The 72,089-nt window shown below is 37.2% G+C and overlaps 3 protein-coding genes and 1 pseudogene across 14 annotated transcripts in view; 1 reads left to right on the top strand and 3 right to left on the bottom strand.

The window, feature by feature from the left end:
* LOC114298121 (uncharacterized) overlaps positions 1-9,671 on the bottom strand; it is a 25,405-nt gene extending 15,734 nt beyond the window's left edge. Inside the window, exon 1 of the mRNA XM_082911113.1 lies at positions 9,174-9,671. Coding sequence (XP_082767239.1) covers positions 9,174-9,581 — 408 coding nt within the window. The 5' untranslated portion in view covers positions 9,582-9,671. The remainder of the gene's footprint in view (positions 1-9,173) is intronic.
* A 4,570-nt stretch (positions 9,672-14,241) lies between these two features.
* Positions 14,242-17,326, bottom strand: LOC145814178 (uncharacterized). Its single transcript, XM_082910703.1, has 4 exons — positions 17,252-17,326; positions 17,065-17,171; positions 15,077-15,403; positions 14,242-14,986 (listed from the first exon to the last, which is right to left on the bottom strand). The coding sequence occupies exons 3-4, from the start codon at positions 15,401-15,403 to the stop codon at positions 14,372-14,374; spliced, it is 942 nt and encodes a 313-aa protein (XP_082766829.1). The 5' UTR covers positions 17,065-17,171; positions 17,252-17,326; the 3' UTR covers positions 14,242-14,371.
* Positions 17,327-30,970: 13,644 nt separating this feature from the next.
* On the top strand, positions 30,971-51,967 carry LOC114275135 (protein EMSY-LIKE 3). 12 transcript variants are annotated; one of them, XM_082911044.1, is made up of 11 exons: positions 30,971-31,247; positions 31,337-31,498; positions 38,942-39,147; positions 39,239-39,348; positions 39,456-39,693; positions 39,831-40,016; positions 40,086-40,154; positions 50,525-50,770; positions 50,865-50,933; positions 51,009-51,072; positions 51,536-51,967. In XM_082911044.1, exons 2-11 carry the CDS (start codon positions 31,471-31,473, stop codon positions 51,709-51,711), a joined length of 1,392 nt encoding a protein of 463 aa, XP_082767170.1. In that variant the 5' UTR covers positions 30,971-31,247; positions 31,337-31,470; the 3' UTR covers positions 51,712-51,967. The 12 variants fall into 12 exon arrangements, with proteins under 12 accessions (XP_082767170.1, XP_028072936.2, XP_082767171.1 ...); XM_028217135.2 differs by having other exon boundaries at positions 51,539-51,967; XM_082911045.1 differs by having other exon boundaries at positions 51,009-51,063.
* A 723-nt stretch (positions 51,968-52,690) lies between these two features.
* Positions 52,691-53,756, bottom strand: LOC145814124 (casein kinase 1-like protein HD16; annotated as a pseudogene).
* Between the last annotated feature and the right edge of the window lie 18,333 nt (positions 53,757-72,089).

Below are 72,089 nucleotides of genomic sequence, written 5' to 3' on the forward strand. Positions count from 1 at the left end.
TAAGATAAAGTTCAATAAAATACCAAAATCTGACCAAAGCTCTTCTCCTGGATTTTGTTGTGATGGAAGTATTCCCTAAAAATAATTGGGCATTTTACACAATTGAAACAACAGTGCTAAATTTATAGCATTTTAGCTATGTAGCAAGTAACTCCAATAAGATGCAATCGCCAAATTATATTTGGTCCATTCTAAAAAATGCTCCACAACACTCATGTAAAAAATAACATTGTAAAATTATATCCACTCAAACCTTAAAAAATTAATATGTCGGATTTTTTTAAAACCTTAAATGACAAATTAACGTATATAAATTTGATATCTCTAAAAAGAAAACTCCAATTGATGTGTCAAAATTAGTTTTTACTTTACATTTTTTTAACAATTTTTATTTTATTAATTATAATTTATTTTAAATGTATCATAAAAATAGTGAAAAGAATCAAAATTTAACATATATTTTAACCACGTTATATTTAATAGAATAGTGCTTTATGTCAAATCCACATCAAACAATTTGTGAATGTGAGACATAATAGGGGAAAAAAAATTTGGATGCATCAAAATGATATGTGTACTATTAAAATAACATTATTGAAGAATAACATCTTCACAACAATTATTAACGTTGGTATTATCATTTTGACATAAATTCGTAATAAATGCTTAAATATACAAAATTTAACATTGAGATATTATTTAGAGGATTACATCTCAGTGGGACAATTTCTTTTTTTTGCACAAATATGGAGCGGACTATTGAGCGATGTGCAATGCTTTGCAAAAATACTAGATGATCTCAAAGTACGCTCAAGCGGTAACTTCACCGCTCGAGCAATCCAATCGAAATCTAGATTTTTAAAACAGAATTTTAAGCTTCAAAACACAAGTTTCTAAGTCTAAAACTTGCATGGCTGGTACAAATTCTTGAAAACACTTCGAAAAACATGAATATAAAACCAATTTGAAACCATTTACTCAAAAACATCATGAATTTGCAAAATTGAAATCAAAACCTCCATGCATGTGGAATTTCAACTCTCATCACTTTAAAGAACATGAACATGCAATGAAAAGCAAGCTTTATAGAAAATATTGGGAAATATGCTAGGTTTAAACTTCCGTGCATGCTAGAATAACAAATTCAAAACAAAATGACGAAACATGAGAATTTCAACCATGAACATGATCCTAGCTTGTTTTCATCATCTTCTTGGCATTCCTTAACAATTTACATGAAATTCATCCTAATTACTTCATGAATCCAACTCTCAAATGACTTATCTTCAAGATTTAAGGTTGTAATTCTTACCTAGTCTTTAATTTGACGTATTCTAGCAAATTCTTGAATCTCTTCCTCGATTCTTCACAATCGTTCAACTCTCTCTCTCTCTAGAGTTTGCTCTCCTTCTCTCTCTCTAAATCTCAGCCAAGTTGATGAAACAAAATGAGCTCAAATCTCACTTTAACATATATATAGGTTAGATTAGCTTAAGTTAATTAAGTAAGCTTAAGGCTAATTAATCCCACTCAATTCTAATTAATTAATTTTAATCTGAATAAAATTTTAATTAAACTTCCCAAATGGTTCTAAATATTCAAATTAGCCTATTGAACTTGTCAATTCTAGTTTCTGATTCCATTTAAGCCTTCAATTTCTAATTCAAAACAAGTAGTCTAACAGATATTCCATAATTCAAACAAATATAAACAAATTAAACACATAACACACATTTGAACATACAAATTTCACATAATCAAGATAAATTCAACAATGATATGCATGTTGGGGTCGTCACAGTCTCTCCCCCTTAGAAAGTTTGGTCCTCCAAACTTAAGTTACCTTCATTCGAAAATAAATGTGGATACCGTTGTCGCATTTCATCCTCCTCTTCCCATGTAGCTTCTCTTCTATAGTGTTCTTTCCACTCACCTTCACCATAAGAATTAATCTATTTCTTAATTGCTTCACTTCTTGATTAATGATCTGAATCGGCCATTCTTAGTATTTCATATCATCATCCAAAGCTATTCAGGGATAATCTATGACATGAAATGGATCCCGAAGATAACCCCGAAGCATTGGCACATGAAACACATTATATACCTGCTCCATTCCCGGTGGTAAGGCTATTCAGTAAGCAACATGGCCAAGTCTCTCTAGAATCTAAAACGGTCCGATGTAATGAGGAGCCAATTTCCCTTTTCTACCAAACCTCGTTTGCCCTTTCATTGGTGTGACCCTAATGAATACTTGACGAAATGGATAGGATCATTCAAGGGAATTTGGATAGAGAGAGGTGTATCCATCATGTGTGATGGTTAGAGCAATCTAACTCAGCAACACATTATCAACTTCTTGGTATATTGCAATAGAGGTACTATATTTCACAAATCAATTGATGCCTCTAATATTATTAGTAGGATTGCTGAATATTATTTTGGGTTGTTAGATAAAGTTGATGAAATTTGAGAGCAATACGTTGTTCAAGTAGTGATTGATAATGAACCTGCACTGAAAGCTGCCGACAAAATGTTGATGAGAAAGAGGAAACATTTATATTAGACAGCTTGTTCAGCACATTGTATCGATCTTATGCTAAAAAACATAGCCCATAAAAAAAGTGTAGCAAAGGTGATTAAAGATGGTAAAACCATCACCAATTTCATTTATAATACTGGATGGGTGTTGGACTTAATGAGAAAATTCACTGGAGATAGAGATTTGCTTCGACTTGCCATCACTCAATTTGCTACAAATTTCATTGCCATTGAGAGTATTGTTAGATATAAACACCACTTGAAGACTATGTTTTGTAGTGATGAGTGGAAAAATTCTAGATGGGGGAAGGCAAAGACTGGGGCAACCTTACAAGGTCAAAAAAATTATTTTGGGAAAGTAGTTTTGGCAGAAAGAACAGAGCTTTGTAAAGTTCATAAGCCGCTAGTCAGAGTATTGAGGTTGGTTGATGGAGATGAGAAGCCAACAATGGGTTTCATATATGAAACTATAGATAGAGCAAAGTTCGCAATTAAAAAAGATTGTCGCTACAACACCAAGTATTGGAAAATTATTGATACTCGATAGTCTTTTCAATTACACCAAGATTTACATGCGGCTTGTAAGTGTTACGATTTCAATTATAACATGTATATTTACTTTCAATTACTAATTACAATTTTATTTTTGAAGGATTTTTTTTTAAATCCTCAATTCCAATATAGTGTTACCTCATCCAATGAAATAATAAGAGAAGTGATTGATGGACTTAAAAAAGTAATTACCAAATTAGAGCCTAATATGGATGCTTAAGTAAAAGCAACAAATCAAGTACATACGAATTATTTAAATTTTAATAGTAATAATTTACTTTTGCAAATGTTACTTCTAATGATTGTCACAAATTGTAGTTGTTGCTGTTTCGAGATAAACAATAAACTTTTAGAACTCCTTTAGCATAAAAAGCATGGAAACAATCAAATCCAAGTTTTATTTTGATTTATGTCTAATGTAATGTGATTTTGTGCAGCTGAGTGGTGGATTCTTCATGGTAGTTGTGCTCCTAAACTTCAAAAAATAGCTGTGAAAATGTTAAGTCAAACCACCACATCATCTCACTGTGAACGTAATTGGACTACTTTTAGTCTCATCCATACGAAGACGATGAATAGATTAAAATATAAAAAATTCCAAATATTAGTCTTCATCACCTACAACATGAGATTAAAATTGAGACACATTGAAAGAAGAAGCAAAGAGGAGATTGATAGGAGCTTTAAACCTATGAACTTGGATTACATACTTGAAGAAGATGATCCAATAAGTCCATGGATAGAAGAAATTGAAAATCATTTACTAGACGGTGTGGATAATTCTGAATGGCTAGATTTGGTCTCAGATGATGATGATGGCGGCGGTGGCGGCAACTGTTGTGGTGGCGACGGCGACGGCGGCGATGGAAACGATGGTGTGGAACCCATAGATATCAAGCTCGACACATTTTTCAAAGCTCAACTCCTACTCCAACTCAAAGTGACAATAGTGGTGGTTTAAAACCATTTGATGGAGGAGGTGATGATGGTGACGGTGGAGGCACTTCTCACGATGATGGTGGCGGCAACAATGGTGATGATGGTGGTGGTTGTACTAGTTTTGGTGCAAGAAGTGAAGATTTCATTAGAGAATTTGGATTATGCGATGTTGGAGCACATTATAATGTTAGAGAACTTATTCCACCTTTACCCCAACTACCTAGGAGGTTTCGTGGTAGTGATACACGCAGGGATAAAAGAGAACAACAGTTTGATTCAACTGATAGTAGTTAGAGTCACCCTTATCACCCTTACCCATCCTATAGCAGTGATAGCCAGAGTTATCCTTACCTACCTCAAAAAAATTACCCTTGGCCCCCTCAGCAATATGGTCCTCCAAGATACGCTACGTAACATTATCTACAAACCCAAGAAGAGTATAGTGATCTTTTTCAACCAAGGTATCCATTTTCTCCCCCAGTGCACCAAACAAAATGGACAACATAATGGCAACATTCACTTATATATTTCCTAGTGGATGGGGTGAAGGTAGCAACAGCAATTAAACTCAACAATCTGAATCCCAAGATGCACCACGTCACTTATTTTGGTGGTAACATTATGTAATTTTAGCAGTAACATCATGTGAAATGTAATCTCTGTCATTTGTGAATTGTGATATGATGTCGTGTACTTTATCAGGTTCTTCCATTAAGGATATATACTTTTTTAAAACTATTTAAGTTAAAATCTACATATGCTTCCACAAGTATAATAATTAAAAATAATTTTATACATCTAAGTTCAATAAAAAAAAAATTTGCCACAATTGTAATATAGATTTATAACATATAAAGTCATTAATTATTGAAATAAAATGTAAAAAAAACTCATCTTATAGTAATTTAAAAATATGAAATATATTGGATCATACTTAAAAATTAACAAAAAGTTATCAAAACTTATTTTAAAACCCAATAAATACGATTCTAAAATATATATATATATATATATGCGCATCGGTAAGTTTTTTCCAAACTGTGCAAAATATAAAAAAAATTACGGTTTCGGTTCCCGCAACCGTTACGCTACGGCCTTTACACCCCGCAACCAACCATTTTTCAGAACTTTGGCCATAACCAAAGTGTTTTATGAAATCCACTGAGTATGCAAATCACCATCATCATCAGGTTGCTTGAGGGCACCAATAATATATCCAGTCAAGCGATGGGTAGCAATAGCAAGACTACAGGAGCATGACTAAATCAAGTAGTTGGTACCATCAAGTTTAACAGGACTAATTCGAAGAGAGGGACTATCACCAAGAGTTACGACACGACTCAATCCACTCTCCTCAATGCCCTTAGGTGCCTGACTCTTGCCTTCAACCATAGGATTGGAGAAATAGGTGCAAAATCACAAGCAATGTATCAAACAAAATTGAAAAAACCCAACGGGAATAGCAACTCACCTCTAGGGTCGAAAACAGTGCTAAAACAGTGCAAGGTATCCCAGCAGCCACACCAAAACAAAATAGATAAATCAATCAAAGGTCCAGTTGACTCCCAAACATGGATAAACTCATAGAAACCTCCAAAAAAAAAATAGGAACACCACACTCCTCCACAAGTACAGTCGGCTCCTAAGGATGAGGAATAAGGGAAAAATCAGCCCTAAAAAGGTTGGAGCAGGGGTTTCTAGAAAACTATCTCGTTTTTCCAAAAAATCGAAAAACAACCAAACAATGAACAAAAAATTAAAATAAAATCATCGGGAAGAAGCCCATCAAATTTCAACCATGGGAGATTTATTTTTGTTTTTTTTGGCTAGACTATTTACCGGGAAAAATGAAAAAAATAAAAAACAAGAGAAAAGAAAAATCTTCAAAGAGGAAGATGAAGCTCTGATACTATGTTAATTTTACAAGGGAAGAAGTAGAAGAAGAAGAGAGAGAGAGAGAGAGAAATGCGGCTAGACAAAGAGAGTTACCCAAAACTTCGGCTTCTCCTCTTAGCCTCTAGTATTTATAATAATAGACATAATTACAAAAGTACCAAAATAACATTGGACTCAAAAGTACCAAAATAACCTTGGACTCAAATAACCCTAACACTTAACAATAACCCTACCTAAAACACAACTATATAAATAAACAAACCAAAAAACAACTTTGAGCCTAATGAAAGGTTCTTCTACTCTTTGAAAGGTATTCCTATTTCGCTCCCTCCATAAAAACCACATCAAGCACAAAGGAGCGAACTACCATGCCTTCTACCTCTGCTTCCCTACCTACCCCACCATTCATACATAATCCATATGACATCTCTATGAAACAAACAGTATCGAATAACGTCAAAACCAAACCACACAAATCCCTCACCACCTCAGAATGAATAAACAGATGATAGACTGTCTTCTTATCACACTTCCAAAGACCACATCAATTCACAATGATCTTTCATCTCCTTACTAGATTGTTGATAGTGAATATCTTCTCATGAGAAGCATTCCACTAAAAGATAACAACCTTGTATGGGACACAATAGACCAAATGTATTTCCAAGGTACTGCCACCCCTCCCCAATAAAGTTCTATAGAAGGATTTTACATCAAACCTCCCATTCATATTTCCAAGCCGCAGAAAGGTGTCACTAATACCAGAAGTTAGAAACTAATAGAAAATGATATTAGACAATGAAACTGCCATATAATTGATATACATTGTTGGGCTCATTTCCTAACGGCTTAGGCTTTTGGGAAAATTGGTGATTTGAACAAATTGCATCAAAGTTTTTAAAACCATAGTTACAACCTCAACATGCAGTAAGATAAGCAGGATCTCCCTGGATGCCTATTAGTCTTTTGCTGATGTAACACATTTTTTGAACAACAAAAATTGAAGAGTACTGTGGTTAATTTTCCAACACGCCACTAACCTCGAGAGGGATCCTTCATTGCAAATAATTTTGAGGGCACCGAAACGAGGCTCTATTAGATCCATAAGATGTTTAAAATGATTCAGCCAAGAAATGCAGCATCCAGGTTTTTATTTATTTTTTAATAAGTAAAATGCACCGTTAAGTTCAAGCCAACAAAACCAAGAAGAAGCAAGTAAGAGATAAATAGCCATCATACAAAGGCCAAAGAAGAAAAGAGTTACAGTACATTGAAGCTCAAGGTATTTGTAGAGACAATAACAGAGTTAGAAGCACGAGAGAGTAGGAGTCAAAAATAGGAAAAGGAAATTAAATATTGAAGTTTCAAAGATCCGATTAAGTATCAAATCAATAGCAGACAGGGTAGGAGAAGGTGAGATACAAAAATCATCATTGAACATCTTCACTCTATTCGATTATGAAAGTCAATGAGGCATTTAAATTAGACGTGAAAAACTGGAAATGTTACAATAGGAAATTAAATACTGTAGTTTCAAAGATCTGATTAAGTATCAAAAAATAATATTATCGTGTCTCCATGTTTGTCGTCTAATGTTGTTCTATATTAACTCTTACAAAGTATATTACTTTTCTATATAAATCCTTAGGAACGTCTCTTAAAAACCATCCACAAATTTCCAATGAAGCTCCCATGATTTTTGTTAAACGTAAAACTAAAACCTATTTTCCTAAAAATAAAAATAAAATAAAATAAAGAATAAGGACCAAATTTCGTTTTTTATGCATTCCAATCAACTTGGAATATAAACTTTTTAAAGACATACCAAAAACATTAAGAAATCGATAATGAAATTTGGAAACACGTGGAAATGTTTGGAAACTCATTATTTCACAGCGTCTAGAAATTAATAATAGGTTCTAGATTGTTATGAAGATAACTTATTGTTTCAGTGTCTTTTAGAGCATTTCACCAGGTTAAACACAACACTAGCATTTTATTTTTCCACTCACATTTTGTATCAATTACATACACACAAATGTGTCATTGCAATGAAAGAACCAAAAGTTTGAATATCATGAAAAATAAAATTTCAACAATTGCATTTTCACAAGAAATAGAAGATGAAAATGATAAATAACAACCATCATACATCATTCCAAGGTCACTATTCCAAACAACCCCTAAGCACCTAACTCCAAAGGAGCCACACATCTTCCTAAAACATTTTAAATACCAAATTTGACCCACCTCATACAAATTCAAAATACCTCTAGCTACCTGAAAATCACAGCAAATTAACAGGTTAAACTACCCCAAAAATTGAGTCACTGTTGATGTATGCTCTTTGATCTCCTTGTGAAAGACTTTCAAACAACAATTTGTCCACTCCATCTTTCCACCAAAAAATTTGCATGAAAATAATTGGCAAGTAGACACTAAATCCCCAGACATAACACCACAAGGACTCACAAAGAATCAAGCCAGAAAAGTCAGCCATCATGGCTCGGATAGACATGGCCACACATGCATGGTTTGATGCAAGTCGTCCACTCATACTAAAACAACAATGGAGTCCTAAGCAATAATATTACACTTCAATCTCTCCAAGTTCACCCATATGCAATTAACATGTTACTTCATACCAAACATGAACTGTTGACTTCAAACATTAAATAGCTCTCAATCATATGGCTGAAAGTTTTATATTTTTTTTTTCTTTTTTTTTTTTTAATACAAACTACAAAATCAGTCAGCACAAAGCATCTCACTTCAGCCCCACCATCTTCAACTTACTGAACAGTCCAAAAGAGAATTATATAAAAGCATATGACAATACAAGATTAGTCAGATATTTTTACATATTACAAACAACTAATTTTTGCAAACAATTTGCATATGCTTGACATACAAATACAACTAAACTCTTGAACCTGCAAGTAGGAATCTTTCATTTATAAATCATTTTTACTGTTTATATTTAATAATAAATAAATAAATGGAGCTGTGATAAAAGATTTTGTTTTCTTCTTCATGCTAACTAACTACTCAATCATCATCGCATCATATAGCACCCTCAATAGGGCATCCAACATCAATGATTGGCCAAAGCTTTTACAAAAGGGCTAAAATCCCATCAAAGATCTATACAATGGGTTAATATATAAATCAAAACATATCATCCAAAATATAGAGACACATAAATAAATCAAACGCAAAAGAAAGATTAAACAAACAACACCAACCTGTCGGGGAATGTTATCGGCTCTTGGATCGCCGGGCAACTCTCGGACGAAGGAATTGTCCCAATTCAGATCTTCGAGGTTCAATTTAACATTTTCATCACCCAAACTCTGCTTCTTCAGGTCATCGGCAACCGAGTCAACTGACAAATCGGTGCTTATCGACGGAGAGTCCATGGAAACGCTGCGAGAAGAGTCCGAAACGATGTTGCAGGAGGGGGAAGGTCTTTGTTGTAATTTGCCGCAATTAGAGGGATACAAGTGGAATTTTCGAGGAGATTTGGTGGTGGTGGAAGACAAGAGGAGAGAGGTTGGTGGTTTGGAGAAGGAGAAGGGGGTGAAGAGAGGGCGGAGATGGACGACGGCGGCGAGAGAGGAGTGAGAGAGTGAGGCCAACAGGTGGAAGACCATTGCTCTCTCGCTCTCTCTTTCTCTCTATTTATCTATACTGTAGGCAAGTACAACACCTGCGCCTTTGATGGTTCTCCGTTTCTCTTTTTTTCTAATTGACTATTTTTTTAGAGTCCGGATCCTCTAGAGTGATCCTGTGAAGTGATCCTCTAGAGTGATCTTTGATAGAGCGACACGTGTCTCATTAACGGATCCAATGGCTGAGATGATGCCTATACAAAACGACGTCGTTTTGGTACCCAAAAAAAAAAAAAATTTCAGAATTTCAAATTTGCAGATCGAGAGAGAGAGGATGAGGAAGAAGAAAGTGGATTTGAGGAAGAAGAACCCAAGATTGCTTCCATGGCGGCGATCGTCATGAGCCTTCAACGAAGGCAATGTCCTCTCACGCGCCGCCGCAAATTTGTTCTGCACCTTAAACACAACATTCGCCGACACCAAATTTGGAAGCAAAAAAAACAACGAACCCAACACCACCAAGCATCCTCTTCTGAGATCCATCATTGTAGTATTGTATCCCACATATACAACTATAAATACACATACAAATCTGAATCTGAATCAAAAATTGATTTGGGTTTTTGTTATTTTTTTCAATTTATATATGGGTTCGGAAAAGAATGGGTTAGTGGAAGAGGCGGAGATTGAAGGAAGAAATCGCGTCCGCCTCGGTTGGGTCGGTGAGAGAGAGAAAGAAGACGAAAGCCGAATGGGAACAAATTGGAAGATGAAAACAAACTCGATCTGCAAATTTGAAATTCTGAATTTTTTTTTTTTTTTTTTTTTTGGGTATCAAAACGACGTCGTTTTGTATAGGCATCATCTCAGCCATTAGATCCGTTAATGGGACACGTGTCGCTCTATCAAAGATCACTCTAGAGGATCACTTCACATGATCACTCTAGAGGATCCGGACGCATTTTTTTATCTTATTTGGTTACATCCTATCCATTTTTTTATCACGTTACACCATTTTTGTAAAAAAAGTTAGAAAATATAGCCTGCGTTTGGTTGTGTTTTGTAAATGTGATTTGAGAGTATGAATTGTATTTTAAATTTATGGGTTGTAGAATTATGATTTGAGTGTAGAAAATTTGTTTGGTTATGATTTTTAAATAGAGTTTTGAATTGTGTTTTGAAGATGTATTTTGAATTATGTTTTGGAAGTTTGATGTGACATGTGAAAGGTGAAAATTTGTTTGGTGATGTGTTTTGAAAGTAATTTTCAAAACTTAATTCAATCAATAATTTATCATCAAACACACAACTCATATATCGATATCGATATCTATATTTTTTATCAACAATAATAACCAAACTATTTTTAAAATACTGAAATTAAACATTGATTTTTTTTGTCAATTATTTTTTTTTAGTAATTCTTTTGAATAATTGTGATTCCGAAATAATTTTTTCATTTTAAAATAAACCGATGTCAATTTTTTCTGCCAATTAATTTTTCTATCAATTCATTTATAAAATACGTTTTTAATTTTTTTCTAACATTTTGTTAAAGTCAACAACTTTTGAAAATACATATTAATAAATAAGGGATAAATATACTAACTTTCATATTTTAAAATACAAATCATAATATAAATCTTACAAAATATTATCAATTTATTTTTCATTTATTACATTTTTTGTAATTTAGTACAGATGTGTAACAGAGATACACTCTATTATTGTCCACGAAGAGCTCATATAATTGTAGGAATTGACATGTGAAATGACCATTATGCCCCTCTGAACTTAAATGAGAAGTGATGATATAAAACAAAATACAAAGGGTAAGATCGTAATTTCACTTACTTAATATATACTCCCTATTATATAATAGCTGTGTTCTAGCTGTGTTCTAACACTGATGGAAAGAAAAAGCAGAGGACGCATGTGATGAAGATTTGAAAAAAGTAATAATATTATATTTAACAAATAAAAAAAAAAAAAAAATATTCCTACAATTATATGAACCTGACCCTTCTGAACCTCACCCTTCCTATTAAATCTGAACCTCCTTCTATTTAACGCACCAACTTCACCTTCTCGGAAGCACTTTCTCCAGTTACATCACAGAATTAATTTAGACAAATAGAAGATATCCACCATCTGGTTAGGTCCTCCTTCTCCACTTCCATAATTTACAGGTGAGATTTTCATGCCAGTTCATCTTCATATTTGGTTCAAACATGAGCTTCAGAAATTCAGACATGAGCTTCAGAAATTAGCTTCACTGAAGGGGGAGGGGAGGATGACCGGCCGGTCATCCCGGCCCAGTCACTTTTCATTTCTGTTCCATTTTCATAAATCTGTTCCATTTTCATTTGTTATATTTTTTGATATCTGTTTTAAATTTTTCGCACTATCATTTATTTTTCTAAGTATCAGTTTCTAAGTTCTAATAAACTCTATGAATCAAACCCCAATGACAAATATTATTCATTATGATTTTTTTTTTTATACAAATCTGTTTCTTTGGAATCTGCCTAATTAAATTTTGTCACCAAATTTTTTTATATTTATTTTTTTCATAAAAAAAAGTTTGTATGCATAAAAAGATACTAATGTTTGATATATTTTTCATTCATTTTTCTTACCTCTCGTATATTTTAATATACATTTTTCTTTCACTTTTACAGTCATCATGCCAAGAACAATCATGCCAAGAACAAAACGAACCAGACCCGAAGTTGGTGAATCGTCAAACCCTGTACCACCACCACAGCAACAAGATGATGGCTATCCAACTAATGATTTTTATTCATATCATTATGAACAAGCCAATGAACATTTCATTCGTCGACCAATTGTTACGGGGAGAAACGTAAAACTACCTTCTCAATATGATTCACTCTTAATTGGAAAATTAGATACAATGGGATGGTTACCATTAAATAATTTACCAAGTAAGATATATCCCCGTCTTGTACAATTATTTTATGTTCACTTGACAGCGGGTAACCAACAAAATGAACCGTGGAGTCTTACCTCTTATGTTAAAGGGAAAAGAATCACACTCTCTCTGCGTCGTTTTGCACAAATTATTGGAGTCGAAACAGGAGATTTACAATGTTATTTTCAAAATGAGTCTGCCTTAGAAAAAATTGTTGATGATGTCACTCAGATTTATACCACAATTTGTGACAATCGATTTAGCGGCACTAATTTAAAAGTCAGCCATTTAAAACCTCACCTTCGTATTCTCCATCGATGGATAGTTGAAAATGTCACCCCCAAAAAAGGACATTATAATATTGTTGCATGTTTTCAAGTTTACTTGTTATATTGTTTTGAAATTGGACAAAAATTAGATTTATGCTTTATATTACTAAAAGAAATGATGGTTGCAAAATTGGATACTCTGAGTGGCCGGTCCCTACCTTTTGGAGCTTTACTAACCATAATTTTCAAAGCCCATGATGTGAACCTTGAAGATGAAGCATGGATCAGAATCACTTCACCAATTTCTGAATATACACTGACCCGAGCTGGTGGTTCTGACACGTTGATGGGCTCTCTTAATCTTCAAAATGAACCAATACCTGATGAGGAAGAACCCCATGACAGTGCCATGCCACCAAATGAACAACCCCGTTACTGGACAGATTATTTAGCCTTGGAATAAGAACGGTACAATCAGCGCCTACAATGGGAACAACAAATGGCTAATCAGCTCAATACACTGGGTACTCGGTTTGATGAATTTGGTACTCGATTCGATGAAATTGCCACCGCTCAGAACTCACTAATTCATCAATTTGGTGAGTTCCGCGTAGACTCCGAGAGACGTGCTGAACTGACAAGGAACCGCATTGATCTGATTGACCATCGAGTCACTCAGCTGTACCATCAGCATTTCCCTCCACCTCCAACACCACCTGATAAGGATGCTTAACTTGTTTAAAAATCATACGGTTGTTATATTTTTTTCCCTTATTTTTGTTTTGCTTATTTATTTGGTGAGTTTTGTTGTGATTGTTTTACTTTTGTTATTTTGTTATAAACTTTCCTATTCACGTAATGAATAAGAACGAGGGGTTTTTTTTGGAAGCATTTAATTACACAGTTATAATGTTAATAAATAGTATGTCATACATGTCTATGAAAACCTTCATTTCAATAAAAAAAAATAAAAATTACACAATTATTAAATAATTTGTGTGCATCAATTAATAGAAAAAATGAAATTAATGTTCTGAAATTAAATACAACAACTTATAATTTAATAATAAACATGTGTACTAAAAAAAACAAATATTTAATAATAAACATTCTTTTTTTTAATGAAAAGGGGAAAAAAAAATTCAGATAAGCAAAAAAAAATATATTTAATAATAAACAATCGGGGGATATAAAAAAGTAAAATATAATAATTATTTTATGTTATTTAATTTATTATTATTATTATTCTTATTATTATTCGTTATTTGTTACACTTTTAAATGGTGAACTTATCACCACCACCACCTACCACCACTAACCATCCACCTGCCACCACCACCCATCACCACCCACCACCCACCTACCACCACCACCCACCACCCACCACCCACCTACCACCACCACCCACCACCCACTTGCCACCACCACCCACCTGCCGCCACCACCCACCTGCCACCACCAGCCACCGCCACCCACCACCCATCTGCCACCATACGAACATAGAAAAGGAAAGAGGATATGATGGAATGAAAAAAATAAGAATTAAAACCAAATCAGGGATAATGAAATGATCAAACAGTTCAGCCAAGAAGATTTGCTAACACAAGCAAAACAGGGATAATCTCAGTTCACTGCAAAGCGAGGATCATGGCTAGGCGCAAATGGGTAGGAGTGCGCATGAAAAACCTTCGCCATTCCTTATCCTTGAACAGTGTCAGTGCCCTAACGTACTGCAACGGTGGTATGTCCCCAAGCTCAAGCAATGCATCTTGACATGCATCAAGGGAATAATCATCACCACCTGCACTTACAGCCTCAGTCTCATGTTCTCGTGCACGTGAATGTCCTGTTTTGGCTTGTACATAGGATGTGAAAGCAGCACACACATCATCAAACCCACTTGACCGTGACTTTTTGGAACGGCCACTGTCAGTCTGGCTGGTTGCAGGGCCTCTCTTGTGACTTTTGCCCTTTGCTGGATCTATATACTCATCCCCGAATAAGTCAACAGGAATGGCCTCAGCAGCATTACTCCCACCAGCATTACTCCCACCAACGTTACTCCCACCAGCATCAACGTTCCAAAATTTATTTAACATGTCGTCTTCTTCTTCTGAGTCAAGGGGTCCTTGTGTGGATGCACGAGACAGGGCCCCTGTAGCACAACAATTTTCAACAATTTCTGCCATTTCCTGAAAATATTCAAACCCTTTTGTCCTAAACTTCTTCACATTTCTGCTAGCCTACAACAAGTACAAAACAAGAATTAAGAATTGTGTATATCATGAAACGTTTAAAATAAAATTAGAAAATAGTACAGATTAATGGAAAACCTTATCCCAAAATTCATCGGGTGCAACAACAGTGCCTATAATAGGATCCCATCCCAGACCAGTTTGTGCCTGGAGTCGCTTGAATGTCTGGTAATCAGCTTTCAAGCGCTGATATTTTTGGCGCACCTTAACACCTGTATACCGAAATCCATATATGTTGTGCAACTGATTTGCATAATGATTCCAATGCCTAATTGTCCATGAAGTAGTACGGCCCGTTGTTTGATTGTTTCTAACCTCATCTCTCAACATATTTATTAATTTCGTTTCAATTCTGGGCGTCCACATTTTGGTGTTCTCATTGTCATCGGAATTATTTCCATCCATCTATAAATATACAAATTATATTTAAACTAGTTCGGGATGTATATACAAGCAGAACAAAGTATTTTAAAGAACACTGCGATGGATATACAACAATAACAGTGCAAAATGATTTGAAGGAGAACACAGATAAAGGAAAAAGTACAGATTATTTTATTTCAAGGAAAAAAGTACGTAGCAGATTAATTGAATTTAAATAGCTGAAATATAATCACAAAAAAAAAAAAAAAAATTCAGATAGCAGAAATATAACCACAAATAATAAATAAAAAAAAATCGACTTTTATAAACCCAAAACCAACTTTTTTTCCTGTGTCCCAAACGACCCCTTGCAAGTAGTCATGGAAAATACATTTTTTTGTTTTATCAAAAAAAATTTTGCATAAAAAAAATTTCGCTAAACCGTTTTTTTTTAATTCTATAAAATGTAATTTCAACCACTAGAAAGAAAAGGAGGGTAAAGTATGGTATGAACTCGATCAAAACAAAAGTATGGTATGAACATTTTATTTATTTATTTCTATAAATTAAAATATGACTCAAAATAATAAAAAATTAAAATACATACATAAATATTCTAATATGTTGAAAAATTATGAAAAAATATAATTAATTTTAACATAAGTATATTGACTTATCTTTTCATAACATCAAAATAAAAAATATTTTAATGTAAAAAAGATAACATTATTATTTTTTCGTTTTTAATTCATATTCATATGAATGATAAATTATTAATAAAAAATGAAATGCTATAAAAATTAAAAACTTTACTATATTTTGTATAAATCTTATTTACCATATAAATAAATAAATATAGACATATATATGTCTAAATGGTAATGTAACAGTAGCTATCCCTGGTTTTAACCGTGTGTGCCAGCGCTAGGGGTGTCTTTGCTCTCAAAGCCTCAAAATTCAGTTAACATTGGGGTGTCTTTGCTCTCAAAGCCTCAAAATTCAGTTAACATTGTGTTTAAATAGTAGGAAAGAAATCAGTAATTTTTTTTTAATTAACAATCAGATAAAAAAAAATTTAATATTGGTTGTTAACAATGTAAAAAAAAAAAGCTTAATTAAAAAAAACACAATGTTAACAATGTTTTACAAAAAAAATTAGTTAACATTCAATGTTTAATAATGTGTTTAACATTGTGTTATATTGATTTGAATTCAAAACAAATCAGTATTGGTTGTTAATTGAAATTAAGAAAAAAAAATAGTAAAAAAACCGGTGGGTTCAAACAGTTCAGGGAGGAATGGTGGTTCAAACCATTCAGGAATGGAAGGTGGAAGACAAAGCGGCAGAGAGGTGGGAAGACCGCGTGGTCGACCGGCCGGTCGACCGGCCGGATGACCCGGGGGACGACCGGCCGGGTGTGTATGTTCACTGCCACTATACATTTGATAGAAGAAAGGTTCAAACCGTTCATAATTTCAAATAACAACCGATCTGAAATGGAAAATACGACATACCAAATTCTGATAAACCATTTACGAACTGATTTCAACTTCTCCAAAATCATTTATACATAACAGATGAATGATTTACACTATTTTTGAAGAACAAAAAGTTGAAACAGTTGATCGACTCGTTTGAAATTATTTTCAGATAACAGATGAAGGATGAAGGATGAAGGATGAAGGATGAAGGATTTATTTACCAGATTAGTGGGAGTTGAATAATTATCGCCGGTGATGGAATGTGTATACTGATTGAACGAGCCACTGTTTGCTCGTCGAATTCGACAATAAATTTGATAAATTTGACCTGAAAAAAAAAATTAGAATGAATTTTTCAAATAATTTCCCTATAACAAAATATGTGAATAATTTTGTGAATAATTTCACCTCGCAGTCGTCGTTGATTGGTTGCCCGTAATAAGAATCGTCCGCAACGCACAAATCATAACTCAGTTGATTTGTGAAATATGATACGAGTATGAAGCGGGTTGGATAGATTCATTATTTATAAAATGAGTCTGACCTCTGAAACTCTCTGAAACTCATCCGTGATGAATCTGAACACTGACAAGTCGCCCGTGATAAATCTGAAGGACAGGTGTAGATGAGGTTCACGTGAAAGTTGGGAGATGATGAACAAGGCAGAAACGTTGAAAATGAGATATTTGCTACCAAACAGATTTTGAAAATGTAATTTGAATTAACACGCGGAATCAATTTTTGAACATCGTATCCAAACGTCATACGCGAGCTCACATGTTGAAAATTGATTTCAGTTCACAACCAAACAGAGCCATAGTCTGTTTGTTAAGGTTTATGTTTTTACTTTATATTTATAAAAAATTTATAAATTGATTTTTGTTTATTTTTTATTTATTTTTAGAAAAATATAAACTACAAATGTGTTTTGGTAATTGAGAAAATATTTTAAAAAATTTAAAAATACAAAAAAAAAGTGAGAAATAGCAAATGGCGGCGGAAGACGGTAGTGGAAAGTGGTGACGGTGGGTGGTGGGTAGCGGGTGGGTGGTGGTGGTGGTGGGTGAGTGGGTGACGGTGTCGGGTGGTGGGTGGTAGCGAGTGAATGGTGGTGGTGGCGGCGGCGGGTAATGGGTGGCGGGTAGGGATGTAATCGATTCGGTACGGTCGGTATTTAGATAAAAAATTACACTGAACCGATAATGTCGGTTTTATTATTTTGAACACCGATGCAAACCACTTCTCCCATCAAACCGCACTAAACCGAAATCGATTGAAACGGTTTGGTTGGTGCGGTTTAATCGGTTTAGGATTTTTCAAATCATTAATCTATATAAAAATATTAAATTAGTTATTTGTCTACTATTCAAACATATCCAATCCACCCATTTAATACATACTTTTCAATTCCTAAATTAACAAAAATAAAAAGAAAAAAAAAGTTTGAAAATACTAAGGTTCCAAGAATAATGAGTTAGAGTTAAGATTATGTATAATAAGAGTTTTCAAAATTAGGTTATAAAGATGATAAGGTTAATTAATTAAGATTAATAATTTATTATACTCGTTAATATCATTATATAATTATATATATTATAAATATAATATATATTGAAGCGGTCGGTTTCGGTTTAAATCGGTGCACAAGGTGTTTAAACCGATACCGAACCGAAAATCGAAAAAAAATCAAATTTAAAAACCGCACAGACCGATTCTTGTTAAAAAACAAACCAAATATAGCCGATTTAGTCCGGTTCAATCCGTTTGGTCGATTTTTTTGATTTTTCTTAGATCCCTAGTGGCGAGTAGTGGGTGGTGGTGGTGGCAGGTGGGTGGCGGATGATGAGTGGTGGTGGGTGGTGGGTGGTGGTGGCAGGTGGGTGGCGGATGGCGGGTGGTGGTGGGTGATGGCGGGTGGGTAGTGGTGGCGGGTAAGTGGCGAGTGGGTGGGTGGTAACGAGTGACTGGTGGTGGTGGGTAGTGGTGGCAGGTGGGTGGTGGGTGATGATGGTGGTGGTGGTGGTGGTGGTGGTGGTGGCAGGTGGCTGGTGGCAGTGGGTGGCTAGTGGTGGCAGGTGGTGTATGGTGGTGGCAAGTGGGTGATGAGTGGTGAGCGGTGGTGGCAGGTAAGTGGCGGGTGGTGGTGGCGGGCGGTGGATGGTAGTGGCGGGTAGCGGGTGGTGGGGAGTAGTGGGTGGTGAGTGGTGGTGGCAGGTAGGTGGTGAGTGGTGGTGGCAGGTAGGTGGTGAGTGGTGCTGGCAGGTGGTGGTGGGGGGTGGGGGGTGGGTGGTGGTGGTGGAAAATGGTGGCGGGTGGTGACTAGTGTTGGGTGGTTAAAAAAAAAAAAACTCAAAACTCAAAACGGAAACACATTTTTTGTGTTTACATTTTTTAGCTACATTTATAAACTGAGACCACTGATTTATAAATTAAAAATTTACAAAACAACTTTTTATTTGAGTTTTTTAAATTTTCATAAATATAAACAGAAAACTGAAAATGTAAGTGTTACCAAACGGCACCTAAACAATCCCTTAGTTTAAAAGATGGAAACCTTTTCTATTCTATCCAACTCATATTTTTTTTTTAATTATTTTATTAAATCCTATTTGAAATAAGAAAACTAACCCTCAAATCCTTCAATACATTGCAATTAGGCCTGAAGTCAAACACGATCAAAACACTCCTCTTCAAAACATTCCATATTTCACTCCCCAAATCTTTCCTTCCCAAAACCCTCACCATTGTAGCAAAATCTCCCAAACCCTAGGTTTCACATTGTTTGTCATCTCACCATCGCTGGCGATTGGAAGTTCACATCGATTCACCTTTACGAACGTTCGCATTGAACATCCCACCATTCAACCGTGGTTCGTCTATGGTTGCCCACTGTTGTTCAACCACTACCGACGATTTGAAGAAACAACTCTGCAAAAGTTCATATCGAGTATATCATTATTATTGATTGGTTGTAATATGCTATTGTTTCGTAATATTGTAGTTATTTTCCCCCCTTTTGTGAATGTTGGCCTTGTTAGTATTGTTGATTGTTGATGGTGATCAAATAATTAGAATCCCTAATTTTTTTATTATTTTCCCCCTTCTTTTTGGTTTAATATAAATTTCTAAACAACTGATGTAAACATTTATATCATCTGGATATCATTTTTGTCGATTGGTTGTAGTATGCTATTGTTTCGTAATATTATAGTTATTTTCCCCTCTTTTGTGAATGTTGGCCTTGTTGGTGCTGTCGATTATTGATGGTGATCAAATAATTAGAACTACCAATTTTTGATTATTTTCCCCATTGTTTTTGGTCCAATTTGAATTTCTAAACAACTGATGTAAATATTACATCGTCTGGTTATAATTCTTATTGAAAACAATCTATGTGAATATTTATACTATGTATTTAACTTTATTGTTTTGCCATGTGTTGTAATGTATTCATGTAAACATTCACATTTAACGTATTGTCAAGTTGGTCGACATGTATAATTGACCAGAATGAGGAACAAACATAAGCACCCATCATTCCCCCCTCTCTTTTTGGTTCAATATGAATTACAAAACAACTGATATAAACATTTACATCATCTGATTATCATTCTTGTTAATTGGTTGTAATATGCTATTGTTTCATAATAAGCTTCCTATTTTTTCCCTTTATATGAATGTTGGCCTTGGTATTGTTGATTGTTGATGGAAATCACATAATTTTTGATCCCCCTATTTTTTGTTCAAACTAAAATAAAAAACAACTGATGTAAATATTTACATTATTTGGTTGTTATTCCATGTGAATATTCACACCATATATTTAACCTTGTTGTTTTGTCATATGTTGTAATGTGTTCATGTAAACATTCACATCCACGTTGAATATATATTATTCCACTATTTACATCACGTATAGTTTGCACTTGTTATCATTTACCATTTAAAATTATTAATAGTAAATTTGTTTGCAATTGAACAAACAGATGTTACCCAAAGATTTCATGGTAAAAGAAAGATTCTACAGTTCTACATCAAAGACAAACCCGAACAACAAATAGCTCCAAAAAAGTGAACATGAAAAAAGTCAACTACCGATCTAATATAACTGAGTTGGTGAAACTATTGAAGGGAACAAAATTTGCAAAGGGCCAATTGTAATGCTTGAGAAAAATGCCATTTTGGCCTTTGTTTGATTATTTGCTTAACACTAGAGTTGACCTCAATCATTGCATGAATATTGACGATGTCATTGTATGCGTATTGAAAACGTACAAGCTATCCACTAGGAAGTTTTACATTAGGAAAAAGAACATCCAAATTTTTAGAAGCGATGTATCACTCATTTTGGGGGTGGACTGTGGCATCAAGCCAATGGACATATCTCATGATACCAAGCCAACAACCGACATCATACATTGAAAGTACAAGGATGTCAACCAGTTGAGTGTACCAAAGATATGCAAAATTCTCAATGAAGCATTGGCGGGAACGAAGAATAGCGACAACGAAGAGGTTGCAAGATTGGTCTGCATGTATGTATGCTTAAAACTGTTCTTCTCTGTATCCGAAAAAACAAGTGGACAGGGATTCTATGCACACACAGACTTGTTAGACAATATGCAAGAGTATGATTAGGCTGAAAGCACTCGTGCAACCCTCACGGAGTCAATAGACCAAAACTGTCGAACACTAGAACGAGTCACCTGATGCGTTATGTTATTAATGGCAAGTATCGAAAATATTATTTTATATGTAATATTGACATTCACATCAATTTGACAAAATAATGTAAACATTCACACCATATGAATGTTTACTTTATTTTAATGTATAAATCATAGGTAAAATTCACATCATATTATCCCACATTGTGAAAGTTGACATCTACCACTAGTTTTGTCATAGTATTGGTTATGTAAGCATACCGCCCTCGTAATGCCCACCAATAGACCACATTTGGGGGTGTTTGTTTGGGTTTTTTTGAGCCAACTTATGGCTTCTGGCTTTTGAAAAGCTATTTTGAACCGTTTGGTTAAGCTTATTTCAAACAGCTTCTGATTCTAACCGCTTATTTTAAGTCAAAAAAGTTGATTCTGAGAAACTGTTCACCCCTTACTTTTGATTTTCAGTTTCTGCTGTGGACATGTTAATTTACGGTTATACTCTTAGATTTTTTTATTTTTAATTTTTTTAAAAATAGAAAAAGACCCAAATGGACTATAGAATATTATTATTATTATTTTTTATGAGAAATGTAGACAAGTGGTGAATAACAAAAATAAATATTTATTTAAAAAGTTACTTCACAACTTATTTAACAAACACTACTCAGCAACTTAAATCTATAATCCAACAGCTACACCAAACAGATTAACAACTTCTGATTAAAGTCATAATCTATAATCTGTTAAGTTATAATCTATAATCTGTTTTAACAGCTACTGTCACGACCCAAACCTGCCCCTGTAGGTTTAGCACTGTAACCGGCCAGTAATCCGTGGATTACCAAAGGCCTCAGAACAGATTAGCAAATAATAAGGGGCTGCGTAAGCAATAATACAAAATAGACAAGGTCCAATGAGTTGTGATAACGTACATGGGACAGAACATTTCAAAACTTACTTATAGATATATAAACATGCCAGTCTAGATACACAATATTTATAAAATATTTACAGAAGTGAACTTCCCGAGATCTGACTTTACAAATAGTTACAGAGACTAGCATGAAAACAAAAAAAAAAAAAACAGCCATGGCATTAGACTTCGATCGGAACCTCCTCGGGAGACACAACGGCTGGCTGACAAAAACAGTACCAAAGGCCGTCAACTCTGGCCTTGGTCATGTGCCGGCTCACCTACATACATAATATAAACTATGAGCGAGAGTCTAGTGAATAATAACAGAGTAAAGGGGTTTTATGAATAATGTCCATCACAAATTAGAATCCAGTATTTAAATTAGAACATATTCAGATTTCAAAACAGATATAGATTCAGATACACACTCATGTTCACATTCAGATTTTGCATTAGATCATACGTGGTACACCCATTAGCTATCAGATCAGATTGGTCCAGAGACCCACATACATAGTTGGTACCAACGACCATAAAGGCCCATATCTTGCGCGCAAGCCATGGTATTATTACCCCCAGGCAAGGGCTACGTGCAGATTGGCCGCAGTATTGTTACCCCCGGGTGAGGGCCACATGCAGATTGGCCGCGGTATTGTTACCCTTGGGCGAGGGCCACATGAACTAAGGGCGCTACAAATACTTTTCAAAAAATTAAACATTCATTCACCATTAGTAAGATAGCATTTCAGAAAACAGATTATACCATACCAGTCAGAAAATACTTAGGTTAAACATAACTTTATAGAATTATTTCTCACAGTGGGTCATGAGTCAGACAGACAGAGTAAACTTGGTCAAACGATATGTGGCACGTGACCTACACAACACATAACAGATGCACACTTGAAACACACGTTCTAATTGTACAAAACTTATTTCATTGGCTCTTAGTGTGTTTCTAATCTCTTACCCTCACTATAGAGTCTTAAACATGGCCTAGGAATGCTTAGGATGGAATGAGGATGCAAACATGCACTTTAAAACACTTTTCAAAATTTTCAGAAAATAGGGGTCTCGTTCGAGCGTGGCTTTCTACGCTCGAGCGGACATGCAGACAAAGGATCTCCGCTCGAGCGTAACTTCCTTTGCTCGAGCGGATTGTAAACTACAGTAAAAGTACTGAATGCACAAAAATCACGCTCGATGGGTGCTCGATCCACGCTTGAGTGCAAGACACAAGTCCTCGCTCGAGCGTGCATTCCCTCGCTCGAGCGAACTGTAAACATGTGAAAAGTACTGGATACATGCATTTCACGCTCAAGCGTTACCTTCCACGCTCGAGCGGGGTTCATGTATTCAGATTGTACGCTCGATGTAACAACCCTCATACTGTTTACCGATTAATGACTGATTGATTACCGATAAACATCGATTACCGTTAAATTGAGCTGATTATGACTGATAATTGGACTGATTAAAAATGCTGAACTGACTGACTGGAAACTGGAACTGAACTGACTGAGTATATACGTTTGAATTGCATTCTATCTGTTGATTGTTTATTTTATCTGTTCATGTTTGAGCGTTTAATTGAAGGCCTTATCGGCGGCCGAATTAGTAACCGATTGATGTTTTATGATCGTCATAATTAATGTAATTTTATGGTATATCTATTTGAAAATTGATTAGGTATGATTAGATTAGATTAAAATAAGCTAATTAAAGAGTTAGGCTTAATTACCTTAATGCCACTTAAGTGGCCCACTACTTGAATCATCTTTGAGCCTCATTACACTCATTCATACACGTTCCATCAGCTCATTCCTTAGACTCAACCGACCAAGATAGAGAGTGAGAGAGAATTGAGTGGATCTTGAGTTTATTGGTAGAATTGCTTGAAGATTGAAGTGTGAATTGCTAATTTGAATCTCTAGACTTGCATTCAAGAAACCTAGGTATGAATTTCACCCTTTTGACTTGTGTTTAAGTTGATTCATGCATGGTTCATGTCCAATTGTAGAGCTAAGTCATGAATTGGTTCATTGATGGTGAATTGAAGCCCAATCTTTGCATGCATGGTAGTATTGTTGGATTTTGAGTTGTTTTCATGGCAAAATGTTACATGCATGTTCATGTCTTGAGTGTAGTCCATGATTTCATCATGTTTTGAAAAGAGTTAGCTCCTTAGAGCATCAAATCGAAGCTTTGAAATGGTTTGAATTCATGCATGTTTGCATGTTCATCTTGTGCTTGAAAAATGCTTTAAATTGAGTTTGAATTAAACACCCTTGGGCTTTGATTTCTTAAAATTGAGCTTTGAAACATGTTATTCTCTGCGTTTATAAATGTTTTCCCGAAAATGGGCCCAAGAGGATTGGTTTTGATGCTTTTGAGCTTGGTTTTGAACCTGGAGCTCGAATCTGGGATTTCCAGATTTCTGTCGTCCACTCGAGCGGGGTGAGTGCCGCTCGAGCGGGAAAATCGAGCTTCCAGCACCTTGCATTGTTTTACAGTCCGCTCGAGCGGAGTATTGGGCGCTCGAGCGGAGTCATGTCTCAAGCTCGAGCGGGCGTCGAGCGGGGATTTCACCCATCCAGTACTTTTACACTACGCTCGAGCGGGAAAGTTTACGCTCGAGCGTGTACCTTTGTTTGCCTGTACGCTCGAGCGGGGAAACCTGCGCTCGAGCGGGACTCTGTTTTTCCGAAAATTCTGAAAATGTTTTCTAAGTGCGTCTTTGCATCCTCATCCCATTCTAGGCATTCTTAGGCCTAATTTAAGGCATCTTTTGAGGATATAGATGTAGAACACACCGAGGCATTAGGGATTAAATTATGTTACCTCCCAACTGTGTAGCTTAGTGTGTTCAATCTGTTAACTGTGTAGGGTTGGCGACTGGGGAGACACGCTCTAGCATACTGTAGCCCGAACTCTGTGAGTAACAATTGTGTAAAGATATGTTCACAAATGATTATTTTTTGAACAACTGAATTGTGCTGTTTCTGAACTGATTACTGTTAACTGAATGAATGTATGTCCTTTATTTCTGAACTGTACTGTGGCATCCTTAGCACCTACTGTTTACTGTTACTGTTACAATGTTACAGAGATCTCTGTCGGTTCCCTCGTTGGAACCACTACTGTCTACTGACTGATGGCCATCATTACTGTTCGGTCTTCTAGACCTACTGTTTACTGTTATGCTAACGGATGTACCACATATGACTGTTTACTGTACTGAACAACTGAATGACTAATTGAAATGAACTGTTTTCATACTCTAAGGACATTCATTCTTAACCTCTTTACGCCCTATGTTATTCACTGGGCTTTAGCTCACTGCTCATATATATATGTAGGTGTTCAGGCACTGGACCGCGGCTAGGAGCGTCAGGGTTACTCCAGTTTTGCCAAGCCAGCCTATGTGCCTCACTGCGAGGTTCCGAGCCTACTGTTAAGGCTTAGGGGTGTTTTAGATTTTCCCCTTCTGTACTGTCTTACTGTTCTGTATAGACTGAATGTTTATCGTACTATTATGCAGGGATTAAGTCCCTAGTCTGACTGATTGTAAGTATTGTGCATACTGTTCTGTACCGTTTTTGTATGAATGTATGAAAAATCTTTTTGGCATACAGACTGTCACAGCTCATTGGGCATTGTTTCTTTACTGTATTGGCTTCCGCCAGGCCCTGTACTCTGTTTTACTGTACTACTGTTCTGCAGGCCTTCGGTAATCTCGGATTACTGGCCGGTTACGGTGCTAAACCCATAGGGCCGGGTTTGGGTTGTGACACTCGAGCGTAAAGTCTTACGCTCGAGCGTGGGTCCAAAATCTGAAATTTCCAGATTGAACCTCCAAGCTCAAAACCAACTTTTAAAGCATCAATTTCGATCCTCTTGGGCTAATTTTCTGGAAAACTCTTGTAAACTCATAGTATAACATGTTTTGAAGATCAATTTGCTAAATCAAAGCCTAAAGGTAGTTCAATTAAACACAATTTCAAAGGAAAACTTCAAGAACATAAGTTAAATGTATCATGCAAGAATCTCCTAGAAACCAAACCCTCCAAAATATGATCAAACTTGATAATTTGATGGACAACAAGATAAATGACCATAATGTGAGTGAAATTAACACATGCATGGAAGAAACTCTTGAAATCAAGTTCAAAATGTGAAGAAATGCGCATGCATGCATGATTTACTACCCAATTCAACATTTAAACCAATTCTTGACTTAAATCTTCAATTTTGCCATGGATCATGCAAGGTATAACTTCAATGCACAAACAAGAAGGTGATTTTCCTACCTTGGGTCTAGAATTCAAAGTCTACAAGCTCAATCTTGCAAAATCCTTCACTTCTTTCTAATTCTCTAGGTTAATCTCTTGTTGATACCACTTCCTTACCTCACTATATCTCTCTCCTACATTTTTGGTCTAAAAAACGACTGAGAAAATGATGTAAAGAATGTGCTAATTGAGTCCCTAACAAGTGTACGGGAATGGCCACTCAATGGCAAGTTAGTAATTAAAGCGACTAATATAGCCCAACATTATTTAGTCGAGTTTAATCGTACCAAATCAAATTTTAATTAAACCTACCATAAAATCACATAAAATCTAACTAACATAAAACATTAATCAATTTCGGAATCGGGCGCCGATAAGGCTTTCAATTCACAGTTTAAAGTCAAAGACATGAACAGACCATTTTATGGCAAACAGATAGAAACACATAAATAATGCACATGCAAATAAATCCCAAATCCATCATAATCTTCTTCAAGGCATAATTAAGTGCGAATTAACATTAATTAGAGGTCGGGGTCATTACAGCTACACCAAACGGGGCCTTTGTATGCCAGATGTGCATAACCGATGAGCCCAAGATCAAACCAAGCCCATGTAATAGCAGCGAGCAATAAAGTGTGGGCCCAACCACTAACAAACAATAAGCAATCACCAATCCACACCAAATAGCGCAATTACTGTTGAGCCCAAATTACCCAATAGGAACAAGAGTTTGTCGCGACCATTAAAACAAGCCCAAAGTTTACAACCATGTGATAAACAAATAGCCCAACATGAATTACAACCCACCAGCCAATCCTAGCTTACGTGGAAGGACCCAACAAAATAACATAGCACAACAAAACAATAATACCAAATCAAATCTTTATTCTAGACAATCCATAACCCAAAGAGCTTTAAGAAAACTGCAGCTTGAAGTCCTCAAATGCGTGCATCATAGAAGCAAAATGACAAAATCTATATAAACTATATATCTTTCTCAATCAAGCAAAAAACAACCCTGGTAGAAATCCATGGGCTCTACGAAGAGGAAGCTTTCTCTCCCTCCAACTGTTGATTGTTTTATATTAAATATGATTGAATAATGATGTTTTTGTTTGTGGCTTATGTTTTGTTTGTTGATTCTCTATTTAAAAGTTAAGTAGAATTTTGTATTGGTTTACTGTGACAATATGTAATCTATCTATTATTTATTGACACTCTTTTTAAATTAATAGTAAAATCTCACTATATTATAATATTATGTTTTATTGTTTTAATAATTTTTTATTCAATATTTTTACTTGCGGCAGTAATCGTTATAGTAACTATTGTGTTTAATGATGATATGGTATTTCATTATTAAAATGTACAAATTTTACAGTAAAATTTATTGTAAATCAGAGTAAATTTTTACTATGAGATGGAGTAAAATTTTATTATTGACAATTAGTTTTGATAGTAAAAAATGTATTATTTTTTTAAAATAATTTCATGACTAACATGGATCTTGTTTAATCGATTTCAACGAAAGGATTATAAAAATATTAATTTTATTAAAAAGCGACATCTACATCAAAAATTATATCATTATAAAGTTTGAAATATTAAATTAGTCATCAAAGATATTTTGATAATAATGGTGCGTTGGCCGTTTCAAAGAAAAATTATTGTGTTTATCTTTGATGCATAAAAGTTTATGGATTAATTGGTGAATAGACCAATTTAAAAAGGGTGCAAGGCATTAGATCTCAGGAAAAAATCTTTGTTGATCAAAAGGCCATTTGTTGGTCAAAAGGCCATTATCTGTTGAATTTTTATTTTAATCTATTTGTTCAAATCTTTTTTTATATATTCAATTTTTTGAATCTATCTATTCAAATTTTTATCTATCTGTTAAAATTCACCAAATCTATTTTTTTAATTTTATTTTTTGTATTTGTTGGAATTCACAAGCTTTGTTTTTCAAATATGTTCAATTTTTTTATTATATTTGTTCAAATTCTGGTACATACACAAATATATAGATAAAGGGGAGAGAGAGAGAGGTCCTACTTGTCAAAATCATTTTTTATCTGTTGAAAGAGAAAATCAGATCTAAGATCACACAAAGACATCCATTCAAGAAAAGATATCAAAACTCAACAAACATGCTCCAAATCTACCACTCCACATAACTTTTTTAGGGTTTGGTCAAATCACAAAAAAAACAAACCCCAAAAGCAAAAGTTAAAGAAATACAAACTATTAGTTTTTTATAAACCCTATAAATTACATAAACACACACATAGTCAACACATTTCCTCACTTGAAGTTCAATTTTCTGCATAACCAAATTGAAATTCAAACCAATTGCCACAATAATAGTATAATTTCAAAAAATAATAATAATAAAAAATTATTTTCCAATTGTAGTTCAAAGAAAACCCTAATCTGATACCACAAAAGCAAAGTGCAAGATCTAAGACAAAGGCGATGAAACTCTAGTGAAAAGCACCGTTGTGGAGCTACAAGACTTTTCGTTGACAGACAAATCACCAATCTTCGTAAACACCGCATGAATCTACACAACCACAACTCCAATCAACATTAAGATCACTATATTGAGAGTCATATCAGTCAATAAGAGGAAAACGATCATGAGCACCAATAACACCACCATCACGATACGGTCGTCGATAATACGGTTGTAAATCACCGACGACTCATCTCGGATTGTGACCAAACACCACGGTAGAGACATTCTAGGGAAGTTTCACGGCGAGATCGTCGTCGATCTAGCGAAGTCGTTCACATCGACGACGTCATCCACGGGATCAAACGATTATTGGTGAAGATGAATCCACATGATGGAATAGTTGTTGGTGAATAAGAAAGAGAAGATAAAGAGAAAAGATCATGAGAGAGGAAAGATAGTAGGTTTGGGCGGTGAAGAGTAGACAAAAGTTGCAAAGAGAGAATATATAAGAGAGGAGAGAAAGAGTGGGTTTGGGAAAACTGAACAGATAGTCATTTTGTATAGGACTATCCTTCTGGACTTAACAATGTCCTTATGAAGTAATAATTTAGCGCCTGGAATTATATAGACATAAGAAATTCAAAATTAAATTTATGGACTGAGCGCCCAAAGTTTTATTATGAGAGCAGTTTGACTAAATTTTCTAAGAAAAGTGAGTATTGAACAGTGCTACAAAGTAGAGAAGAACGACGAGGATGTTCGAGTGTATAGAACCACGTAGAATTATTTTATATATTAATTAAAATGGTGAAATTTTATTGCACATACATCTTAAAGAGTGCCTTTAAGAGGTGTGTACCATAGAATTTGAGATTAGGTTTAGTTTCTCTTAAGTTAATCATCTCAATATGAGAGGACGTTTGGGCATGGTAGGCCTATTTTGGAACCGATTTCGGCGATATAAACTATTTCTCTTTAAGAATTCGTTGAGTAAAACATTTATGTAAAAAATAAGATGATCGGATATCAGTAACTATATATTTGAATTGATTTTGTATTACAAAAAATGTATGACTTTTCTAGAAATTATATTTGTTGTCATTTTTTGAATACAAAGGGCCTTTATCAATCAGTCTTGTTATTTAGATTTATTTATCTATAAGTCTTGATTGATAAATTTATCTATGTAAATTTATTCATAAAAATAAAAATGATTGATAAATTTGTCAATATGACTTAATAAGTAATAAGTCCTAAAAATATGACCTATTGATAATTTATCCTATTATGATAGAGATACAAATATATAGCCACCAATATTCCATCATCTTTATTTTTTATACTCCCTCCGTCCCAAAATATTAGTCCCTTATTCCATTTTTTATTGTCCCAAAATATTAGTCCTTCTTCAAAAATCAAGTACAAAAATAATATAAATTTCCTATTTTACCCTTCTTTTAAATTAATAAACAACATAAAAAGTACAATTATGCATTGATATTCCCAAAAAATGTACTATCAAAAGGATAATTTTGGAAAATTAACTTTTTTCAAATACAATAATTGTACTACCAAAAAAAGTTAGATTCCCCAAAAAGAACCATTATTTTAAGACGGAGGGAATATAAAAATTCGATCTAACAAGTCATAAAAAGAAAATTAAACGATTCAAATAACCGAAAAAATCCAAACACTCCGTGAAATTAAAAATGACAAATGTCAAAGAAGCCAAACCTTTTAAGATTAGGTGAGACACACCTCTTGGTAACAAATGTGACCGTTAAAACGACGTAGTTTTATTTTCCAGAAATGTCCAAACAACGTCGTTTCCTGTTCTTCCTCCCCAAAATTGTGTTCTCTCTCTCTGTCTCTGTCTGATCTCTGTGTCGCTCGCATTCTCTATCATCCGTCTTTCTCTTGCCAAACCACCAAAAACCAAACCGCTGTGGAACGCCGTGAACTACCAGTGGCCACCGTGGGCCACCAATCTGTGTGTGTGTGTGTCGTGTTTCGCACAGCTCCTTCTCTTGCTCTTTTTCCTTGTCAAAACTTCAGGGTACCAACACTGCAGGTGCGTTAATTCTTTCAATTTCTTCACACACGGGGACGTAGTTGATCTAATCCCAAGTTGTTTGTTTGTTTTTTTTTTTAATTTTATAGAATTTCAGATTTTGCTATATCCTCTGTTGCTGTTACAATTACAATTACTCATGAATTGTTGGCTCTGGGGTGGTGCTACCGGTTTTGGGGTTTTTTATTGTGGACTGATGCTCTTGATTTTGGTATAAGCGGCCATGGAGTACGGGCTTTCTGATAGTAGTGGTGAGCTGCTCATCATTAAAGACTGTTGTTTGTATCTTTAACACTCACATTTTTGTCTTTTTTACGGTTTACAAGACTTTTTTATCTTTAAATTGTCTGTATTGCTGGTTTTGAATATTGATTGGCTATGAAACACGAGTTAAATGGTTTAATTTGTTAATATTCAACATATAATTAACATTTAATGTCAAAAGTAAAGGTGTAAATTAAAATTAAATGTCATTATATTAAATAACTTATAAACTATAGCTTAATTTCAAAATCATGCTAAGTATAAAACTAAAAAAAAAAAAAAAGGCCTAGTATATTGAATTTTATGTTTGTAGTAGAAGAAAATAGTATTTTGATTGAGGTATAATGTGGTTTGAGAATATATTAGGTACATTTGGTTATGCCAAAAATTAAGAGGAAAAAATTTGGGTATACTTAGCACGTATGTAGAAGTACCATACACCGGTAAGTATTCGGTACAAGTACGCCATGCTTTTTGAAGTACCCATGCTTTATAGTTGATTGATAAAAGAATTATGGAATTAGGGTTTAGGGCTTGATTTGGTGATTAACTAGTCCTAATGGTTCACACACTTTTAAGTTGTCACATTGCAAAGGATGCTAGTTTAGGTTTTGACGTCAACATCACTTTTGACTTCTGATCATGCTACTATTCTGTAAGTCAGAGTTGCATTGGAGAACTGTAAAATTCATGAGATGGACTAATAAATTGCTGCCATAGAATATATACTGCAAGTCTTGTCCCTGTCTACGTGTGTATATGCTGGTCAGGTTTTGTGGTTAATGGTGCACAGAACATTGGGGTTTTAAGCATTTGTATATTGTGGGGGTAATGAGCTGAAGATCTAATTAACCTTGAGGTCATTACCGTGGTGCATTCAGATTATTTTGTAGTTTTTGAATGGAAGGTTAGAGGAAGGATGGGTTAGGCTTAAGGAAGGTTCAAAGGTATGAGTAGAGGCCTAACAAGTTCTAGTTTTGAGAGAAAAAGTAATTTGACTGCAAGTGTAAACTTGTAAAACTTTTTTTTTACATTGGGAAAGTTTAGCAAATGGGTTATTTAGGTCACTGTTTAAATTATAACAAAATGAGGGGCAATAGTTTAGTTTTAAGTTTTTAACTAGTAAATTCATTCAAGTGCTAGGCTTTACTTGCAAACTTTGGCAATTATATAAATAAGTTTGATATTTCTTCAATAAATCAGATTTAACTCACATTTCTCTCATTCTTTGACAACATCCCTTGCCTCCGAGAAGCCATTCTAGCATGATTTATGGGCTTTACGGTAACATATCTAGGCTACATGCATTAGATCAAATGAAAAAGCTTGTATTTTTTTTCTTCCTTTTCTTCCCTTCTTCCTCTTCTTTGATCTACTAGACATAAGGGTACACCAGTTGTATCGAGGCATGTCCCATACATTTATGTCGACACAGGTACCTTGGGCTAATTTGTTGATTCCACGAAAACAACTTTTGACTATGAACATTTTTTTATAAACTATAGTTTTGATTGTCTTCAAGTCTTTTAATTACATTTATAATCACAAAACTAGTAATTATTTGATATAAATTATGCATGTTTATCTTGACTACAAATTACTAATAGTTTAAAATGAACTACCTTTTTAAATCATGGTTATTAATTATACAAAAATAATTACAAATCACTGCAAGCTGAAATAAATATTGATTCTGAAATGAAACATGCATATTAGTATCCTTGGGAACTTGTATGAAGTTAAAAAAATAAAATAAAAATAAATTCACGACTTCGACGTCGCTACTGTTATGCAATGTCCGTCACATCCGAAACCGCACTATTGCCATTGGTACTGTTATGGAGGCAGCTACCGTTGCTTAAAATCTTGAATCCCCACATAGCTACTACTTTATGGTAGGGGTGTTCACAAGTCGGTTCGGTTCGGGTTTACCTTTGACCTGATAGCTGAACCGACACATTTGGGGTAGAGAATCAGTCATCGACCGGACTAAGGTTCAAAATCGACCGAATCAAAAAAATCGATTTGGCAATCGGTTCGGTCAATTTCGAAGATCCAATAGGAGTAGAAAAAATATTATGAAAATGGAATTAAAAATTTCAAAATAACAAACTTAACACTCATATAAACATATACATATATTTCTTACAACTAGAATGAGACTTGAGGAGAGAAAATAAAGAAAAATCTAGAGAGGGATCGCCGCTGTTGATCATTGTTGCCGTCATTGTGCAGCCACAAGCACCACCACTGCCATCGCTCATCGTCGCCACCACCGTTATTTTTGTGCTCATCCACCACCACATCATCGATAGAAAGAGGGTAGCAAGAAAAGAGAAGTAGAGATGAGGGAGAGTAAGAGATGGATGGATATGTTTTTGAAATAAAGAGAAGTGGAGATGAGGGAGGGTAAGAGATGGATGGTTCTGTTTCTGAAGAGAGAGAGAGAGGAATTGATGAGAGGTTTTTTTTTGATTTGGGAGAGAGAGAGAGAGAGAGAGGAAAAGGGGAAAAGGGGTCAGAATTTAGGAGAGAGAAGGAGAGGAGATGAGACGTGAAGTTTGAGGGGAGAGAGAGAGAGAGGAGGCGTCAGAATTGAGGAGATAAAATGAGAGTTAAAGTGAAACGTCTCTATCTACAAATAAAAAAGAAAAAGAAAAAGAGTGAAACGCCAAATATTTGATTGGGAAGAGAAAAGTCCACTCTTGGGAAGATCTAAAGTTCTTGAAAAAATAAAAGTCTACAGAGTTTGTATAGTTTTCCAAGACAAAGACAATAGGTCTCCGCTGACAAGTAAAGCTAACGTAGTAATAAAATTGTATATACCCCTAATTCGGTCGGGTTGGTTTAGGCAGGTCTGTTTATGTTACATCTGACCTCTGACTGGAATTCACGAAAAATCTAAAAGGCACACTCGCAGCCGACTGGGCTATTTGTCGAAACCACCCATATTGTATCCGGGTCGGGTGGATTGGGTCGGTTTCACGGGTTGTTTGGATATTTGAACACCCCTACTTTATGGGATGCTCCTAAGGGCAATCTTAAAAAAAAAATTAGAAGAGAACACAACTGACCCGTCAATGGACTAGCTGACTTATCCAGTTCAGGCACCTCTCTTAACAGGAAGCAACTCACATTTCCCAAATTTCACATTTATTTAGAGATAGCCACAAGACATAACAAAACACGCCTCTAAATGTCAACTACTCTTTAATCCCGTAATAGGACATAATGGTATCATCTACAAATAAAAGGTAAGATATGGTGAGGGAAGCCCGTCTAGCTCCTCCAAATTCATACTTTTTCAAAGGACTTCCCTCAATTAAAGAAACCTGAAGATTCATATTTTTGCATTTATGTTTGGATGCCTTGTTCTCATAGGTTAACAAGATGGATAATGAGGAAGTTGATTTTGTGGTGAAGAGGATTTTCATAACTATAAAACATTTTAGAGGTCAAACCATATTGTGTGTTGTTTTTTTTTTTTTGGTGGGGGGAGGGGGGGTTATTTATATTATTCAATAGGATGCTTTTTGCAGGTGTTTGTGACTTGTGGTTGTTTTTATTCTTTTTTCTTGACTCCATGAAGGATGCCTTGTTCTTTTTTCCCTCTACCTTCTATTATTAGAATCTAATCTATTTTGTTTTTCGTGAATAATTTTTTTGCACATGAGGTTAAAGAAAGCATCTATTACCTTGAATCAGTTTTAGGGTTGCTTGGGAGTCTGATATGTAGAAAATGAAATAGTTATTATTCTTTTATGGATAGAAAATATGAGCTCTAAGCTATGGAGTGAATGCTAATTAATCAAAGAATAGTTGAGATTCAGCCTCAAACAAAACATGTGGTTGTTTTTATATTATTAGTCAATAATAATTCAATAGGGTGCTTTTGAATTATGGATAGAAAATATGAGCTCTAAGCTATGGAGTGAATGCTAGCTAATCAAAGAATAGTTGAGATTCAGCCTCAAACAAAACATGTCATTTGGCTTTTTTGTTTTGTTTTGTTTCTTAAGAATCCATTTTTCACTTTACTTATTTTTATGGCGCCTATGGTTATAAAAGTTACAAGGATACACCATAGAGCACCAGGCGGCAGACACAACTAGACATTTGGGTGCAAATATACAGGGTAGTTTAACTTAAGGATATTCGTTATTTGTTTTGCTTGAATATGCTCTTGACCCACAATCCTAGGTGACCTAGAAAGATAGTTCACTTTTCCATGGCCTTAAGCTACTATTTGTCCTTCATGTTTATATCCTTTAAGTGATGATGAGAATGCTTAGATGCTTAGGTGAGCTAGAAAGATAGATTTGATTAGAACAGGACAAACTGTTAGGCAACTAACAAAAAACACATTCATAAAATGAGTGTAGCTGGGATAAAAAATGCTTAGATGGATGTGTGGTAAGATTAGGAAAGATAGTATTAGAAATTAATATATTCGTGAAATGGTAGGAATACCAATTGAAGATGAGTTGAAAGAGAATAGACTAAGATAGTTTGGTCATGTACAACAAAGGCCAATAGATGTAATAGTAAGGAAGAGTGATATGATCAATATAAAATGAAATGTTAGGGGTAGGGGAGACCTAGACTCACATGGGAGGTTAGGGGGATAGTTTGTGTCGATCGTATTTGTGTCACAATTACCTCAACGCTACCCCCCCTTCCACCCCCTCCCCTTTTTTTCTCTTCATGTTATTGTGTCATGTCATTTTTTATTTGTGACCAATTTATTTCATATCAAAAAATTTCACCCTAGTTAAGCAAGTGTATTAAACCCCACAAGTTAAATTTCATTAAACTAATTTCTACTAAATAAAATTATTCATAAAAATGTTTGATTTCAACTCATTTCCATTTCCCCAATTTGAAAAAACTATAACTTATTGTTATTTATTTTATATTATATTAACTCGAAAATAGATGGCAAAAAATACATTATGTTAAATGAAAAACACACACACACACACACACACACACACTACATTAGCCTTAACATGGCACCGCTTAGTGGAAATATTGAAATGTGATACTAATTCTTCATTAGACGTGTTATCCATGTCAACTTTGTGTTATGCAAATTCGATACTAACCTAATCCCATTTAATATTCGTGTTATCGGATCGTGTTAGATTTGTGTTTATGTCGAAAACATTAAACCCCAACTAACTAACTTTGTATACGGTTCAAAATCATGTTATCCTGCTGTGTTGAAAATTCTCACCTTTAGTTGGCCCCACTGATTGGAACATAAGGCTTAGTTTGGTTTTCTTTAGTTTTTTTTTTCTTTTCCTTTGGATGTAGTATACAGTTTACCAAATATCTGTTTGGTATCGGTGAATTCTAGAAATTATTTTGAAAAACGTCCACTTGTATTGTTAAAATTACTCTGTTGTGTTGTTATCATTTGCCAACTTGTATCCTCTGTCGGAAACGCATTCCATTTAGGGGCTTGGGATGCCATTTTGCTGGAGAATGAGTAACTGAAGCAGCTGCATTCAGCAAATTTGCGCACTCATTGATGAACGACCTTACCTATTAGTATAAAATACAAATATTTTCTTAAATTAATTTTCCATGGAAACAAAGGGAGCCTATATTAGGTCCTTATTCTTTGTACTCTGTCTCGTCCTATACTCTAATAAAAACCCATTCCAATGATTGATCTTTGTGTTACCCTCTCTTTCTCTAGACACCTGTATCAAAATGATTATTTTGGTGTCATCTTCCATTATTTTTGTTTTGTTAGAATAGATTATTTTTATTATATATCTCATAAATTTATGATATTGCATTAAGCATGTGAGAGCTTAGTTCGGAATTCGGAAACCACATATTAGGCCTTCATTTTATTTTGTTATAGCTTAAGTTTTTAGTGTTTACTAATATTATTATTATTGTTATTATTATTATTATTTATTTATTTTTTAAATTTCACTTTCACTTGCCTTATGAATTTGTAATTTGGGTAAATCACAAACACACCCCCTGAGTTTTACTTAAATTACAAATTACCCCCTATGGTTTTAGAAATTACATTATGTCCCCTAAGGTTTATAATTTCACAACAAATAAGTCATTTTATTAATAAATCATCAAGTTAATTAACAGTTTTTAATAATGTTAAAATTTTATTTCTATTAATAATTCAGATAATTTTATTATTGTATAGGTGAACAGTTAGAAATTTCATTTTTTCAAGTAATTCTGTTAAATAAAAAATTCTGACAAGGAGGTATTTGTAATTTTCCAAACCACAAGGGGCAATTTGTATTTTAAACAAACCTCAGGGGGTGTATTTGTAATTTACCCTTGTAATTTTGGTTTTCCGTCATTTATCATACATGAAAGACTTGTTCTGGTAACTTTATCATTTAGTAGCCCACATAGTGAAAGTAACCATTGGTATGGTGCTTTTGGAATTGCCTTAACCTAGTTGATTTTCTTTTTATTTTATTATGGAGGTACAATGATAAGTTTGATCTTTCGGATCCAAACAAGATTTTTTTTTTTCTCTTTAGATATTTCTAGTTAGGACTTGATCGAGGGATCAATTGACCTCAAAACATGAAGTAAGAAGACCAGAACATTGACTGAGGATTTCCATGTGCAAGTTTTGTATATTACTACTGTGTATGGCACTGTATATGCATTCCTGTTTTTCCTTTTCATTGTTGAATGCATGTGATTCTCTGGACAGGAATGCTGGTGACTTTTGCATGTTTGATGCTTCAGTTGAGACATTGTAACAGGCTAAAAGTTTATGCCCTGTTTAACATCATTTGTAAAATTTTTATTTTTGTTTTTGTTTTTAGTGTTTTCAGAAGCAAAACAACGAAAAATTTGGAAACACTAATCGTTTTAATCTTTGTGCAAAAGACATTTTTTGGAAATTTAGAAAACAATTTAAAAGTGTTTCCTCAAACAGGGTGTTTTCAGAAAACTTTTGCAAACAGTTTGCCAAACAAGTTTTCCATATTGGTTTCCATTTATTCTGTTTTCGGAAGCAGAAAACAGAAATGATACCAAATGCACACTAAATATTTGCACTACAGTTGCAAGATTTAATTTGTTTTAAACACACCTTTTGTTTGCTACTTATGAGGTAGAAACAAGAAATGGGCACTGAGTTAACCGGCATAAGTTGATTCTCTCTCTCTCTCTCTCTCTCTGTGTGTGTGTGTGTGTGTGTGTGTGTGTGTGGAAGAAACACAAGTACTGCTTAAACAATTCAAAGTCCTTGCACTTGTTAATTACTAGATCATTATACATTCATGGAGTTGGCATAATAATTTTTATCTCCCTATGCAAATTTCAAATTATATTTTATTTTTATGTTTATGTGTTTATTTATTTTTCCTGGGTGCCACATTCAAGAAAACTTGTTTGTGTAGTGATTCTTTTTTATTTAACTGCAGGCACAGATGATGACCTTCCTCCTTCCCGTCAAAATAGGTTTTCAAGGGGGGGCCGTGCTGCAGGGAATGTAAGATCTGCAGTTGTTGGTACTGCTCAATTCTCTCGGATGCATAGCGATATGGAGACACAGATCCACCACGTAGAACAAGAAGCATATACTTCAGTCCTTCGGGCCTTCAAAGCTCAATCTGATGCCATTACTTGGGTATATATTACATATTGTTTGTGTATTCATTATATCTAGTGTTTGAATTGTGCTAAATTGATTTAAAGTTCTCAATTTGTGTATATTGTAGGAGAAAGAAAGTTTAATTACTGAACTTAGAAAAGAGCTGAGAGTATCAGATGAGGAACACAGAGAGCTTCTATCCAGGGTTAATGCTGATGACATCATCAGAAGGATAAGGTCTGATAATATTATGACATTGTATTGCTGAGAATGGTTCATCAGGTATCTCATCATGTTTGGTCAGTTACTCATTTTTATGGGAGTGTGTTCAATATTGTCATTAGGGAGTGGAGGAAGGCAAGTAGGCTCCAACCTGGCATGCTCAGCAGTACCCAGCCTGTTCATGATCCTGTGCCTAGTCCTACTGTTTCTGCATCACGCAAAAAACAGAAAACATCACAGTCGTTAGCTTCTTTATCCCTGGTTGCACTGTCCCCGGCATTGCATCCATCTATGCAACCATCGTCATCAGCCTTGAAACGAGGTCCTGTATCCGGAGCCAGGGGCAAGAAGCCAAAATCAGTAAGTCATATAATTTTCACTATAAGGTTTGTTTACATATAGATGATAAAATTGATATGCTCTTTGTTTCCACTATCTTAGTTTTTGGTTAACTGAATTAGACATTGCTTAGTGCATCCTCAATAAAGTCTATGCAGTACCCCTCTACAGGCTTCACTGGAAGGGGACAAGTTCCAAATCGGGGTTGTTCAGGTGCCTTTGCGGTAAATGAACCTGCTGAAGCAGCAAACTTTGATCCATTAATTGGGAGGAGAGTTTGGACAAGATGGCCTGAAGACAATAACTTCTATGAGGGTGTTATAACTGACTACAATCCTGTTGAGGTATGCCCAGTTGTTTATTAGACTGCACTATTTGATGGCCCTGAACTTGCAAATTACAAAAATTTGCAGGGCCGGCACGCTTTGGTTTATGATATTAATTCAGCAGATGAAACATGGGAATGGGTCAATCTCAAAGAGGTAAAAGATGGAAATTTTCCCTTGTTTAGTAACTATATGGCTTACTTTTTCCTTGGTTAATCTTTTCTTGTATTATCATGAACATGTTTTAGCTGATCCAAGAAATTCTGTTTACAATATATGAATGCTTGAAAATTGAGGAAATATATGCTTTATCTTCTCTAGTATCAATGCATTTTGTTCGTCTGCCATTGTGTGAATGCTACTTTGATGTTATTATTTTGCTCTCTGTTTACAGAACAACTAATTGATGCCTGATTGACAACATTCATGCGCATTTATTTTCACCATTACCCATAGTAATCTGGTTAAATAACAGAATATAGTTTAGGGTGACTGTAGCTACACATCTTTTTTTGCAGAAAATGCTTGGTTGATGTCAAATTCTAATATTTGTAGAAAGCAGATTGCATCTAAAATTTACTAATTGTACTTTGTATGTTTATCTGAAATATAATTTGGTGGAAAATTTTCAGCAACAGCTGTTTATGTCAGTGAGAATACGCTATTTTATGTACTTCTATTTCTCAGTTCTTCAGAAGTGGAATTAATTTGCCTTGTGTAATCTCGCTTTTGCTCCTATACCTATTTGTCAATTGCACATGTTCCTCTGAATTAGGCTGGGTATTTCAGTCTGTTGCTCAAAATACTCTTGATGATTATGTCCTGAGGTAAGGTTTAAGGAAGAATGTCTCATGGTCAAGGATCAAATTTTCGTTTTGATTTGTGTTGTTTGACAAGCAACAAAACAGAAACAAATCGAAAGAGACAAAAAGAATATAAAAATACATCAAATTTTATAAACACAAACACAAACTTATTGTTAGATTGACAATAGAAAGAAAAAATAAAGTAGAGAGAAGAGAACACTCAGCATAAGGCTAATGATAGAGACCCATTCAGAATTAGGGTTCTCCTTTTAGACACATTTATATTAGAAGATCCAAAGTACATGAATATCCCTCCGATTAAAATAACATGACACAACACTCCCCCCAAGTTGGTGCAAAGATCTCGCATGCTCAACAGCCAATTGATCTTTGACCTTCGCAAAAGGCAGACAAATAATTCAGTTTTTCAATTTTTTTTTTTAAAATTTAAATATTAGAAAAAATAAAGGATAGGTAAATCTTGCATTTTCATTTGTTTTTTTTTTTTTTTTGCTCTGCAATACATAGGAAAAGGAAAGAGAGCAAGAGCAAGAGCAAGAACAAGAAAAAGAACCAAGGACAAAACAAGCAAAGGGAAAGAGACTAAAAATAGATTGCTGAAGAGGATTCTGAATTGATAGCTACTGCAGTGCACGCAGCAGAAAGAGAGCAAGAACAATAAAAAGATCGAAGGACAAAACAAGCAAAGGAAAAGAGACTAAAACTAGATTGCGGAAGAGGATTCCAAATCCATAGCTACTGCAGTGCACATGGCAGACTTGACAAAAATTTCTGAGAAGTTAATCTAGAAACACCAAGAAGCCATATCGTGAGCAGCACCGTTAACTGATCTAGAAGCATAGGAGAAAACCAAATGATGCCTTTTCGAAACAAGAGAATTCTGGGAATGCATGTCATCCAACAGTGAGACAATTGACCAATGATGCTGAGAAATATTAGCCGACATGGATTGAACCCCTACTTTAGCATTGACTTCCAAAATAACCAAATCCCATTAATCCTCCAATGCCTGCACTGTACCCCATCTAGTTGCTTTAGCTTCTGTCAACAGTGCCGATGAAGTAACACCTTCCAAAGCTCTAGCCCATAACACATGGCCATCAGCATTCCTAGCCACTGCTGCTCCTGCCATCCTGTCTTTTTTTAAATGCAACATCAAAGTTTACCTTGATAACACCCTAATCAGGAACCATCAAATCTGAAGCCCACGAGCAGGCCTAGAGCTGGGGGGATCACCCTTGGAAGACTCTTGATAAAGTTTATGGTCCTCTGATAGACTTAATACCTCCTTAAAAAGTTGACCCAGATCAACCACTTTGGTTTCAAAGACTGCGGTATTGTGGCATTTCCAGATACTATCCACTGATATAGCTGCAAAAAAATGAAAAGATCTTGTTGGGGAGTATGATTGGGCATCCAAGAGTGATCATTCTGAACTTTCGATACCCATTCAACTCCAGAGCATGCACTCACCTCTTCAGAATGTATTTCCCATTTATCAAACCAAAGAGTTCTAGCGATTGTACTCTTGGAAAATAAGTGAACTACTGCTGTCTCCTCTTCACTTTGATGGAATGGACATAAAACATTCTCCATGTAGAATGTAGAGGCTAGTGAACCTCTAAATGGTATGGCATCTACGTCCACTCACGGAAAAGCTATTTTCAGAAGCTCATGGATTTTGGCCTTCCTGAGATTTTGCCAGTCCTGAGTACTCAAGCGATAAGGCTGAAAGTCTAAAAGATGAGTTTCTACTCTATAAGCTGACTTTGATGAAAAAAAATCCAGAGGGCTATGGAATCCAAATCCCTTTTCCATGTGTATCAAGAGTTGGGATAGGAATTTTTTGGATTGCTCAAGATGTATGAGCATCAAAAAGGTTATCAAGCAGGTCCTTATGCCATTGCAGCGTTTCTCCTTCTAAAAGAGCACGCACTTTTGAAATTTTATAGCCTCATTTGAACTAGGAGGAACTTTGTAGTGTTGAAGATCAGGTACCCAATGATCTTTCCATATATCTATGTAAGACCTGCCAAGGTCTCACATAGATGAAATTCCCTTACATATATAGGAATCTGAATTTCTCTTCTCGACTGATAAAAAATCTACTTGAGAGCAGTATTTCTTCGATTACAAATAGACCCAGAGCTTGTTTTTGTTTACATACCAGTTGCCATCCCATTTTGGCGAAGACAGCTTTATTCGAATTCAAATCCTCATCTTTTGAAAGCCCAAACCACCCACTTATTTCAGCCTGCACAAACAAATCCCAAGCTCTCATATGAATCCCTCTAGAATCCTCTTATCCTCCCCACCAAAAGTTGGATATTTTAGAATCCATTTCACCACATATAGCTACCGACCAGGATACTGTATGAAGACATTGCCTAAGCAGGCGTCGAAAGAGCTGCTGCCTTATAAGAATCGCTCAACCTACAGACTTTAGAACCTTGATTGTCCAACGTTTCGACATCAACTCCAGTTTCCATATAACTTTTTTTCTTTATTTTTTTCTCCCCCCAATAAACATTGGTAAACCCAATAAAATGCATCCTCTTTCCCTTATTTAAGTTCTAGGAGTTGTCTATTCCAATGGCGAAGGTTAGGGGCAGCATTGGCACTGAAACATACTGCTGATTTGCCCCGGGTAAGCTCTTGTCCTGATCTACTCCCTTATAACTCTAAGCATTACTTGACCACTGCTGCTTCAGATTCATTTGCATAACAGAATATAAGGAGTGCAAACATGAGGTGGGAAAGAGGAAGCTGGATCTATGGATTTTTACCCCATAAAGCACACCCTGGTTTTCTGCATAAGCAAAGTCTCTTGTGAGTACTTCATACAAAGAACAAAAAGGAAGAGGGAGCTTGGATCTTCTTGCCTAAGACCCCTTTGAGCATTGACAAAACCAATCGGACCGGATTTTAGCATATCGACGTACCCGTATCGTATCAGTACCAGTACTCGTACCCGTACCCGTGCTTCATAGGTCCCTGGTAAGCTCTTGTCCTGACCAACTCCCTTATAACTCTAAGCATTACTTGACTGCTGCTGCTTCAGATTCATTTGCACAACAGAATATAAGGAGCGCAAACATGAGGTGGGAAAGAGGAAGCTAGATCTATTGATTTTTACCCCATAAAGCACACCTTGGTTTTTTGCATAAGCGAAGAATCGTGTGAGTACTTCATACAAAGAATAAAAAGGAAGAGGGAGCTTGGATCTTCTTGCCTAAGACCCCTTTGAGCATTGACAAAATCAATCGGACCCTAATGGAGGACAGCGCTGGATTTTGAAAACAGAGGTTATTTGACGGCCTAAACAGTGAGTAATTTAGGGTTGTACGAATTAATTGAATGTTAATAGGTAGGGGAAGGGATTAGGGTTGATTTGAGGGTGATTGGATGGGGTTTGAGGTTGAAAAGTGCACTTTTAGAGGGCTGTGAATAGTAATCCGAGAATAGTAAATTGAAATAGAAATTAAAAAGAGAGAAGAAGATGAAAGATCTAGGAATCAGTCCTTGAATTCCTTAGGCATCACACCGAGGGCTTGATTGCATCATACAATCTATAAAGAAGTTTCAAAAGTTCTTGAAATTCTCTAAAATATAAACTTTTTTATTGAATTAGAAGCATTAAATGACTAGGCTTTAGAGACTTTCTAAACCAATTAGAACAAAAAAAGAAAACTAGCATAATATCATCGACTTCCAAAACCAATTTAAGACCAAATAACAAATATAAATGAAACCTAATTAAATAATTTGACCCACAGGATGACCTATGGGCCACCCTTACAGCCCATGTTTGTAAATGTGAATGACATAAAAATCATAGAAAATATAAAACAATCATAAAATAGGACTCTTAACAATACTAGAAACATAATTATATATGATTCCTACCAATTTCTCTTTGAAATTATGCCGATGTCCAAATATCATCGCTTCTATGAATTTAACTTTTCTTGAGCTTCTTATATTTTGCATCATTCTCCCCTTCTTGGAGAAAACTCGACCTCGAGTTTTGAAGTATCGAAGTATAAAAATCCACAAACTTTTAAATTGCGTCCATGGCTTCATGTTGGAATGTTCATGTTGATGCTGCCTTTTTTGTTGGAGGTTGCAACAAAAAAAAATGAAAGATTGATATTTTCAATCATGTCACTAAATTTTTCTGGAATAACAAAGTCCATTGGCATAGGAAACACATCTTGGAATTCATCTAAATCAGTTTTCATAAAGCTTTCTTCGATATTCCTGGCAACAACCTGGATTCTTTTCTTTTTAGCCTTTATACCTAGCACAAGATCATCTTTTGATTCACTATTGGCCACTTAATTGATTATATGATTGGAGCAAATTCACTAGATGAGTTTTTAGGCACTACATCGGAGACCTCGAAGTGCAATATCATAACCTCTAAAGGCTCAGTAAGTTCTGGACCAGCAGTAGGCTGCCTTAATTCTTCCATCCCTACACCTTGTGTAACATTCAAGTCTTCTATTTGGACCTCATCCTTTTCTTGAGTAATAATTAGATCTTCTTGGGGTGCTTTTGAATCATCAATTAGAGTCTCGTTATCCTTCAAAATTTGGTCATCTTTCACCTTAGAAAAATTATGAACATATTTATTGGCTTGCAACTTCAATTGTGTAGGGTTTTCATTCCTAAGAACAATATTCGGCTTTGGTGCATCTTGTTGTGGCTTTTCAGCATCTTTTTCTGGCACTTTAACTCTTTGTTTTTGCTCAGTTTGATTAGATAGATAATATAGGAAAGTCAAAGAAAAAAAGGAAAAAATAATCTTTTATGTGTTTGTTTAGATAGAGAGTCCTACAAAGTAATGGAAACTAAAATTTTCTGTATAACTCAAATTAGCTTGTTAGTTAGGCTAATACAAATTTTTTCATCTTTTCAAATGCATGCAAGAAAATAAATTTTCATTTCTTTTTCCTTTCTTTCACTTCACTTCTACCATTTTCATTTTCTATTATCCGTTTCTTTCCAACCAAACAGAGCCTTTGTTGGTTTCTCTTGCTGGACAGTCTTTGCATTATGCCCAGGCTTCAAAACTATAGATTTTTTCTTAAAATTTTACAAAAAATTCGAATTGTATAGCCTTTTCAATAGCATCTTCGAGATCTTCCAATTATACACGAGACATCTCTTCTTTAATTCCAAATCTCAATCTACTTTTGAAACGAGCAATAGTCATCTGTTCACTTTCTTTCTACTACAAACTTCATAAATAATTCCTTGAATTTTCTTGCATAATCAACCACACGCACATCATCTTGCGCTGGTGCATATAATTGATTAAGAAAATCATCTTGAAGATCCTTAAAATTTTTTTTCTCTAAGAAGCGCTTTACCCTCTTCCTAAGTTAATCCATTTGTATTGGATCTCCTACAATGAGAGAGCATCATGGCGAAACCTTACGCTCTAATACCAAATTGATGTAGGACATCGTTGGATTTTGAAAAGTGCACTTTTAGAGGACTGTGAATAGTAGTCCGAGAATAGTAAATTGAAACAGAAAGTAAAAAGAAAGAAGAAGATGAAAGATTTAGAAATCACTCCTAGAATTCTTAGACATCACACCTAGGGTTTGATTAGATCATACAATATGTAAAGAAGCTTCAAAAGCTCTTGAAATTCTCTAAAATATAAACTCTATTAAATTCGAAGCATTAGATGACTTTACATCTACATTACATGGACTCGTCGTTTTCTGGCCAATACTGCTGTCGACACGACACCGACATGGGTGCTTAATCCGGCTCGGACACGGCACTTTGCAAAAGGATACTGTAGATTGAGGAAGACGACCTAGTGATTGGGTAGATCGAGGAAGAAAAACACAGATTGGGGAAGATGGAGGCGCAATAGATGTTGATTCACATTGACCATCGTCTTTCAATCACCGAAGAGGGGAGAGAGAGAGAGAGAGTTCTCAAGTCAAAACTTTATCTCTTTTTTTACGTGGCATATTGCTTCTCTTTATCCTTTTTTTGTTTTTTTTTTTCCCTTTGCTTTTGATTTAGCTTTTGTTTTATTCAACAACTAAAAAGAATAATCATAATGGGCCAGCCCACACTTTTAAAAGAATGAAAACTGGCCTGCCCAAACTTTATCGCTGTTTGGGCCACAATACTTTATAGTTAATTGGGCTATCTTTTATATCTTCATATAATTAAACTCCTAATCTAACTAATTTCGGCCTGTCCAAACCAAAATTCTGCAGCAAAATAAAAAAAATAATAATTCAGATTTAGCACCTAAAAAATAGTATAAAAAAAGAAAATAGCATAGTAGGATTAGACCTCTGCTATTTCTTTTAATATTTTTTGCTTTATCCACGTTCTCGTATCTAATTTTTGGGTACATGTTAGCCGAGTCCACGTGTCCTTTATTTAGAGATGTTATCTGTCCGATCCTTAGATATACACACCCGCACCCGAGTCCATGTAACATAGTGTGACATAGACTTTAGCGACTTTCTAAACCAACTAGAACAAAAAAAAGAAGATTAGTATAATATCTTTGACTTCCAAAATCAATTTAAGACCAAATAACAAATATAAATAAAACGCAATTAAATAATTTGACCAACAAGACGATCCATGGGCGACCCTTACAACCTATGGCAGAAAATATAAAATAATCATGAAAGAGGACTTTAATAATACTAGAAATATAATTATATATGATTCCTACTAGTTTCTCTTTGAAATCATGTCAATGTCCAAATATCATCGCTTCTTTGAATTTAACCTTCCTTGAGCTTCTTATATTATGCATTAGACCTCCTTTGACCAACACAGATAAAGATGTTGTCAAAATACATTGTTGAACCCAACCAATCAAAATACGTTGTTGAATCCAATGAAAAAATTCTCTGGAGCATTCAACACTTCTATGATAAAAGGCCATTCGATTCTGTCATCGGCTTTAGACATGTTCACTTTGATGGCCATGAGAGTACCTTTACCCTTTTTCCTCTTCAGTGGGTGCATCAACTCTTGAGCGAGGACCGTATTCTCATTAATGTTCCTGTTAGGCACATAGGCAGCTTGGTTTGGAGCGTTGAGATGTAAGCTGGTAATAACTTCATTTGCCACATAACATAGCCTAATCATTACGAAGATTTGGGGATCAAAGCAATGAAAATGTGTTGAGGCTCTTAGGAGGTTTCGTTGATGAAAAAATCCCTGACCATTGCAACCACCCCACTCCAACAGAATGCCAATGTCTTAAAGAATAGGGTAGACATACCATCAGGCCCTAGAGCTTTGAGGGAAGGGAAAAAAATACAAATTTCTATGATGTGTTTGTGTCGGCTTTGATGTGTATGGTACGGGAATGCTCTTCCATACCTGGACTTTCAATAGTGGGTGAGAAGGGAAATAGTTACTAGATATCCTGAACGATTTTAACAAATCTAACTATTTTTACTATGAATTTTGATAGCCTCTTGGTTTGTGGTAAACAGCTCCATGGAAGATTATGAAGATGAGATTTGAAATAGACTTTACCAGTTCCATCTATTTTCTGATGTGTGTTATAGTACCATTATTCCATCTCTTTTCTGATGTGTGTTACAATGGCCTTGTTTGGTGTAGCTGTCAAAACAGATTATAGATTATAGCTTAACAGATTATAGATTACAACTTTAATCAGAAGCTGTTAATCTGTTTGGTATAGCTGTTGGATTATAGATTTAAGTTGCTAAGTAGTGTTTGGTAGAGCTTAATTTTAGCTCAACTCAGCTTTTAGATTATTTTGAGCTGTTTTGGTGTGTTTGGTAGAGTTTAAAATCACTTTTTGTAGCTTAAATTAAGCTAAAAAAGTGATTTTTGGTTGAGTGGCAGAAGAGGTGCTTTTCGGATTCAGCTTAAGCGAAGAGTTAAAAATTGAGGGGTAAAATTACTTAAATGCTCCTCGTCAATCTCAACTATTACCAAAAAACCCAACTATATAAACCCTATATTCTCAAACATTGTTCACTTGAGAGAGAGAGGAGAGGCGATTTCCAGTAGGAGATTTTCGGCAAACAAACCAGAGCTCTCTCTCTCTCTCTCTCTCACACGAACTAGAGGCTAGGGCACGATCTGCTCTGTCGCCGCCTCCCGTCACCATAACCATCGACGACATGATCGCGATCTAAAAACCTAACCACGATCGCCATCGCCTGCCTCCTCCTTTTCTCTCCGGTGTTGGTTCGTCGCCATCGCGATCTAAACCAAGCCGTCGTCGCGATTTACGTTGTTGTTGGTCTCTCTCTCTCTCTCTGTGCCTCCGTTGTCGTCCCCCATCCCCCATCGCAATCGGCCGTGCGAGGCGATCTCAAACCCTAGCGCCGCCACGTCGCCGCTGTGCCTACCGGAGCTAGGGTTTTCAGTGTTTTTTTTTTTGTTTTTCCCTAGAGGTTTTCATTGTTTTTTTAATAATAAAAAAAAAAATAATTAAGCATTTTAGCCATTAAGGAAATAAATTTTATATTAATTGATACTAATTAATAATTTTAGTATTAATTGATTCTAATTAAGCCATTAATTGATTCTAATTAAGCCATTAATTGACACTAATTAATTTATAATGAAAAAATGAAATAATTTTATATTAATTGATACTATTAATGAAAATAATGATTTTTGTAATACTAATTATATTAACTTTTATTGATGAAATAATTTTTTTAAAATTAAAATTGAAAAAAATGGCAAAATAATCATTTTTATATCATATAAGGGCAAAAAACACAATTACACAACAAAAAGTTATTTTACAGTTTATCAACCAAATACTATTTTGCTGCTTAAATCCATAATCTCATAGCCATACCAAACATGTTAACAGCTTATGTTTACAGTTATAAGTTATAATCTGTTAAGTTATAATCCATAATCACTTTTCCATAGCTCTATCAAACGGGGCCTTTGTTAAATAAGTTGTGAAGTAACTTTTTCAATTAACTTTTATTTTTTGTTACTCACTACTAGTCTACATTTCTTATAAAAAATAATAATAATAATCTATAGCCCGTTTGGGTCTTTTTCTATTTTTTAAAAAATAATAATAAAAAAATCTAAGAGTATAACTGTAAATTAATATGTCCATAACAGAAGCTGATAATCAGAAGTAAGGGGTGAGTAGTTTCTCAGAATCGGTTTTTTTGAGTTAAAATAAGTTGTTAGAATCAGAAACTGTTTGAAATAAGTTTAACCAAACAGTCTAAAATAGTTTTCCGAAAGTTAGAAGCTATAAGTTGGCTCAAAAAAGCCCAAATAAACACCCCTAATGCCGTGACAACAATGGATTAAACATTGCTTGGGTTTGCCCAAAGGGTGGTTATTTAAACTACAATTTTAGCTCTAAAATGTTGCAGCTCCTTTCTCTAAGGGATTGTGTTATTGCTTGGGCCATTCCCAAGGATTCTCATTTAAGATTGATTTTGAGGTTATGTGGACTTTTCAGTTTTGAAATTGTTTAATTCTTTCTCTCTCTCTCACACACAGACACTTGGTTGAAAAGGAGTTATTAATTGCATAGATGAAAACATGAACTTTTTTACGAACACGAGAACAATTAAAGGAAACTAGAGCTGCCAGATTTTTCACTCTCTTGTAGTTATGGGACTTGCTTTCAAAACATTGTCCTTGTGCCTTAATTGTATTATCATCTATTGACATTAGATATCACCAGAAGACATCCAGTGGGAAGGTGAAGATCCTGGGATATCTCGTAGAGGTGGCCGCAGTGGACCTGGCCGTGGATTTAAGAAGTCTATGGCCCGTGGTGGAGCTGTTGCTGTTGCTGGAAGAGGTAGAGGGACAGCAAAAGGTCTGCCCAAGAAAGATTTTCCTTTATCACAAAATGGCATTGGAAAGAAGCCTTTGGGTGATATTGAAATACTTCATACCGATACTCTAATTAAGGAGGTATGGACGCAACTTGAAGATTTTGCGTCCCACTGCAAATATAATAACATTGTTTGTTCTTCTCATTCTACTCTGATGTGATTTTCTTCTATAGGTGGAGAAAGTTTTCAGTTCAACACATCCAGATCCTTTGGAGGTTGAGAAAGCAAAGAATGTGCTTAAAGTAAGAACAATCTAGTATCTGGCAATAAAATTTTCACCTCTTGTAGCAAATTCTGACATTTCCTTTCAAATGCAGGAGCATGAACAAGCCCTTGTTGATGCAATTGCGAGGCTTGAAGATGCTTCTGACGGTGAGAGTGGTAATAAATGACTAAATATACCCATACTATATGACTACATAAAAACTAAACAAAGATGCCCTCTCTTCTACTGCATCTTGCATCTCATGTTTCTTTGGATATTTAGATGTAATCTGTTATGGCTCTGTAAATTTTTTTGTCTAATAAATTATTCATAGTTCTTTCAAAATTTGAGAGAATGAGCTCCCAATGGTTGCCTTGATTATTTGCCCCACCAATTTTTTTTAAATTTTTTGCCACTAACAAATGGGTTCAAGAGTGTATGGAATTGTTCACATTTTATGCTTAGAACTTTATGTTCGACATTTTTGGTATGGAATGACAACATCATACAACCATGATAATGTATTCCATTGGTGTTCTCATATCATTTTCCATTTCTAGAACACGAGAAGAGGTTTGCTTTAAGCTCATGAGTATGATAATGAAGCTTTTCTCGTTTATGTTTCTATCCACTTTGAAGCAGATGGAGAGCATCGGTTCTTGCAAGGGCAATCAATGGATGATGAGCAACAGAGAAAACAGCACTATGATCATATTGGAGAAGGTAGAGTAGTTGAAGGTTCAGATGGCAACAAGATGGTCAGAGATGGAAGGCCTGGTTCTGATGATCATCAAGATGATGGTGATGACATTTGATTCTAGTTAGTTTTTAGGGTCAGGCACACCCCCTGTTGTCCTGAGCCGGACTTCTTGTATAAATGACTAGCCAGATGGAATAGAGGTTGGTTTCTGGTTGTAACAGAAATTAGGTTTTGGGTAGAGGTTTTTTTTTTTTTTTTTTTTTGGCTTAAACATTGTGTTATTAACATATAATCAGGCAAAGGTGGAAATATGCTTGTGTAAAATTGTTCAATGAGGAATAATTTCTTTACATATGAAGATTATTTCTATATATTAGTTGCATGTGGGGGTTGCATTATCGTTGATAAAAATAATACAAGAAGACAAATAGATAATTTTTTTTTTGAGAAAATCTCCGACACAAAAATACACTATTCTCCCCCCCATTCTATCAATCATAAACACATTTGATATGAAATTATGAACCAACAAACAACTTAAATCTTTATTGTCTTAAAATATAACTTCGTGGGTTAGCAGGTTCAAAGGATTTTCCTTCTCTCTAGCACCAATGATGAAGCTAAACTGAAAACAAATCAACTTTCGAGTTTTCCTTGCAAAGTTAATTGAAAAATAACATTAATAATTTGCGTGGGTACAAATATGATTTTATAAAAATGTGAATATCTTGACAAGTAATTTAGGGGTGAGTATCTTAAAAAAAAAATAATAGGTACACTGTTGTCCATAAAATTAACAATGTATTCTCAATGACAAAAAAATAAAATAATAATAATAACATTAAGTGTTTAAATCTGTTTATTACTTAAGAGTAATATCGTAATAGTGACTTAATGACTCCTGAATAACGTAAATCTAGAATATAAAGAACAATCATTTGTTAAACAAAGAAAACACAAGATATACCACACATGCTTGCAACATGGCGTCGTGCATAAATTAATTTATCAAAATGTGTTGAGGCATCTCTAGATATGAGACTAATTTTCTTCTAGGAAGTAGATTATCATGAAATAACATTGTTAAAATGTGCAAGTTCACCATTTACACTTCTGAAATTTCTCATACTGGATTTTATTATCATAAAAAAATTGAGGTACGTCAAAATGTGAATACCAAAGAGAATTTTTTCACTCACCCTTGGACATAAACCACCAAGGCACTGCCATTGGATGCACCAGCAAGTGAAGTGATGTAATAATTCTTGTCCCACTGCTCCAAAATCCACTCCTGATGAAGAATTTAGAAATAATAGACTTAAAGAGGCAACGGATAATTTGATTAATGAATTTTTAGAACTCATGGTGAGGACTATAACGCATAACTTGTGCAAGAAAACTTTGGATGCAAAACCTGTCCTTGCATCCATAATAACTACCCACAGATTTCCTGAACAAGCTATGCAGCTAATGTACAAACCATCTTCCTTTCCTTTCTCTGCATGCTGGTCGAGTCTCGAATACATTGCAACACATGTTTATTGAGTCCCTACTTGAGTATTCTTTCAGAAATAAATGACAATTCTAATCAAAGGTAGTTTAGCTTGGAAAATTAACCACACTTGCTAAGATAAAATTTCCAAGCCTATGAGAATCCATACATGACAAAGGAAGTGCTTCTTCAAATGGAGAGGAACATGGTTACCCATAATGACTCATGGTTTGACTATTAAAAGCTACGTTAAATTCGTAAGAGATGAAGAAAATTTTCTATAGCAAAAAATTAAAGAAAAGAAAGATGTTTTGCCCAGCTTTACCCCGGTTTCATCGGTGACCTGGAACTATAGATTGAGATCCACCGAGTAGCTGGAGTACCTAATTGAACTTTTTTGCGAGGCTGCGCACCATCTTCCAAATCCACAAGCAAGCTCCCCCTTTTTTGACCAACCTATAATACATGGCATGTTTGACAACAAATATTTAGAAACAACAACACACAAACTTTAGACGATTGCTCAATTGACATAAATCTACAACCAACAACCTTCAAGGCTCCATCTATTCTGATGGGTCGCAATGACGCACTGGAATTTATGCTGTCTTGAATGAAATAAGCTTTGTGTAATTGGGTTCTTCATCAAAATTCATATTGGTCACCATCTCAAGAAATTGTTGAAAAGGGGGAGGACAAAAGGAACAAAGCATTTTTTACAAACAAAGATTCCTTTATTCTCACCCTACAACCTAAGAATATACCATAGTTTGTAGTCAAAACAAAAAATATGAAGTCTGAGAGATAAAAGCATATGGCAGTGCAGGTCCAGCCCCCAGAGGTTACACCTGTGGTTAGGCTTTTTTTTTTTTAAGCTTAACAAGAAACTTATGAGGCAAATTCTATAAAACTAACTCCCCAAAAAAGCCACCCAGAAATTAAGATAAATAGAACTGAGGAATATTTCTTCTATTTTGGAGAATTACTTAAATGGAAGAAAATACTGAGCCTTGTGAAAGTAATTATTGACACTAAAAGATCCACTTATGTTAAAATAAAAGGAAGTACTTTTAAGTCTTCTGAAGGTAATTATTGGCAGCTAAAACTCCTTCAGACATGCTTCATGTTTGACTCATTTTTTAACACCAAGATCCTCTAGAGTGAAATTTTCCTAAAGTTTCCTAGAATGCTATGTTGTATGGTTGAGATTTACTGGTAAGTCACATTAAAAAAATTGATGTGACTTGCCAGTAAATCTCAACCACACAATGTAACACTCTAGGAAACTTTAGGGAAAAATCACTTTAGAGGATCCTTGCTCTATTTTTTACGGATTCAATATGTAGGACGAAATTATTAATCATCAGGAGCAGTGAGTTTTAGGTAATTAGGTACCTTAAATTTCGAGCTGTTTGGTTCTTCAAATATTCAATGATTTATTATGAACTCAAGGAAGGTGATTTGCTGTTAATTTTGTTGGCTGGTAGTTACACTTTATTCATGGTTGAGACACCAACAGAACAAACTTCCAGCGATTCAACGTGCAGGTGTTTTGTTGTGCAGCTGTTTTGTTATTTTGTTTTGATGCGTTACAATCTTGGGACTCATGAAGGCACTGTGTGTGTACTCTGTTAGGCATGAAAACAACCACAGATTAGGATATTTGCTTTCACCGTTTGAACATCAAAAGCAGGCCCTTCCTATGGACGCGGCACTTTGTTTTGGGTATTAGGCACGTTTTTATCCAAATATTGTGCCAATTTGCTTTAATCAATATAGAATGTTACTTAATTTTTAATGGGAAGTTAAAAAATCTTTAATAGTAATAAAAACTAAGCTAAGGACCTAATCCGTCATAATCAGAAATTACAGGTTCAGGAATTAAGGTATAAAGGAAAAAGTCATTGAATGAAAGCATCCATTTTTGTCCAATTCAAAAATTGGCCTCTACTAATTCTCAATTTTATGATTTTAGTGGTTAATTATTCATATAAATCATTTTAAGCCTAAAAACCTTTATTATCCTAAAACTAGATAATTTGAATAAAATGAATATCATTTATTCTAGATTAAAGGAATAAAGTCATATTTTTATAAAAAAAAAAACAGGTAATTTTTTACTAAAAAGTGGATTTTATCAATTCATGGCTATAAACCCAACTTAAAATAAGTAATATTCATAAAACATAAAAAATGAATAATTTTGCATAGAAAAGTATAGAAACTTGCTTTATTAAAAAAACAATGTAAATAGCAAATACATGCTATAGAGATTGAGAAAAGTTATCCGGATGCCCACTTATGCGTCTTTCTTACAGTACATAAATTAAATATGACCTTATATGCAACTAATACATATAAAATGCAACCTACGCTTGATTTAAGGGTTGTAATATGATTTAATGCGCAAAAAAAAAAAAAAAAAACACGTAAAACAATGCAAACTAATATACACGATACTTAAATCGGGTCATATGTGTGCTTATTACATGATTAAATGGAGCCTAAACATGTTTTTAACAATATAAAGAAAACATGCAAGGAAAGGAAAAAAAAAGTGAATAAAGCTAAGAGACTACATGATGCTTGTAGACTCGACTTTCTTCGTGCGCCCCCCTTTCGGAGAGGCCCGAATTGGTCCTACAGTTCGGACTCCTGTCACAGTTCTGAAACTAATCTCACAAAGTGCAATGTAAGACTGATAAACACCAAAGAGTCCAATCCAGAAAATCATTTTGAAAAATAAGATTTTGAATCAAATAATGCCAAAACTGGACTGCTTTGCCAGATTACAGAGTCGCCACCTAAATATTTTATTTTTGGAAAATTTAGAAAACTGTCACGACCCCAAACCGCCCCTAGTAGAATGGTGTCGTGATGGCCAGTAATCCGAGATTACTGAAGGCCAATCTTCAAAATCCACACACAACAGAGTATAAATATATGGGGCTCACAAATATGGAAGCAATACATACAAATCAGAATAGTCCATGAGAGCTGTGCGTAAGTCAAATGAAATGGCAAACATCTTCACATGGGTTACAACTTAGTTACAAATGAAGTAAAGTACATATTACATCTTGACCAAAAGGCTTCTCAAGCCGACGTATGCAAAATACAAGTATTACAAGTCGAGAAGCATAATTTTCAAGACTGCCGAGATGAATATAAGTTAAGCCGACATAACAAAAATCCAAAATAAGCTCGCGAATCACATCTAGGCGTCACCGCCTTCTTGCTCATCACCTACATATATATAGAGAGGGTGAGCTTGGATACTCAGTAAATGATATAAATAATAAAGGGTTGCATGAATAATAGCCGAAGTCTTTTCAAAACGATACATATCAAAACTTTATATAACAAGGGATGTACCTCGTCCATCTAGCAAATCTTTAAAGCTTCAAGGGATGCTTACTAGCGTCAACATATTACAAATGATGACATTCCGGACAAACGAACCCACGCGGTAAACCGTCAGTGGCAAAACAAAACAAAGCAAAGCAAAGGAGATATCTCAAACAATGGTGCAGTTGCAATATAGTCCCCTGGCACTAAGGACTCTCAAAACAAGATGTGCAGTTGCATTATAGTCCCCTGGCACTAAGGACTTTCAAAACAAGATGTGCAGTTACATTATAGTCCCCTGGCACTAAGGACTTTCAAAACAAGATGTGCAGTTGCATTATAGTCCCCTGGCACTAAGGACTTTCCTAGAAAGTCATCAAAACAAGATAATGCTTGATATACAAAATAGGGACAATCATTCATGCTTAACAAATACTTTTCAAAACAAAGCAAAGCAAAGCTCATCAAAACATTGATAACAGAGCTTTATTAAAAATACCACTCACTTAGTTCTTCAAACGTTGGGGTCGAGGCAAGTCCAAGTCCTACAAACACATGGCAAAGTCTATTGAATGCATTTCTCAAAACAAGTCTTGCATGCATGCAAATGACCTTGGCATTCTTCAAAAACTAAGTCAAATCAAAACAAAACACAGTTTTTTATCTCGGGAAAACGTGCTGGGCAACTACCAGGTCTAGGCCGAGGTCCCACACCTTCTTGCCGAGGTGTGACCTCGATAGCCACATTCAAGGAAATGAAGTCGGAAAAATCTGGGTTTCCCTCTTTTGAAGAACATGACGAACATGAAGAACATGAACATGAGGAAGATAAATGCAAAGATTATAACTTGCTATTACAAAATCTGAGATTTCATGCTAAGAATCTGAAATCATGGACTTGGATACCCATACTCGAAGATCTTATGAAAACAAACACAAAAACATGAATCTTAATGCAACTTTCGAATCAAACAAGGCGTTTCTTCAAGAACACATGAAAACCATTTTCTCTTTCTAAAACCAACTTTAAATCAATGCATGACATGCAGAACAGGTTTGATCGTGCAATGCAGCTAGATGATCAATTAGAACAACAAGAGTAGGTTAAGATTCTAACCTCAAAACTCGAATCTAACGGTTCAAACTCCAACGATCAAGCTTGGAAGTTCACTCTCTTACTTAAAGGCTTCACCTTCTTCTTCATAGAGTCTCTCTCTCTAAAAGGCAAGATTTGATACAAAATGATATGTTTCTCTTGACAGTCACTGACTTAACCCTCTGCTGGGACACATGGCATCGGCTGATTGGCTCTACTAAAAAAGGCGACTGACTGACAAGACAAGACCATGACAAAGTGTGTTCAACAAGTTAGACGACAAGAGCACTCCGGCAAGTGATGATCTCGGCTAAGGGCAAAGCTTCGGCAAGTATGGTGGCAATGACCTCGGCTAGGAAGGACAACACTTGACTAAGCTGTGCCACACCTTGGCCTAGATGCGCCACACCTCGGTTTAGGTCATACCATTCCAGGAACAAAATCACTAAGTGCAGGGATAGACATCTCGGCCTAGATGATACACATCTCGGCCTTGGTGCTGCACACCTCGGCCTAGATGGCGACATCTCGGCAAATATGCCAGGGTGAAGATGGAGGTCAACCGAAGTGGTTCCAAGATAGTTCTAAGTGTGGAAAGGTTCCAAGATGTCTAGGCTTAAGATGACCTCGGCAACACACCAGGTAAGAACAAAGCATGCAAGCAACACTCAAGCAAAACAAGACAGGATTTGCAAATGCACATAACAAAATAAGATCATACATAAATGTATGCAAGTATGACTAAGTTGAAGTGAGGGTTGTTGCATCCTACTCCCCTTAAAGAAGTTCGGTCCCCAAACTTGAGTTACCTTGTTCCAAGAACAATTCTGGATGTCGGACTTTCATTTCCTTTTCCATTTCCCATGTAGCATCCTCACCGTAATGCTCCTTCCATTCAACTTTCACCATTGGTATCGACTTACTTCTCAACTGTTTCCCCTGCCTATCGATAATCCGTATCGGCTTCTCTTCGTAGCCTAAATCTTCATTAACAACAATTCCGAAATAGTCGATCACATGCAGTGGATCTCGAATATACTTCCTCAACATTAAAATATGAAACACATTATGGACTTGGCTCAATTCTGGCGGCAAAGCAAGTCTGTAGGCAGCGAGGTTAACCTTCTCAAGAACTTCAAAAGGCCCGATGTAACGGGGTGCTAACTTACCCTCCTTCCCAAATCTTGTAACTCTTTTCATCGGCGAAATCTTTAGGAACACATGGTCCCCGACCTCAAATTCCAACTCTCTTCTTCTCTGGTCGGCATAACTCTTCTGTCGACTCTGTGCGGTTTTGATTCTTTGCTGAACGAGCTTAATCTTCTCGGTTGTTACTTGAATTAACTCGGGACCAAGCAGAGCTTTGTCTCCTACCTCGGTCCAACATATCGGCGACCTGCACTTCCTTCTATACAACGCTTCATACGGCGCCATGCCAATGCTAGCTTGATAACTGTTGTTGTAGGTAAATTCCACCAATGGCAAATGTACTCCCCAACTTCCTTGGAGGTCCAATACACAAAGCCTAAGCATATCTTCAAGTGTCTGAATCGTCCTCTCTGTTTGCCCATCAGTCTGGGGATGAAAAGCTGTGCTAAACCTCAACTCGGCCCCGAAAGCTCTTTGTAGGCTCTGCCAAAATCTGGAAACCAACTTCGGATCTCGGTCCGACACAATTGACATCGGCACTCCATGAAGTCTAACAATCTCATTCACATACAACAAAACAAGTTTATCGGTGTTGAAGGTGGTCTTAACAGGCAAGAAGCGTGCTGACTTAGTTAGTCTATCCACGATAACCCAAATCGAATCCATACCTTTTTGTGTCTTCGGCAAACCAACCACAAAGTCCATGGAGATGTGCTCCCATTTCCACTTAGGAATCGATAAAGGTTGGAGAAGTCCTGCTGGGCTTTGGTGTTCTGCTTTCACTTGTTGACAATACAGACACTGGGACACGAACTCGGCTATTTCTCCTTTCATATTCGGCCACCAAAATGTCTGCTTCACATCCTGATACATCTTGGTGTTCCCTAGGTGAACAACAAACTTGGAACCATGAGCTTCCTGCAAAATTTTTCTTTTCAACTCTGGGATGTCGGCCACACACAATCTTCCTTCAAACTTGAGCACTTGATTTTCTATGGTGTACCCTGATCTCGGCTTTGTGATAATCTCATCGGCTACCCTCTTGAAGAATTCATCCTCCATCTGTCTTGTCTTTACTTCCTCAACAATAGTCGGCTCCACTGAGATCGTGGTCAGACATGCCAAATTTCCAACCATCTTTTTGCTCAAAGCGTCGGCTACGGTGTTAGCTTTACCTGGGTGATATTGAATTTGCATGTCGTAGTCTTTCAACAACTCAAGCTATCTTCTCTGTCTCATATTCAATTCTTTCTAAGTGAACAAGTACTTTAAACTCTTATGATCTGTAAAAACCTGACAAAAAGCTCCATACAAGTAGTGAAGCCAAATCTTTAAAGCAAATACCACGGCTGCTAGTTCTAAGTCATGGGTAGGATAATTCTTTTCGTGTGGCTTCAACTGACGAGATGCATATGTGTAGACGTCCCCCGAACGCCCCGGGAGGGTTAGCTCCCGTTCTGTTCATTTGGGGTCACTACAGCTCGGACTCTTAAATGTCACGGTTCCTAATCTGAACCAAAGAGTCCAAATTCGGCAAATCGTTTTGAGAAACTGATTTTTGAAAAAGTAGTGCCAAACATGGACTGCTTTGCCAGATACAGAGTCGCCACCTAAATATTTTATTTTGGGAAATTTAGGAAACCCTGACTCGGTGCCGAAAGGCCACGTGTCCGTCATCACCAAAGTTGCCTCGGCTCGGGAACTTGGGTACGATTGGGGAAGGTCACTTCGTGAGCACCCCCGCTCGCCCGGTCATAGACCGGCCTCTACTAATCATGATATCAATTTTTGAAAACATTGTGAGTCCTTATTCCGGTTTATTAGCCTAGGTTACTATGTGATGCGCACAGCATACAAGTATAGACTGGGTCGCCCGAATTGGAACAAAACATTTCATGTTTATTTTTGAAAGATAGTTTGCTACTCGCAAGTAGGCTTAAAATGCAGATTTTGCCACCCTCGGGTGGGCTTTAGAAAAGATGGTTTTGCCACTATCTAGTGGGCTTAAAACATTTGATGATTTATTCCAATTTAAGTAACCCAACCTTCACCCACAGGCATTCAGGCAGTTATATCAGATAAGCACATAGCCTCATGGTAAGCATGCTATCATGGCATTCACTCACACGCATGCAAGGATGCTAAAGCATAAAAACTCACCGAGTACTCCAAGCCAAAATAGACACTTATTAGAAATCATGCATGAATCCTAAGTACACAGAAATACCTAATGCAACACACGCAAAATGCAATTATAGCAGGCTCGGCTATTCTAAGATGGTATATGAAGTGTTACAACTATCATGTATTCAACTTTGAATTGAAAATACAATGCAGTTAGTATGATGCGCCGAGCCCGGTGCATGCAATACAGATGAATGAATGCAAACATGCTGTCATACTGTATGCTAATTTAAATATGCCCTAATCTAACCATCATAAGCTGGTAAATAAAAGGGAAGAAAGACGTGGGGTTGGAAGACATACATCACACTCACCCACACTTATTACAGTTGTGCCCTCACTCGGAGGATCCGAATAAATATACAGTCCAAATATTACAGTCCCGAATAAAAGAATATTACAGTCCAAAATATTACAGATTTCTTAATTAATTAACTAAGAAAGCAAATAAAACTGGCGTGCAAGCCAGGGACTGCCTTGCTTCTGATGGATGATGCATGTCCGGGTTGTCTTGCGCGGAAATCCACCGGAATGCCCCAATTAGCCTCTGTTTACATCTGTTCTTGAAATGCGCGCCAAGTCCCGAAAAAATTGCCGATTCCTGATTTTGCTGCAACAGAGAGCAGGAAAGGGGCATAGCAATGTATTTGCACAGATATATGCATGTCTCGATCCTCGTGCCACCAATCACGCATACCGAGGCATGATGGCCGAGGAATCGAAATGCACAACTCAATGTAGGATGAATGCACATGAAACTACAGCTAAAACCTAACTCCATCATGGATAATCCGGAGTGTCGGTGACTGGGGAATTGAGACACATTCCGTCACTCGGAGTACGAAATGTACCTCGTTTCCCGTGCCCGGGCTAACTCCTATTCCGGACACGATGCAATATGCACGATATGCATGAAATGCAACTAATATACAATCCTAACATACACAATGCTATGAAAAGGAGATGCCTCGAAGTGCGTGCACACGGGCACGCAAATCGAGAAAATGACAGAATGCTGAAAATGTGGTGCCTCGAAATGCGTGCACACGGGCACGCAAACTGAGGCGATGATATGTGTCTCGAAATGCGTACACGCGGGCACGCAAACCGAGGCGATGATATGTGTCTCGAAATGCGTGCACACGGGCACGCAAACCGAGGCGATGACAAAATATGATGAAATGACATGGAAATGTGATAAATGGGCTTATACCAACATGAGTGAGCCTCAGCCACACTCACATAGGATGCCGGCGGATAAAAATGAGGTGCCTCGAAATGCGTGCACACGGGCACGCAAACCGAGGTAGTGACAGAATGTGATGAAATGACATGGAAATGTGATAAATGGACTTATACCAACATGAGTGAGCCTCAGCCACACTCACATAGGATGCCGGCGGATAAAAAAGGAGTGCCTCGAAATGCGTGCACACAAGCACGCAAACCGAGGCGATGGTAAATGCAATGCAAATGGCATGGAAATGACAAATGGGCTTATACCAACATGAGTGAGCCTCAGCCACACTCACATAGGATGCCGGCGGATAAAAAAGGAGTGCCTCGAAATGCGTGCACACAGGCACGCAAACCGAGGCGATGACAGAATGCAATGCAAATGGCATGGAAATGTGATAAATGGGCTTATACCAACATGAGTGAGCCTCAGCCACACTCACATAGGATGCCGGCGGATAAAAAAGGAGTGCTTCGAAATGCGTGCACACGGGCACGCAAACCGAGGCAATGACAAAATATGATGAAATGACATGAAAATGACAAATGGGCTTATACCAACATGAGTGAGCCTCATCCACACTCACATAGGATGCCGGCGGATAAAAATGAAGTGCCTCGAAATGCGTGCACACGGGCACGCAAACCGAGGCAATGGCAGAATGCGATGCAAATGACATGGAAATGTGATATGACCATTCTAATGGAATTTCAGCACTAAAATATGGGGGAAAACAGTCCCGAAATGAGGCGAAATAACACCGAATGCATGGAATTGTCCCGAAATGCGAATTTAGGCACCCGAAATGGCCTATAGCTATGCTAAACATGCACAATATGGACATGCAATGCAAAGACAGAAGCTAGACAGTCCCTAAATAAGCACTTTTCCAGTTTATAGCATGGCCAAACAGTAAGTATAGATATGGAAAAAATGGCATGCAAGAATACGGTATTTTCGAGGGGTAATGAAGCAAGTGATATAAAAAAAACCCAAACGGAAAAATTTCCTTCTACAACACTGAAGATGGACCAAAAATATGAACATTTACAGTATATGGCAGCCTCAAAATCAGTATACAAATATGCTAAAAATGTGATGCAAAACAAGGCTCAAAAGGTGCTATAACATGAAGTATGCAAAATAATCACCAAACAGAAAAAAAGTGTTAATGAAACATGAAGTATAGGCCAAAATAAGACTATCTCTAGGCCTGTAAAATGGCCGAAAACAAAAGCATGGTAGGCTAACAAAACATGCAAGAAAACGAACCGAAAGTGAGATATAACATGAAGTGGCTTATGGAGGTCCCAAAACATGAAAGACCCTAAACAAAACATGAAGAATGGACCAAAATAAGGATTTTTTTAGAACTATAAAATGGCCAAAAACCTAAGCATGGTAGGCTGCCATTGCATGCAAGAATGGGGAATAAAAAAGAGATAAAGGGTAGGTATAACATGGAAGTCCCAAATGGTGTTGAGCCCTTCTTCAATGTTGAAGAGGGGCTCAAAATAAGCCTATTCACAGATTATAACATGCTCGAAAACAGATTTCTCATGGGCCAAAAATAGCATGCAAGAAAACGGTATTCTCGAGGGGTATTGAAGCAAGTGTATTATGGAGGGCTCAAACAGGGTTGAGCCCTTAATGAAAAGTGAAGATGAGCTCAAAAGAGGGCCCTTTTCAGTTAGGGCCGGAGCTTGAAGCAAAAAGCAAATGAGGCTCATAAATGGATCAAAGAAAAGGGCAAAAGAAGAAAAGTATTACTTACCCTTGAAGACCCAAACTTTTGTTGCTTCTTGGATGGATTTGCAGCTTCTTTTGCCTTGGAGAAACCTTCCTTGTTGCTGGAAATGAGGTAATGGTGGTAGAGCTTGGTGTTGTAGTGTAAATGGTGGTTAGGGACTTAGGGTTTTTTGAAGAATTGAGAAGGAAGAAGATGGAGTTGGCTATGGAAGCTTGAAGAGCAATTTTTCTAACCCTCTAACACTACAAGGCTTGCTTGCTAAATAGGCCAAAGAAGGGGTGTAAAAGTGGGGGAAAAGGAGAGTAAAACTCCCCCACAAAATATCCCCCGGATAAATATCTTGTCTGGGGGATATTGCCCCACAGCTGTAAAGTGCACAGTGCAAGGAAGCAGGCCGGCCCATTACTTTTGCTGGAGGTGGCCGGCCGGCCACACCACCTAGCCGGCCGGCTAGGGGTCAAAAGGTTCAATGAGATTTTATGGCTGGCCAGCTACTGGGGAGGTACTCCTATGTGTGTACAACACAACCATGTGGTTAAAATTCCAAGAAAGTGGGTCCAAGGGGTTCAACATTAGCTCGGAAAGAGGGGTTCAAAAGGGTCAATTTGAATTACTGGCCGGCCATGAACTTTTAGGGGCCTCCCAGGTGTGTAGATCACAGCTATGTGGTTGAAAGTTCAAGAATGTGGGCCCAAGGGGTTCAACATTAGCTCGGAAGAAAGGGGTCAAAAGGGTCAGGTAACCTTAATGGCAGGCCACCAAATTTTAGGGGCCTCCCATGTGTGTAGATCACAGATATGTGGTTGAAAGTTGGCAACACTAACCCTAGGGTGTTCAACATTAGCCCGGAAGTTGGAAAAACGGGCGCCGGGAGGCTCCGGAGGAGAGATAACTGGTTGCTGCAACAATTGCTGGCCTCCCACCCTTCAGTGACCTCTCCAGTGATAAAACAGAGGTACCTGCCAAAAATGAACGAAAACCGTTGCAAAACGAATGCTCGGGGACCAAAACACGCAGTTCGGGGTCCCGAAAATGGGCTGTTAAGCACCGAAAGTGGCATTCGGCCTCGAAGTGGGTTTCTCAGACCCCAGTGTCCCCAAAAGGGAGAAAATAGGATGTATGCCAAAAATTAGAGCAATAGGAGATGGTTAAGCGGTCCCGAACCGAGGCACACGGCCAGCGGTCCCGAAAACCGGGAACCGGACTCCGAAATGGGAAAAATGGCCTACGGCCACCAAATGTAGCCTACGGACATTGAGAGATGGTCTACGGGACCTCTCCCTCCCCTCAGGAAAAGAAACAGAGAAAACCGAGTCTGGTTCGCAAACCGAGATAAGGCACAGAAAAGGGTTCGGGAGTCCGGAGGCAGGGCTCACGGCCGCAACTCCGAAACTTCTGAACAAGCACATTATGAAACATCACCAAGCGCTCAATCGGTGACGTCTGAGTCTTAAGGTCGGTCAAAAACGGGGTGTCTACAGTTGCCCCTCTTTGACAGAACTCGGAAGTCATAAGTGACGGGAGTGAATGTCAAAGCCCAGAGACGACCCGTTTTTGACAAGGCCGAAGATTTAGACAAACATACAAGATAAACAGAGATGCGCCCGCAGGCATGCCCGCAGGCAGGGGGCAAAATGCAAATGATATACAAAAAGCCGGAGGTAACCCAATGATCGTGCAAATGCAGCAAGCTGTAATGAAGCAAGTATTCGCAAATAGGTGCAACAGTTTTAAGCAAGAATGCAAAGCAACAACTACATTTCATGCAGTTAAGAATGCGGAGGATTATTCAATCCCCGCCACGTCTCACACGGAGAAGATACGATACCTGCGCGATTCGTCTGGTCGCACCAGCCTCAATTGAACCGCACATACAATATCGTGCCTGCAAAAGAGAGAAATTGCAACAAGTACAATATGCTAACAACATATATGATGTGATTCCGAAAGTTCGACATACACAATGCCGGTGAGTGAACGCATCGCAATGCAAGAATGGAACATGCGTGACAACGTATGCTCAAACACAGAGGTATGCCAATATCAAGAAATGTACATGACAAGGTAAGTATGCTCATGAGAATGTAAGATAATGTGCATGATAGTACAAAACGAGCATTAATCAGGGTGTTCATTTGTCATGAAACAACGAGTACGAAAACGCGTGTTTCGGCGAAGGTAACTCAATCGCGGCCTCCGATTCACTTCCCTGAAAGGTTACAACTCATTTAAAAAGGATACACTTTGATTTTGATGAGTGATGATGAGACATATGTCAGAACTTGAAGCCGAAGTCCCGACGGAGCAATTTCGCGACCGGAAGTGTACTTTTCTTGAATTTTTTTAGGTCCCGGGAACTCCGATCTTCCTCAAAATTTGCAGAGAGTTAGGTGAGCATGTGGGGAACATGGCCGGCCACTTATCTTCCCAAGGGGAGGTGGCCAACCGATTTCTGTTAAAGTTAATGGCTGGCCGGCCATTTCTGCAAAAAGCAGATTGCTGGCCGGCTAGGAATAGGGGCCGGCCGGCCATGTCCTTTTTCCGGGGCTATTTTGGTCTTTTTCCCTCCTTTTTGCATGCCTCTTCAACCAAGACTTGAGGCTTATAAAAGGCAGCCGAGGCCCCCTTCATTTCTTGCCTTCTACAACACTTTTCTCTCCAGATCTGAGTTTCACGCGCGTTTTCCAACGCCCCGCGCAAATTGTTTTCGCAAAAACACTCAGTTTCAAGCACTTTGAAGCGATTAAATTCCGGCTTCGGAGCTTCTTTTTGCATTTTCACCACTTGAGGTAAGTTTGTCTCGATGTTTGGAATGTTTTCTCGGGGGTTGACTTTTGTTGACTTTTCATTTCCCGAGAGTTGACTTTTGTTGACTTTTTCCAATTTTGGCCCATTTTGCTCATTTTTGCTCCTTTTTGCAGATCCTTCGAAAATGGCGGGTAATTCTCCCCACGGTGGAGGTTTTCCAGGTGCCGGCGATGATTTCGATCCTATGACTCTACCCCCGAGGACCCGACCATTTATTCCCGGGAGGTACCGTCCGCCAGCACACGTCCTCCCGCGTGCTGTCTTCCGTCACTTCACCAGCTTTGATGAGCGAGCACCCGTGGATCTGCTTCTCAGAGAGCCGGAGCAGCATCTCTCTCACGAGGCCCTACCTCATCTTCTGTATTTTACATTTCGCACCTTTGCCATGCTTGAACATACAGTTTAGCTTATGACATAGTACCTTGCTTACATCTTGAACATGTAGTTTCAACACTTGAATTTCTGAACACTCGGCTCATTTAATTAATTGCGAACACACAGTACCCATTAGAACACACGGCTCTAACACTGATTTGTCGAACATACAGCCCGAATTCGAAAGTGAACACACAGCCCACACTTTAAATTTTCTGAACACGCAGCCCAGGTAGATAGTGAACACGCAGCCCACAATTTAACTGAAAGTTGAACACGCAGCCCAAATTTCAAATTTTCCGAACACGCAGCCCAGGTAGATAGTGAACACGCAGCCCACAATTTAACTGAAAGTTGAACACGCAGCCCAAATTTCAAATTTTCTGAACACGCAGCCCAGGTAGATAGTGAACACGCAGCCCACAATTTAACTGAAAGTTGAACACGCAGCCCAAATTTCAAATTTTCTGAACACGCAGCCCAGGTAGATAGTGAACACGCAGCCCACAATTTAACTGAAAGTTGAACACGCAGCCCAAGTTTCAAATTTTCTGAACACGCAGCCTAGGCAGATAGTGAACACGCAGCCCACAATTTAACTGAAAGTTGAACACGCAGCCCAAATTTCAAATTTTCTGAACACGCAGCCCAGGTAGATAGTGAACACGCAGCCCACAATTTAACTGAAAGTTGAACACGCAGCCCAAATTTCAAATTTTCTGAACATGCAGCCCAGGTAGATAGTGAACACGCAGCCCACAATTTAACTGAAAGTTGAACACGCAGCCCAAATTTCAAATTTTCTGAACACGCAGCCCAGGTAGATAGTGAACACGCAGCCCACAATTTAACTGAAAGTTGAACACGCAGCCCAAACTTCCAATTTTTCTGAACACGCAGCCCAGGTAGATAGTGAACACGCAGCCCACAATTTAACTGAAAGTTGAACACGCAGCCCAAATTTCAAATTTTCTGAACACGCAGCCCAGGTAGATAGTGAACACGCAGCCCACAATTTAACTGAAAGTTGAACACGCAGCCCAAATTTCAAATTTTCTGAACACGCAGCCCAGGTAGATAGTGAACACGCAGCCCACAATTTAACTGAAAGTTGAACACGCAGCCCAAGTTTCAAATTTTCTGAACACGCAGCCTAGGCAGATAGTGAACACGCAGCCCACAATTTAACTGAAAGTTGAACACGCAGCCCAAATTTCAAATTTTCTGAACACGCAGCCCAGGTAGATAGTGAACATGCAGCCCACAATTTAACTGAAAGTTGAACACGCAGCCCAAATTTCAAATTTTCTGAACATGCAGCCCAGGTAGATAGTGAACACGCAGCCCACAATTTAACTGAAAGTTGAACACGCAGCCCAGGTAGATAGTGAACACGCAGCCCACAATTTAACTGAAAGTTGAACACGCAGCCCAAATTTCAAATTTTCTGATCACGCAGCCCAGATAGATAGTGAACACGCAGCCCACAATTTAACTGAAAGTTGAACACGCAGCCCAAACTTCCAAATTTTCTGAACACGCAGCCCACAATTTAACTGAAAGTTGAACACGCAGCCCAAATTTCAAATTTTCTGAACACGCAGCCCAGGTAGATAGTGAACACGCAGCCCACAATTTAACTGAAAGTTGAACACGCAGCCCAAACTTCAAAATTTTCTGAACACGCAGCCCAGGTAGATTTGCATGTAGCTTATTTCACTCCATCGGTATACAGCTCACTTCATCTCATTGGCACACAACCCATTTCATTTCATTAGCACACAGCCCATTTCACTTCATTGGCACAAAGCCCATTCCATTTCATTGGCACAAGGCCCATTCCATTTCATTGGCACACAGCCCATTTCATTTCATTGGCACAAGGCCCATTCCATTTCATTGGCACACAGCCCCTTTCATTTCATTGGCACACAGCCCATTTCATTTCATTATTGACACATGTATCCATTCTGAATGCAGGCTAGTTCCCACAGTGTGCGGGGATATGGTTCGACCATGGCGCGGGATTGGTATGCCGAGCTGCCGGAGGGTGTCCGGGATTTGGTAGATTTGGCAGGATTCGGGCCCTTCTGCGTCGGGTTGTCACGTTGTCCTGCCAGGAGGACATTGATGGCAGCCTTGGTAGAGAGATGGTGGGACACCACCAATTCCTTTCATTTCTCTGCTACCGGGGATATGACCATGACCCCTTTTGACTTCGCTGTATTGACCGGCCTTGATGTAGGAGGTTGGGCCATCCCCTATGATGAGGATATGGGCGAGTGGGAGGCCGCCTGGATGTATTTACTGGGGGCTCGCCCACCCGTTGACAGGGTCTCTGGGAGAGTCCGATACACTTGGTTCTCCTCCCATTTCCGGCGGGCGGAGATGGTGCCTGAGAGTCCTGAGGAGACAGAGCAGTATGCCCGTGGCTTCCTTATGTTCCTCTTCGGGACTACCCTGTTCGCCGACAGAGGGAACACAGTTGGGCTATACCTTCTGAGCACTCTGGTTGACCTATCACAGGTCCATCGATATGATTGGGGTGGCGCCGGCTTGGCTACCCTTTACTTTTATATGAGCGCGACCTCCCGTGGGCGGGGCGATTTGCTTGGCGGCTACTGGAGAGCCTGGGAGGTACTTTCTGTACCCTTGATTTACATTTCTGCTTCTCATTACTTGTACATTGCACACACAGCGCATTTTTACATTCTGTATTTTGCTCTCAGCATTTCGTACTTACATTCTGTACTGCTTTTCTCAGCTATGGGTCTATGTATACTTCCCATCATTAGCCCCAGAGCTGGAGGTGGTAGGGATTTCCGTGACCCCATATTCATTGATATTCGAGGGCCCGCACCGGCCGAGACCTCGAGAGACCTTCCTTCGCCTGCGACAGTACTTCGACACGGTGCGACATTCAGAGGTACTTCAGAACTTTCAGTTCTTTTCATTTTCATCTTTGATTTGCTCTGTATATTCTCGATTTCTTATTGGCTTATGCCTTCATCATCTGCAGATTACATGGCAACCCTGGGTGTCCCTGGGTGACGGTCTCCGCCTTCAGTATACCGGAGCGTCGGATATCTCCCAGTACAGGGTCCTGCTTGAAGGGCCGGTTGGCAAGGCCTGGTTCCTGGGGGAGCGCTTTCTGCGCCAGGTATGGGGGTATCTTTCTCAGGATATTCCCGCAGTACCTCCAGCCAGTATGCGGACTGCTGACAGGCTCTCCTACTCAGAGGTAGTCGGCGCCATGTTGGGCACTGATGCTTTGCTATATATTGAGGAGGGGGACTACGCCACTTACCGTCACATATATTTGATGCCTCCATTGACGGAAGCTCGTATCCCGATGATGAGGCCTGCCGGTATGTCATCCTCGGGCCAGGCTCAGGCTCGGGCTGCAGACGCCCCTTCTACTAGCAGGGCCGGTACATCTAGGGGTGGGAGTAGACCGGTTCCTCCGACTCCGTCGATTCATCCTCATCCCGGATGGCCAGATATGCCGACTGAGTTGATGGCGTGGCAGTATGGGGCTATCTCTCCGACTCCGATCCCGCTAGAGCCTGCGATGCCCAGTGACCGATACGCCATTGATCCGGACTCACCGCCGGTATGCTCCACTTTTCTCATTCATCATTTCAGATGTTTAGACACTCATTTGTTCACTGATGATTATGAGCTCGTTTTTGCAGCCATCGCGCGGGTACATGGAGGAGGTGGTTGGACTGGTGGCCACACTCGAAGGCATGGTCCTGCGTAGGGAGGCACAGTTGTCTGTCGTGGGCATTCGGGTACCTTTCAGTTTTCTGGCATTTATCATACTTCTGATGACATGCTGATTTCTACTGCATCGATAGACTACTTGTGTAGAGCACATCTGACACACACCCCACTTGTACACTGTATTTACATGCACCTACTTCATGTAGCCTTTGCTTGTATCTGCATCTGATATATATATTTGGACTGATGTATTTGAATTGAACTCTTTGTTTTCAGATGCCTTCATGGTCCGGTCAGCCGCAGACCAGGCCACCTGGGCCTCATTGGGGAGCTGGGCCATCTGAGCCTTTTCAGGGGGCGGGGTCATCTCGGCCTTCCCGAGGAGCCGGGCCATCTAGGCCTTTTCGAGGAGCTCGAGGGGGGCCTGTCCGCAGACGCAGGGCTCACGTTGTGGAGGTGGAGCCTGATGAGGAGGAGGAGGAGGCTACCGATCGTCAGTCAGAGACATCTGCTGAGGAGGGAGGCTCCGGTTTTGGCTCGGGGAACAGAGGCGAGGCTGAGGAGAATCCTGAGGATGACAACTCCGACTCAGATGATGATGATGGTGCGGAGATTGTCCCGCAGAAGAGGACGAGGCGTGCTTCTCGTTCCCGTTCCCGAGGACTTTGATGCTGTTATTTCCTGCTTTATTTTTCTTTTTGCTAGTAGTTTGTAGCACTTTGCACATTGTTAGGCAGTTTTATTTTTTGTAAAACTTGTACCTTTGTTTGTTGTAAAGCATGATGAAATGAAATAGCTTTTGAAAAGGTGTTTTTATTTTAAACTTCTAGCATCGTATCGCATCAATTTATTTCGCACAAAAATGAAATTGAATGGTAATGCGCATTGTGTAATCACCAAGTCAGGTAGTGAACCGACGCAACCAACTAAACAACTCAACTTACTAAGATATAACAGGACCTTAGAAAGTTTTACAACTCGATAAGCAAAATGCAACAATGCAAATAAAACAAGACTTTAACAATAATTGCTTAAACAGAGAGCAATGACTCAAAAACACAAAACACGTCCACTCGACAAACAACTCGATAAGCAAAACAACAACTCAATAAACAAAACTCAACAACTACAAAGTGTACTTCTGACGATCGGAACGCATCCGAAACGGAGGGAGATGAAGGCCTTTGACTCTCCCGTTGCATGGAAATGCTTGGAACTTTCCCTCGAAGAGTAAAACAGGGCCAAGGAGATACACTGCAGCATTGCCAGCCATCCCTGAGAGCCGGCCGGCCATTTTTTGTGGAGAGAGACAGCTGGCCGGCCATTTT

This window comes from Camellia sinensis, unplaced genomic scaffold, assembly GCF_055761805.1.
Source record: "Camellia sinensis isolate YWXY unplaced genomic scaffold, ASM5576180v1 Unanchor1, whole genome shotgun sequence".
In the NCBI taxonomy this organism is placed as follows: domain Eukaryota; kingdom Viridiplantae; phylum Streptophyta; class Magnoliopsida; order Ericales; family Theaceae; genus Camellia; species Camellia sinensis.

Coding starts and splice junctions, on each gene's coding strand:
- LOC145814178 (XM_082910703.1), bottom strand. CDS start 15,403: ATGGATGGAAATAATTCCGATGACAATGAGAACACCAAAATGTGGACG. Junction 14,987..15,076: donor CCGATGAATTTTGGGATAAG/GTTTTCCATTAA, acceptor TACTTGTTGTAG/GCTAGCAGAAATGTGAAGAA.
- LOC114275135 (XM_082911044.1), top strand. CDS start 31,471: ATGGAGTACGGGCTTTCTGATAGTAGTG. Junction 39,148..39,238: donor AATCTGATGCCATTACTTGG/GTATATATTACA, acceptor TGTATATTGTAG/GAGAAAGAAAGTTTAATTAC. Junction 39,349..39,455: donor GACATCATCAGAAGGATAAG/GTCTGATAATAT, acceptor TATTGTCATTAG/GGAGTGGAGGAAGGCAAGTA.